General features: G+C 41.7%; 1 protein-coding gene across 2 annotated transcripts; it reads right to left on the bottom strand.

Annotated features, from left to right (window-relative positions):
- Nucleotides 1-50,669: 50,669 nt before the first annotated feature.
- On the bottom strand, nt 50,670-69,535 carry CTCF (CCCTC-binding factor). Of its 2 annotated transcripts, none has more exons than XM_063438622.1 (11): nt 69,349-69,535; nt 59,994-60,768; nt 58,823-58,993; nt 57,701-57,834; nt 56,415-56,535; nt 55,628-55,777; nt 55,242-55,402; nt 54,834-55,016; nt 54,153-54,300; nt 52,520-52,702; nt 50,670-52,233 (listed from the first exon to the last, which is right to left on the bottom strand). In XM_063438622.1, exons 2-11 carry the CDS (start codon nt 60,760-60,762, stop codon nt 52,049-52,051), a joined length of 2,205 nt encoding a protein of 734 aa, XP_063294692.1. In that variant the 5' UTR covers nt 60,763-60,768; nt 69,349-69,535; the 3' UTR covers nt 50,670-52,048. The 2 variants fall into 2 exon arrangements, with proteins under 2 accessions (XP_063294692.1, XP_063294693.1); XM_063438623.1 differs by having other exon boundaries at nt 69,367-69,535.
- Between the last annotated feature and the right edge of the window lie 2,554 nt (nt 69,536-72,089).

The raw sequence follows: 72,089 nt of genomic DNA, 5'->3' as shown, positions 1-72,089 counted from the left end.
CGGTGTTTCCTCTGTCTAGGGGGCGACGCAGGAGCTTGGCCATTTGGCCACCTTATGAACCCCCCAGCAGGTGGTTGTTTGCTGATGCTGCGGGAGCCGGAATATGACGGCAGGAAGTTCACAGCACCCTCGCTGCCTCTGATGCGAACACTGACACCCACCTCATCGCAGCCCCACTGGACCCAATGACAGATCCATGTCAGCTCTCCAGGAAGGGGTGGGTGAAAATTTTAAAATTTTAATAATATTAATCATTTGTGAGTGTGTGTGAGTGTATGTGTGTGTGTGTGTCTGTAAGTGTGTATGTTTGTGAGTGTCTGTCAAATCAGTGAGTCTGTTTGTCATTGAGTGTGCGTGAGACTATCTGTGTGTCTGTCAATGAGTGTCTGTCAGTGTTTGTGCATCTGTCAGTGTTTGTGTGTCTGTCATTGTCTCAGTGAGCGTGTGTGTGTCTGTCGATGAATGTGTGTGTCAGTGAATATGTGTGTGGAAAATCAGTGAGTCTTTCAGTGACACCTGTGTGTTTGTCATTCAGTGTGTGTGTGACTGTCAGTGTGTATCTGCCATTGTGTGTCTGTCAGTGAATGTGTGTGTGTCTGTCAGAGTGTGTGCTTAAAGGTACACTATTGAAGTGGTCTGGGTGCAGTGTCCCTGTCCCCTTAACCCTGCAGGTGTAATTATTGCAGTTTCTCAGAAACTGCAAAAATTACCTTGAGGGGTTAACTCCATTAGAAGGAACTCCGGGTGGTTATCCAGCGCATGGGGGTTATCCAGCGTCTGCTAAATCCCCATTGATACAATACATTGGGGAAGCCTGATGCAAGCGCAGAGGAGGAGCCTGACAATGGCTCTGGATTTAGGTACGGGGAGTGAGAGAGGGGGGCACTATAGGGAAACAGCTTTGTTTTCCTGGAAAAATAGTATCTCTTTAAAAGGAGTAGGTATGAAGAGGTGGAGTTTTCAGGAAAGGTGGATTAAAAAGAGGAAAGGGTGGGTCTTAATCAGGAAGGGGTAGGGCAAATTTAGATTAAGAGAGTACCCAGGTTTAGTTATGCCTAATGCAGCACAAAACCAAAATACTCCACTGTCCAAATCCATGTGACAGAAAGGCTGTCAGGGTAGGGTTTTTGCTTCCCCCCTATTGCACCTCCCCTTCCCTAAAACTCCCCTTGTCAAGTCTCATGCTCCATAAGCGGGGTCTCGTGGCGGCCGCACACCACTCGCGGCAGCTTCACTTATTCCCTTGCTGCGAGCGGCGGCTTCCAATGTCCGCGCACCGCTCGCGGCATCTCCTCACTTCCGCTTACCGCCAGCGGTGTCTTCCAGTGCACGAGTGCCACTCGTAGCTGTGTCAGTTCCCCCCAGTAAGCTTCTGGAAGCTGCATGCTCGCATGCAGTATGTTTCAAACAGGCGCCCGAGTCAGTCACCTTACTCGGCATGCAATAGTGACATCACAGGTCAAAGTGGGAGGTACAAGTACCTCCCACATGTGATAATTAACTCTGATTGAAAGTTAGCCAATCAGAATGGCCCTAAGCATATATAAACTTACCTTTCCCATGTCCCCTTGCCCTGTTGTGGTCTTTGATAGCCCAATAGTGCGTTATACTGTGTCTGATTATCTGGTTACCGAACTTTGGCAGACCATCTTGCAGCATGCTGCTCACCTCCAACCAGAGGCACAGCAGGCTACGGCTGGCCGTCAGGTTCCAGCCCATATGGGACACCACCTATCACATTCCAAATACTAAGCTCTCCTTCTTGCTCCATAGTCCTTGGTTTCCCCTGGCTGGTAAAACATAACCCCGTTATCGATTGGGTTAACGTGGAAATACTGTCTTGGAGCAATTATTGGCATACGCCATGTCCTGAATCCAAATGCCAGGTTTACTACATATACTACAGTTTACTACATTTCCATCTTTTATTTTTTTCATTTAAAACCCACAATATTGTGTTTTTAATTTGAGAAGCAATACATTTACTTTTTATACCATTCAAGTCCTTGAAGCCACCAGGAATTCTTTGTGGGAAGTGCCATCCCAGAAATTGGCACACGGCTGAACACCCTTAGAGCCAGGAATTTAAGGCTCTTAATAAGGTGAGCACAATACTTATCGCAAGTATATATATCACATTTCTGCACAGCACTACTCATCTGGTCTAGTTCTCCTCTCTCCTGTCTTTTTGGAGGAACACCATCGAGTAAAAGGGTGTGTTGCTGCCCAAAAAGCAAAAAGGCTTATTTTACAGAGCCAATACCATATAGAATTATGATGTCATATTCTGGCTCTGGCATCAGTAAGCAGCGCGCGAGGGAGCTGGGTAGAGAGTGCTCAGGGGAGAGTGCTCCCTCGTGCGCCCACAGGACCGGCTGCCGGACAGCCCCACTGGACCCCAGGGAATCCCCTCAGCACGCCCAAAGGTAGGGAGGCTGGGGGATTAAATTAAAAAAAAAAATGTGTGTGTATGTGTGTTAGTTTGTGTGTGTCTTTTATTAAGTGTGTGTGTCTGCTAGTGAGTGTCAGTGTGTGTGTGTGTGTCAGTGAGTGTGTTACTGTGTGTGTGTGTGTCTGTTTGGTGTCTGTTAGTGAGTGTGTGTTTGTCCATGAGAGTGTATGTTTTGTGAGTGTGTATTTGTGTCTGTCAGTGAGTGTGTATGTATGTCTGTCACTGAGTGTCTCTGTCAGTAAATGTGTGTGTCTGTTAGCTAGTGTGTATGCGTCTGGTGTGTGTGTGTTTAAAACCCCTTCAACACTTACCTTTCTCCAGCGCCGGACTCCCTTGGCGCTGGGGATCCCTCCGCCCCGATCCGCCTCTCAGCTCCGAATGCGCATGCGCACGCATTCAAACTGCCCATAGGAAAGCATTACTCAATGCTTTCCTATGGACGTCCAGGGTCTTCTCACTGCGGAAGCGCCTCTAGCGGCTGTCAGTGAGACAGTCACTAGAGGCTGGATTAACCCTCAGTGAAACATAGCAGTTTCACTGAAACTGCCATGTTTTCAGCTGCAGGGTTAAAACTAGAGGGACCTGGCACTTAAACCACTTCATTGAGCTGATGTGATCTGGGTGTCTGTAGTGGTCCTTTAAGTGTATGTGTATCTGCATGCACTGGCGTACATACCGCGGTCGCAGGGGTCGCAACCCTGTGACCCCTGCGACCAGGTGCCCGCCGTCATGTGTTGCGGCCCCAGCCCGCGCAGAGTAAGCGCGGGGGAGGGTCCACGGATCAATTTTCGCACCGGGGCCCCATGGGTCGTGTGTACGCCACTGGCTCCAGACCATGTGAGTGGTTCTAGTTATTCCACTTTTATCACCTATTAGTACCAAAGACCACCTGCACCATATATATTTTTTTCTTTTATATGTGTTTCCAAATGTTTATCCCCAAGTGTGTTAATACACAAAATTGATGGGGTAAGTGAGCCCCTCTATCACTTTAAATTTATACAGCGCTCTACTAATTGGTGTATGTTCTATACCTTAACTTTCAACATTGTAAATCATGGATCATGGAAATAAGGGTATTCCACTTTGTGTTGAGCTGCTTTCTTGTTTAGGCACTATAGAGTATCACTCACTATCTCTGTAAAGAGGTTGTTTCTGGTTTTGTCAAGATGGCTATTTCTGTCCTGGACAGGGTAGTCATACTCAACACATACTTCAAAGTAGTCATTCCAACATACACACTAATGTAACTTGCAACATGCAAACATGCTCCCATCAAGCAATGTTGTTGGCAAAAGTCTTGCACCATATCAAACTTTCTCCACTACAAATTAATATTACCATCTTAGAGCACAAACCATCACCTTGCTAAACGTTAAATCACTAATTAACACCTACTATCATAATCACTTTTCTCCCTCCTTACATCTAACATATTTGCAAGCTATTTTACTAACAAGACTCAATTCCCATTTTTACCCCTCCCTTTCATCTTAGTTTCTGCTAGGCTCTTTTCAGACCTTCACTCCAGTTATTGAACAGGAGGTGTAGGCACCTTCTTCTTTCCTCTCGCCCCACCACCTGCCTCCTCAATCCCATTCCTCACACCTTATCAAATCTCTTCCCCTTAAATTGAGCAACGCAGGCCCATTTGTGTAATTTCTGCACCCTAGAAGAATGTTCCACACTTGGCTCAAAAGTTATGGACAAAAGATATTGTGTTATACATGCATGTTAATGATTCAGTTAAGAGACATGCATCACTTCTACGGTTTACATACACCAATCAGACACACAAGAAAATATGCTTTAAAAAGCCAGTTCTCCCTCTCCTCAGTGCCTGTTCTTGGGTCAGACCTCTTAGATGTGTTTTGAATGCAGTGGATTGTTTCTCATTGCTTGTTTCCTTGTGTTCCTGACCTAGTACCATCCTTAACACACATCCTCATTTGCTTTATTTCTTCTGCTCTGGCCTCCACTTTCCTCATACATGCAAGTGTCGCTCTTATCCTAAAAAAGCCATCTTTGAATTCAACTGTGCTATCTAACTACCAGAATTATCTGGATTCCCTTTTACTTTATTAATTCTTGAGAGACTTGTCTGTAGCCTTTTGACCTATTTTCTCAATTCAAACTCTCTCATAGATACTTTTGAATAAAGATTCCACCCCCTGCATTCTACCAAAACAAGTTTAACTTAGGTGACTAATGACCTAATCATAGCTAAATCTAAATCACACTACTCCACATCAAACCTTACATCAAACATTGCTTTTGACAAACAAAACAAACACATAAATGGAGTTGCATCAAAAGCAGAGAATATGAGAACTCTGAATTCAGGCAAAAGTTCAGAGAAAAAACAATAGCTTGCCCTTTGGTTAGTCCACATTTAGATCTCAGAAATGTTTTTGCTCACTTGTGCCATTACAGACAGAGAACCATGCCATTTGCATTTCAAACTTACCCTGCCTATGAGGGCATACCATTTGCATTTCAAACTGACCCTGCCAATAAGGGCAGTCCAGAAATGCTGGCTAGTTCCCTTTGCATGAAAGAAACCGCAACCCCAGACATTCATTTCAGCCTGCTTTGGGCCTCGTCAGCGAGGTATAGCTGGTTCCCCCGCTAGGCACAGTTAGCAAGGGGTCCCCATTTGGATTACAGATTGTTTCTACATTTACATTTTATTTTTCAGACTTCACATAATCATATTTGCAAAATATAGGAGGTAAGTAAACAGAATGTTAGAAATCCTGCAGAGTGTCAATTCCCTTTAATGCATTTTACACCATCAGCATATGATTTATGCATACTTCTTGGGAGACAAATGTTTTCTCCAGAACATCTAATATAAGCTGGAGCAAGGACTGACTCTCTGCATTGCCTTTCTTGCTTCTACAGCTCGGAGACGAATTGTGATTCTCCTATTAAATGCATAAATAACACATTCTACCTTGTCCTATTAAATGTAACGTACTTGGAAATCAGAAGCATGCAAGAATGCAAAAGTGGTTTCTACATTAATACATTCAACAGTTCTATTTCAAACGGTATTAGTAGTAATAGTGGTAGTAGTAGGAATAATAATACAAACACATAAAATGATAATAAAATTAAAACTAGTGTAAATTTGGGCTGGGTATTCATAGCACCACATCATAACATGCAGCCAATAACAATTTGTTTTTAGATAATATACTTCAACAGTAATTAAATGCATAACTGCAGGCATCAAGGCAAACACAAGAAAGTCACAACTTACCTTGCAACTCATAGGTAATGCCTTGCAGAATACTTGCCATGTTTACAGTCAGTATTTTCAGGTGAATACGGGTTCAGAGCAGCACACTTGTTAAGTCAGAGTTTAGTGCTCTTTCTTGTAGTGCTTTTTGAGCTATTAAATTATCAGCTGACACTCAATTGCCAATTTCCTTAGAAAAAAAAATCTTTTTACTTTTTGAAACTACTTTACTTTTTTACTTTTTAGTGTGTGAGCCTGTGGGCGCAAAGCTAACGTAGAACAGGAAGGCAGTGTAACCAGCAGAGCTGTCTCCTCCTATTCAAAGCAAAAACATCTTGTGCAGCTGACAAACATGGTTGAGATGTGAATCGTTGAAATGATATCTGCAGAACAATAAACTAACAATTTAGTATCAATGATCATTTACTCATTTAGTACTTTCACCTCAAAACTGAAACATGTAATATTTTACAAACAAAATATATGCCAGTAACTGGATGACTGCTATTTCCTGAAACTCAGTTTTTCCAAAACTGTAATAATCTTGCATACATTCAAAATCTACTCTCCAGCGTCACCTTTAGATCAATGAAACAATTATTCACACAACCCCACAAGCTCAATGCCTTTGTTTTATTTATAATTCAGGTTTGTATTCCTCCCTGTCTGTCTTTATTTTTCAGTTTAAGAGTTACTGTGTTACTGTAACCCTTCTTAAACATTGTCTGTTTTTAAGTTAAAATGCCCTGTTTAAATGCTGAGAAAATAATAAAAACTTATCTTGAATATAGTGCAAGGTGAAGCATCCAGCACTGATCTCCCTGCTCCGGATCTGCCTCCTCCATCTGATGTCAGTGGTCCAAAAGGAGGTTTCTTGTAGAGGAGCCTTTTGCTTAAACTAGCGGTTCTCAAACTGTGTGCCACACACAAGGGCACGGCGAAATGATCATAGCACCAGGAACCGTGCCTCTGCAGAACCGGAGGGAAAGATCTCCCTCACCGGCCCGCTAGCAGTGAAATGCTGCAGCCGGCAGGGGAGGGAGAGATGACCCATGGGAGCTCTAATCTGAAGCTTCACCGGGTTCTCCTCTAGCAAGCTCGGAGCAGTTACCATGGCAACGCTCCGAATCTTGCGAGAGTGAACTCTAGCTTGAGGAGATGCTAGAGTTAACTCTCACCACTTGGACCACCAGTGCTTCTCCACCAGACCACAAGGGTTTGCCTTGTACTGCCCCCTCCTACGCAAAGGTAAGAAGGGAGTGGGGATATGAAAATTATTATTTTTAAATTCAAAAAAGTATATATTTATTAATCTGCCCTCCTACCCCCATAGATCCACACACACACTGCCCTCCACACACAAACTGTACCTCTCACACACACTGCCCTTCACACCCACGCTGTACCACTCACACACTGCCCCTGATACACACACACTGCACCCCTCACACACAGACATACACACTGCTCTCCTCACATACACACACACACACACACACACTACCCCCCCCCCACACACACACACTGCCCCCACACACACTATACCACTTACACACACTGTACCCCTCACTCACAAAGCCCCCTCACACTCACTGCCCCTCTGTTACAACTGTAACCCTCACACACACTGCCCCAATACACACACTGTACTCCTCACACACAACCCACACACTGCCCCCACACATACATTGCACCCCTTACACACACACACACACACACTGCACCCCTCACACACACACTGCACCCTACACATACACACTGCACCTTCACATACACTTAACCCTACACATAGACACTCCACCCCACACACACCTCACCCTACACACACACTTCACCACACACCTACTGCACCCCTCACACACACACACACACACACACACTACTGTCCTTTTGCCTTACTACAGCACACATCCTGGCAAATCCCAGGTACGTTGTCAAACTCTTCTTAAACAATTTGACTACTTACCCTGGGAGGGCACAACGGAACTCCTGGCACCATGACCACTACAGAGTGCTGAAGTGGTTTGTTTCTTTAAATAATCTACCAATGCCCCTCCCAAGATTTGGTTCTGGATCTGCCTCTGACCGGGAAACATTTCAGCTGAAAAGGGGCCCAGTATATGCCACAGCGCTGTACATATATACAACCTAGAATTTGTTTTTACTTGTGACACCTTGGAAAAATATTGAAATATTAAGGGCGCTTTGAACCTAAAAAATGTGGGAACTACTGGCTTAAACATTTCCCCACATCATAGCATATGTGCACAACCTGAGCCGATGAGTGGGAAGAGGACACAGTATGGAAATTTTAAAAAAGAATGCAGAGAGGCGGGGATGTGGGAATGGCTTAATAAATGAAGGGAGGAAGTGGAGAATAAACTTGCCCTTTGCAGGCTCTGCCTGCAAGGGTATAAGCTAAATATTTTTTATATACACCCCTTCATACTTATTCACCCTTAATAGGGAACACATGGGATGGGCGGCAGCATTGTAACATGGCTGTGTGATACAAAAGTGAATACAAATACAAAAAACCAAGTCCTGCGCTCAAACTCCTACTACTCCTGGGCGGCAGCAACGACCATAGCTCACATCAGCCCCAATACTTACAGTAAAAACCAAATAAAAAAGTTACCTGTGCTCTTTCCCAAATCCCTATGTATATTTAAACAAATGGAAGTTATTTAGTTGCTCCAATGGCCATTAGAGGAAATGCGCACCTGCCACATCAAGGCAAACCTCTTAGATGGGGTCCTACAATAACCATTCACCTTGCTTCCTTGAGCTTCAGGCAAAGAGCGCAGGTAACTTTTTAAAAAAGTTTTTACTCTATGTATTGGGGCTGATGTGTACTATGGTCGTTGCTGCCGCCCAAAAGTAGTGGGAGTTTAAGCGCAGGACTTGTTTTTTTGGATTTGTATTCACTTTTGTATCACACAGCTATGTTACAATGCTGCTGCCCATACCATGTGTTCCCTTCCCTATTAAGGGTTAATAAGTATATAGGGGTCTATATAAAAAATACCCCTCTCTGTCTCATTAGAGATATCTTTGCCAGAAGCTCAGGGACGCAAGGTGAATCATGGTTAGTGTAGCTAAATGTTTTGATGAATTTTGTTTCATCTGAATTGATATTTTTTTTTTTATATATTTTTCAAATTCTGGATTAAATAAAATCCAGAAATTAACTAATTGACTAATTGAAACAAAAAAATGTTGCCCTTGGGAACAGTTTAATTTACAACTCTGTTGTCAATATTTGCACTTCATTGCTACTTTTTAACCATAGAAACTGTAGATATAAAAAGAGATAAAAGCAGAAAAAGTATAAAGATATATACAAAATATAATTTATTTTTATTCAAAAGTCAAACATACAAAGTAAATGATAAAAATAAAGAAAATAGAAAAATCGGATTCAGGTATGAAATCTATAGATAAAATGACATCCCCAGTTGTCAGAGATATGGAGGATAAAGATTCACCTCCTCATCCTTCCATAAAGACATAAAAAATATGAGGATCCCCAATAACACTTTCTATAATGGAAAATACAATTCGCATTATGCTGGAGGATATGTTTAAATGTTCTCATTCATCTCTTCATCCAATTTAATAACAGAAATAATAATTGTTAACAAATATCTAAGTGGACTGGAAATCTGCATAGACAAATTATATACTGAATTAACAGTTCACAAAGAAGAACTCCATTTATTAGAAAAGGAAGTGAATATACTTGAAAACCAATTGAAATTCACTGTCACAAGAACATCTGAAATTGAAGACAGCAGCAGAAGACATAACATGCAAATTCACGGAATCCCCGAATCAGTGCCCCCGAACGAGCTAATACATTTTGCTAAAGGATTAATTCAATCTATTTTACTGAATTCGACCAACTTAGAAATTACCATAAAAAGACGTCACAGGCTCGCTAAGGCTCCCAGAGACACTATTCTGAGTCTTTATTTTTGTCACATTAAAGAGCAACTGATGTCTAAAATGAGTCTGGGGTTTAACTTACCTGATCAATACAAAAAAAAAATTAAATTTTTCAAGACTTATCTCCATCAACAATAATAAAAAGAAGATAATTTTAGATATTTACAAAAGATCTTCAAAATAAAAATATAAAACTATAGATGTGGTATTCCTGTTAAAATTCTATTCTGTTATGAAGGTCAAAGTTATATCGTAACAACACCACAAGAGGGACAAGATTTTATATCTGCCATGGATTCAGAGGAACCTCTTACACAAAAATCCAAAAGAAAATCTCATAGAAATAAACTTATGAAATAATAAACCAATTCATACATCCATAAACTATGATTTACAATAATAGTTTTATTCAGTTTCCTTTTTTTCTTTGCTTTTTTTTTCTTTTTAGGATAAGAAATTTTACTTTCTGATTAATTTCACTTCTCCATAGAGAAAAGTGACCTCTGCAAAATAATTTTTTCATCTTTTTTTAATTATATTTTTCCTTCAATTTCAAATATCAAATGACAAACAGCATCATTATATACACAAAAAAAAAAAAAAACCATTCGACTACATAGTACACAAACTTTTGCACAGACAGGAACCTCAACATTTCTACATCTGGTAAGTGGTAACCATTTTTGTTCTTCTTATCACCATCTTGGTAAGCCTGTGTTACCCTCCTGCACAATAGCAACCTCCACCCATTTTTTGTCACGAGAGTTCTCGATCAATCATTTTGCCCTTTATCACTTCTTGTTCTGATCTTATTTCGATAAGATACATAATTCTTTTTCCCAATTTTCTCATAGGCCAAAGGTCTTACTCGGACATTTAGAATAATCCTTTTCCATTTTAATTTGATATAATAATTGTGAACATATAGTAAAAACATTTTCTCCTTTCCAGTTTCTTGCTATCACTATCTTTGCAGCTATCAAGCAGTGAGTTAACAAAAATTGATCTGTCTTCCTTAATTTAGGCCAATAGATATGTAATAGCATTATTTCTGGAGTTATAGATAGTTTAACATCACATAATCTATATACTATATTTTGAACCCACTGCCACACCACAGACACTTTTGTGCATGTCCACCACATATGTACATAGCTCCCTTTCTCCTCTCTACAATTCCAACATTCCTCACTCATTCCTAGAGAGAATTTCGATATTCTTATTGGGGTCATATGCCATAAATTGATCAGTTTAAAATGGGTTTCTATCAACGTGAGTGAGTGAACATATTTGTTAATTTTATAGGAAGAAGATACCCATTCGTTTTCATCTATTTTTATTCTTAGATCTTTATTCCATTTTCTAATGGCTGTATTTCTGCCATGTTTCTGTGATATTATTTTCCTCTGTTAGTTTAACACATCAGGAGAAAAGCTGTTTTACTTTATTCTGCTGTAGTCAGGCCCGGACTGGCCATCGGGCATACTGGGCAAATGCCCGGTGGGCCGCGATGGCCGTGGGGCCGAGGCCGGCAGGGGAGATCACAGGATCTCCCCTGCCATCCCGTGCAGGGCCAGTGCTTCCCGAGCGCCGGCCCCGCTGTGTGCCTCCATGGGCCGGTGGGGAGATCAAAGATCTCCCTCACCGGCCCAGAGACACTGTTAAAGGCGGCCGCCCGGGGCTGAGGAGTGAGGGAAGCAGGAAAGAGGACTGGCGGAGCTCTATCCAGCAGCTCCGCCGGGTCCTCTCGCGAGGTCTGAGCGTTGCCGCGGTTAAGGCGGCAACGCTCAGATCTCGCGAGAGTGAACTCTAGACTGCAGGTTAGAGTTCACTCTCACCACTGGACCACCAGGGAAGGAAGCTAAAGGAAGGAAGGAAGCATGAAAGGAAGGAAGAAAGGAAGGAAGGAAGCATGGCTGCTTCAATGGCACCACGGCACCCCCCCCCCCCCCCCTCCCAGGCTAAAGGTAAGAAGGGAGGGGAGGGGAGGGGGGGGATATCACTTTTTTTTATTATTATTAAAAAAAATATTTACATTTAAATAAAAAATAACACTAACAGCCCCCTCACACACACATCACCCCAAAACACACACAGCACCCTCAGACACACACATCACCCCCAGACACACACAGCACCCAGACACACACACACAGCACCCAGACACACACACACACACACAGCACCCAGACACACACACAGCACCCAGACACACACACACACAGCACCCAGACACACACAGCACATTAAGAGACACACAGCACATTCAGAGACACACAGCACCCATACACACACATCACCCCCAGACACACACAGCACCCAGACACACACACACAGCACCCAGACACACACACACAGCACCCAGACACACACACACACAGCACCCAGACACACACACAGCACCCAGACACACACACAGCACCCAGACACACACAGCACATTCAGAGACACACAGCACCCATACACACACATCACCCCCAGACACACACAGCACCCAGACACACACATCACCGCCAGACACACACAGCACCCAGACACACACATCACCCCCAGACACACACAGCACCCAGACACACACAGCACCCCGACACACACATCACCCCCAGACACACACAGCACCCCCAGACACACACAGCACCCCCAGACACACACATCACCCCCAGACACACACAGCACCCAGACACACACATCACCGCCAGACACACACAGCACCCAGACACACACAGCACCCAGACACACAGCACTCAGACAAACAGCACCCAGACACACACAGCACCCAGACACACACATCACCGCCAGACACACACAGCACCCAGACACACAGCACTCAGACAAACAGCACCCAGACACGCACAGCACCCAGACACACACAGCAGCCCCAGACACACGCAGCACCCCCAGACACACGCAGCACCCTCAGACACACACAGCACCCTCAGACACACACAGCACCCTCAGACACACACAGCACCCCCAGACACACACAGCACCCCCAGACACACACAGCACTCAGACACACACAGCACTCAGACACACACAGCACCCTCAGACACACCACAGCACCCTCACTCACACACACACACACACACATATATATATATATATATATATATACACACACACACACACATATATTTTCTTTGTCTGTTAACTCACTGAGGGTTATTTTATATATTATATAGCTGCTCACCGGTCTTGTTAAAATCCAAAAGTTTTATTCAATCATATTAAAATCTGTGACCAACGTTTCAGTCCCAGCTCGGGACTTTCCTCAGGGTCAGACAAAAATGATAGGACAACACACCATACTTGCAATGTATGTCAATATATAGCCATAACAATAATTAAGAGTGACTCACCCAGGTGCATGGTGTCCTCGGCGTTTCCGCCGTGTATACTTCCGGGTGTGCGCATTAGGTGTAAGCCCAGCTCCGCCCCTTGTCCTACGTGTTAAGGAAAACTGCTAACCAGCAGATAGGGGGTGCGGCATATCAACCGCGCCTATAGCGACGGCTATGCTTCCGGGTGTGCGTGAGCACTCATTCCGAAGCTCCACCCTCAAGGGTACACGTGACTCGTGCCGCATGAATAACGGCCGATGGGGCGTTGCTAGGCAACGTAATGCGGACAAACCACTAAATACATATTTATATATATATATAAAATAACCCTCGGTGAGTTAACAGACAAAGAGTGTGTATAGGAGATTGTGTGTGTGTGTGTGTGTATAGAGGATTAAGAGTGCATATAGGGAAAGGGATCTAGCGTGTATCTGGAGCATAATGTGTGTAGTGGTGCAGTGTGAGGGGTGCTGTAGTGTGTGTGTGTATATATATATATATATATATATATTTATAAAAAAACCAAATAATATTGCACTCCACCTGATCCGTAGTCCAATGCCCGGTGCTTCTTTCTCAGAGTCTCTAGTATTCCTGTTGGTTTTCAGCCCTGCTTTCTATGAGTCCAGTTTATACATTATGAAGGATATTCATTGCAGTAGTTACTATTCAATGCTGCCAGTGTGACTAATGTTTAAGTAATTGATTCCCCTAGCGTAAAATAGTTTAATTGAATGTTTTTCGATTAGTTTTGTCTGAACTTTCTCAGAGTCTCTAGTATTCCTGTTGGTTTTCAGCCCTGCTTTCTATGAGTCCAGTTTATACATTATACAATATATATTTATATATTTATATATATATAAAATAACCCTCAGTGAGTTAACAGACAAAGAAAATTAGAAACCTAGAATGTGACGGCAGATAAAAACACCCTCACACACAGCACCCCTCTTACATACACACACACTGCGCCCCTCACACATACAATACGTCCAAATATATATATATATATACACACACACACACACACACTACAGCACCCCTCACACTGCACCACTACACACATTACGCTCCAGATACACGCTAGATCCCTTACCCTATATGCACTCTTAATTCTCTATACACACACACACAATCTCCTATACACACTCTGGGTCCTTTACACACTCGATCTCCTACACACACACACTGCCCCACCTACACACACACTACATTCCTTGTCAGCAAACACATACAACATTCTCTAAACACACCCTGTCTACAACCCCTACACACACTACGTCACCTATACACACACACTACAGCCCGTATGCACACACTCGCTACATCCCCTATAACACTATGCCCCCTATACACACACTCTCTACAGCCCATAGCTACACATATTACACCACAAACACAAATGAAATTGACCTATTTACACAATACCACACCACACTCTACACACATGCAATCCCACAAGCAGGCTCCAAACACATGCACCATACACTTTCCTGGCCCTTTTGTCCTCTGGTATCCCACTTGTGGAGACACCAGAGACAATTTAAAAGCAAACACAGCGCAAGCATGTTATTAAATTTGCTTGCGCTGCGCAGAACAAATACAGGGCCTTTTTCTAATGCTAGAGCTCTTCAGCGGGGCTCTGCGCATTGAACTAACATGCTCACTTTGAAAGGGGGTGTGCTTGTCATTAGTGATGACAAAACACACCCTCTCTGGCCCCGCACCCTTCTTAGGGGGCCGCTCTGATTGAAAAATGCCCGGGTCTAATTTTTTTCCCAGTCCGGCCCTGGCTGTAGTATTGTTTTTATTATTTTATATAGATTTCCTTTTGATGATTTTCTCCTTAAAATGTTTAACCCTAATATAAGTGAAAATATCCTTGCCTGTCAAGTGAAACTCTTCTACCAACATATTAAAATTTTATTTTATTATCTCTGACTAAATCTTTAATTGTTTTTATATTTTTGGCTTTCCATGTATTTAAAGGACCACTCTAGTGCCAGGAAAGCATACTCGTTTTCCTGGCACTAGAGTGCCCTGAGGGTGCCCCCACCCTCAGGGACCCACTCCCGCCCGGCTCTGGAAAGGGGAAAGGGGTAAAAACTTACCTTTTTCCAGCGCTGGGCGGGGAGCTCTCCTCCTCCTCTCCGCCTCCGTTCCTCCCCGTCGGCTGAATGCGCACGCGCGGCAAGAGCTGCGCGCGCATTCAGCCGGTCACATAGGAAAGCATTCATAATGCTTTCCTATGGACGCTTGCGTGCTCTCACTGTGATTTTCACAGTGAGAATCACGCAAGCGCCTCTAGCGGCTGTCAGTGAGACAGCCACTAGAGGAAAAAGGGGAAGGCTTAACTAATTGATAAACATAGCAGTTTCTCTGAAACTGCTATGTTTATAAAACAATTAGTTAACCCTAGCTGGACCTGGCACCCAGACCACTTCATTAAGCTGAAGTGGTCTGGGTGCCTAGAGTGGTCCTTTAAGGAAATGTTCTTCATTATTGTTTCTAGTGAATTCAAACTTTGAAAGTCAAAGATTTTATTTTCCATATCCATTTTCTTAAAAATGTTATGTCATATTGGTATAATTTGATTCAGAATATAAAATGTAATATTAAATCAACTGGGTCCTTCAATTGACTAGCTTCCAGTTCTATATTTAGCCATATTTCTATTTTATTTTGCTCTAACTGACATGTCATTACATGCATAATTATCCCAGCCTCATAATGTTTTGTTATGTTTGGATAACCTAATCCCCCATTTTTTATTCCACTAGATAACAATGATTTTTTTTATTCTCTGTTTGAAAAGGCAGTTCTTACCATTGTTAACCATGGCGTCGGAATAACTAGAGGTAGCATCCTAAACAAGTATATCTGTTTCGGTAGAACATATGATTTTAGAATATTTATTCTTCCTCCCCAGGATATTTATAATTTCCTCAATTCTTTTAAGTTTTTATTAGTTTCTCTTAGGAGATCTATAAAGTTTATTTGCTTGATACTGTTTATATTCTTACAGATTTTAATTCCCAAGTATATAAATGTTTTTGCATTTATAAAACCATAAGTTTCTTGATAGATATCTATATATTTTTTAGGTATGTTAATATATAGTGCATTTGATTTTGTTTTATTTAATTTATAATTTGAGACTGCACTATATAAATCTATTTCTGACATCACATTTAGTAGAGAGGTTGAGAGATTTGTTAAGTATAACATTGTATCATCAGCGTAGAGTGACAGCTTTAGTTCATTTTTTTTGTTAAAAAGCCTTTTATCTCTGTGATCTACTTCTATTGGCTAATACTTATATAGTTAATATGTATAGGATGGGAGATAGTGGGCATCCCTGCCTGGTCCCATTTTTTTATTTCAACCAGTTTGAACATATATTACGTCCAATTGTTCTATTCTTTGGATCTCAACATAGTGCCATTATTGCAGTTAAAAGCCAGCCTGATACTCCAAATGCTTCCAAGGTATGTTCCATAAAATCCTAGCTGACCCTGTCAAAGGCCTTTTCGGGCATCTAGTGACAGGATCAGCATGGGGCTTAAATTTTGTTGCGATATATCTAATACATCCATCAGTCTTCTAATATTATTATTTGGCATTCTTTCAGGTACAAAGCCTATTTGATCAGGATGGGCTAAATATTTAAAAACTTCTTTCATTCTGTTGGCGATGATAGAAGAGAAAAACTTGATGTCTACGTTTATTAATGTTGTTGGATGGTAGCTTTTGACATTAGTAGGATCTTTCCCAGGTTTTAGTATTGGTAAAATGTTTGCTTTCAACATTCATTTGGGAACCTTCCTTTAGAGACAACATTATTATTATTTTTTTTAAATTCTTTATTTTTGCAGTGCATATGATATAACAACGCGAATTCCAACTGCATTCCTCATGCTTTTTTATATACATTTATAACAATAAGGGGTATGTTATTGCATGCACAATTTTATGGTTAATATACGGTTTTATAAGGTTATTCACGATTTAGTGTCTATTAAGTGTAAAGCAGTGACAAAACATTTATAGATCAGGTAAAATAGATAAAACATGGATGGGACTGCTTAGGTATGAACTAAATGTTAAGTTACATGCTAGCCAAGACACTACTGTAGTTGTTTTTTTAGTTACTGTTCAGTTACATGTCAAGCATATCATGGTTGATATTGTTTAAGTATTAGTTGTCTGGTTACATGCAGGAGCAAGCACACTTATTTCGATATAACGTAAACAATGACATGGCATTAAAAACACAGCACATTTTTTATAGTGTGAAATTATGAGTTGCAGGCTAGTATGTAGTTTTGAGTGTATGTTATAGAGGGGGTGTTACATGGCCTTTTGTGCTACCTTCTTGGCCTATTGCCTCCTATGAGGGAGTAAGTTGGTTTAGATTCTGTTGTATGGAGGCAGTGTGGGCCTTATGCCTCTTGGCCTGGTAGGGGGAAGGTCAGCGTGGGCCTACATGTTCAAGAGGTTAGCACCCATAGGGTGACAAGTTGGTACTAATGTGAGGTCATAGGGTGAGGGGCGGGGAAGGTGTTAAGAGGTGTAACCCTCGAGCCAGTGGATGGGGGAGATTATGTCAGCAACATTGTACATAATGTTAGGGTTCAATCAAGGTTGATGCAAAACATTATTATAACTGTAAAAAAAACAACTATTATACGCATAACAGAGCTAGAACGGTTACGAATTAGTGAGGCACTGAGATCGAATGAGTTCATCAGGGGATGGCTGCTGCAGCAGAGTTGCCCTGTTTGACTGCTGGCACAAATGGGAGAACCTTAGCTGGGTTCCAGGTGTGTGGCTGCGGCTGCTTTTTGGTTGTTGGCAGTGTGCCCTCTGGTGTCGTGGTCAGTCCCAATTGTTGTAGTGTGCCTTTGATTTCCAAGGGCTCCTGGACATTAAGATTACCAGAGTCCTGAGGGATCAGTAGGCATTTTGGGGTGTCCCATTTATAGGGTATGTGGTGTCGTATCAGTTCCATCGTCAGCGGTTTTAGGGATCTTCGCTAGTCCAGCGTTGCTCTGGATAGGTCTGGATAAAACATTAGCGGATGCCCTTCAAAGTCGTAAGGTGATTTATTCCACAGTGCTGTTAGGAACGCTTGCCTATCTGGCCCATTCTGAAATTGTATGATGGCATCCCTGCTCGCCTCAGTGGAGCATGATGGAGGGGCTGGGAGTCTGAAGCATCCATCCAGGGCCATCAGTTTGGCCTGCTTGGCTGAGAAGAGGTGTGTGAGTAGTCTCCTGACTAAGTGGGGGATTTCAGATGTGCCGATCTGCTCTGGTATGCCCCTTATTTTGACATTTTTCCACCTCCTGCAGTCTTCCATCGCCGCCATGCGGCTCTGCCTCTGGGCCTGTTCACGACGCATCTCGTTGAGCTTGAGTTCCATATTATTGAGGCGGACCTCATGGTTGGCCGTGGTTATCTCCGTGTCATGGAGCGTCTCGACACACCGCTAATCTCCTCTTTGAAGGAGTTGATATCAGTAGCTATATTATGGCGGAGGTCATCCAGGAGGGCCTTTAAAGTTCCCTCTCTTACCAGTGAGCCCTCTGACCGCTTTGCAGGTAAGACAGCACTCGGTCTTCTAGCTGTTGTGGCCAGCTCATCCATGTCTGGGAGGGAAGTTTCGCTTGATGAATAGGACAGCCCGTCGGAGAGAGGCGCCATGACAGCCCCTTGCAGCCTTCTCAGGAGTTCCCCGATGTCGTTGGATATTGGGAGTTTATACTCTTTGTATTTCTTAGTTTTTTTTGCCCCATTGTTATTGAAGACAGGTCCTCTCGCGTGACAGTCAGGTGCCGTGCTGGAAAGGTAAGTATTCAGGCTGTATTATCAGAAACAGCCCGGAGCTATATCGTTATGCGTCCGGACGGTATGGCAGCTGGCTCCATCTCTTGTATTTCTTTTTTTAAGCATATACTGGTAATTATCTTGTCAGCTCTATTATATTTATGGTAGTATTTAATTTTTCATTTTGACAAATTTTTCTTAATTTTATCAAAGGTCTTATTTTGAATCTCTATTTTAGTATTCACTATTTTAAGCTGATTCTCCCTAGACGGGTTGGCATGGTTTTCTTTAGTTAAGTTATATAATAGAATATGCAGGCCCGTTAAGCTTGCTCCACTTCTCTTATCTCTTAATTTCTTTAGCTTAATACAATGGCCTCTAATTACGGCTTTATAAGAGCACCATAGAATATCATCCTCTACCTGTCCATTTTTATTTTCTTGGAAATAAAACTTTGTAATTTTGTCTAAATGATCTTTATATTCCTTATTTTGTAATAGAGTATTATCAAGTCTCCATGTTGCATTGTAATTTCTTCTATATTTGTTTTTGTTTTTTAGCTCTAAGGTCACACTATTATGATCTGACCATGTTGCTGGTTTAATTTCTATTTTATGCGATCTTTCTATCAACTTTGTTTCTCCCAAAAAGAAATCTATTCTGTGTGAGTCATGAGGCCAGGAATAAAAATTTGAATTCTTTGAGCGTGGGATTATTCACTCTCCATATGTCATATAAACCTTCCCTTTTTAGAAGATTGTTGAAAATGTTGGCATTTCTTTGGACATGTTTGTCCCAGGAATTCTTCCTGTAGCGGAACCTTAATAGGGTGAAGGGTTTTCGCCAACCAGAGATGTCCTTTCTCCCCTGTTGTGAGAGGGATGCTGTAGAGTAGAGCAGAAGCAGCTCTTAGAAGAGCTAGTGATTATAAAGCAATCCCAAGGCAAGGATTGCAGCAGTTATAGCTTTTCCCTACAAGCATGAGACAAGGCTCTGTGTTGAGGGTAAATCAGGAACTGTAGGTTTATTGTGGCACTGTCACATCGTGCCATGTTCTGCGGAGATGTCTGGCCTTGGCTTCTGATATCCAGTACTCTTTTTGCTATTCTTGCTTAGTTTTCTTGGTTTTTGGTTTTCTATTCTATGTCTGGTTTTCTTTATGCTGGGATTTCTGGGTTCATTCCTATAGTTCGTCCCTGGTTTTCCCAGTCTCCAGGTTTCCTTTAAATGTTTGTTTTATTTGCCACACCCGTATGTTTCTGTCAGGGTACCTGTAGTCTCTACCTCAGAGGAGGTGAGAGACTTAGACGTTTATCCTCCCAGAGGGGTTGTTTCTTCCGTTCCTCGCGGTTCTCTCGGCCATTTATAAGCCGACCGCGAGGGATCCACTTCCTTATATGACGCGACGCTCAGTAGTCGACGTCATGACGCCAACCCGGGCCACCTGTCAGTCAAGTCCCGAGCACTAACCAGGACTCGTCGGGGGCGTGATTACCCTCTAGAATCAAGGTATAAAGTAAGGCTTTCGGCATCTGCTCATTGCCCTGTCGTGGTTCTAGCCTGTCTAGTCACTCAGTGCTCTTGTATTCTAGTTGTCTCTTTGGTTCTGACCCGGCTTGTTTGTACTACCCTGTTTATCTCTGTTACCCTTTGACTCGGCTTGTCTCTCGCTTACCTGTCCTCTCGTTCCCTCGACCTCGGCTTGTTCCTAGACCATTCTCTTCTTACTCCTTACGTTAAGTCCGGCCATTCTAAGGTCCGGTATACGTACCTACCACCTGTTTGTACTCTGCGTGTTGGATCCCTGTCCCGATCCTGACATTACGACAGGGCCAATGGATCCTGCAGGTACAAACACTCAGGTTGGTCCTTCTGACTCTAGGTTCGACGCCATGGATCACAGAATGGACCAGATGGCTCTAGCACTACAGGCGTTACTATCTCGTTCTGGTAATCAACCAGAGGAGATGCGTAATACTTCTATCTCTCCTGTGAGTTCAGGTCTAGAGGTAGCCACTGTAGGTGCTTCTTCCCGTATCACTCCACCTGTACGTTATGGTGGTTCTCCAGAGAAGTGTCGTGGCTTCTTAAACCAAATAGGTATCCATTTCGAATTACAACCCCGCTCCTATCCTACAGATAGGGCGAAGGTTGGATTTATTATCACATTACTTGTTGAGAAAGCTTTGAGATGGGCCAATCCATCGTGGGAAAATGATAATCCGTTAGTATATAATTATAATGCCTTTGTAGCTGCTTTCAGAAGAACTTTTGACCCTCCAGGTAGAAAGGTCAATGCAGCTAGATTACTGTTGCGCCTTAGACAAGAAAACTGAACACTTGTGGATTATGCACTAGAGTTCAGGTCCTTGGCGGCAGAGGTTAAGTGGAATGAACAGGCTTATATAGATGTATTTTTAAACGGGTTATCAGACATAATCCTTGACGAGGTTGCTACTAGAGAGCTTCCTGAAAATTTGGAGGATTTAATTTCTTTTATTTCTCGCATTGACGAACGTTTAAGAGAGAGGCAGAACACTCGAGAGAGAAACCGTAGACCTTCCTTTAAACTAGCTCCTTCATTTCAAAGTTCTGAATCCACAACCTCACTTTTTCCAGAACCTATGCAGATAGGCAATACTCGCCTCTCAGAAGAGGAGAGACAGTACAGGAGAAGGGAGGGGTTGTGTTTGTACTGTGGAGTCAGAGGTCATTTACGCCTAAATTGTCCTAATCGCTCGGGAAACGCTCGCACCTAAGTTTCTCTAGAGGACAGGCCTTGGGTGTTTCTATTTTGTCCTCTAATCTTAATTATAAAGATCACAGGCTTCTGCTACCCGTTTCTTTAACTTGGGAGAAGGGAGTACTAGAAACTATGGCACTGATAGATTCCGGAGCTGCTGAGAGCTTTATCGACCAAGTTTTTGTTACCAAACACGCTATCCCATCCCAGTTAAGGGAGACACCCTTGGCCGTTGAGGCCATAGATGGTAGACCTTTAGTTGAGCCTGTTATTTTCCGTGAAACCATACCCGTTAAATTAACTGTTGGTATCTTACACGAGGAAGACATATCTTTATTGCTTATTTCTTCTCCTTCTGTTCCCATAGTCCTGGGGTACCCTTGGTTAAAAAAACATAACCCTATTATTGATTGGGAATTAGGGGAGATAATCTCATGGGGTCAGGGTTGTCAGGACAGGTGCTTACGGACAGTGTCACCGCTTTGCGCAGTTAACACACCGATTAATTCTACCTACTCTACAGAGTTACAAATACCACCCCTGTACCTGGATTTAAAGGCAGTATTTGACAAAAAGAATGCTGATACTTTACCTCCACACAGGTCTTTTGATTGTAAGATTAATCTACTACCTGGTACTATGCCCCCCAGGGGTAATCTATATCCTTTGTCCACTAAAGAGAACTTAGTCTTAGAGGAGTATATTCGTGAGAACCTTGAAAAAGGATTCATTAGGAGATCCTCCTCTCCTGCCGGGGCTGGGTTTTTTTTTGTTAAAAAGAAGGATGGTACACTAAGACCTTGCATTGATTATCGAGGTTTGAACAAAATAACCATTAGAAATGCCTACCCAATTCCTTTGATTACCGAGCTCTTTGATCGTCTAAAAGGCTCCAAGATTTTCACCAAGTTAGATCTCAGAGGGGCGTATAACTTGGTGAGAATTCAGCAGGGACACGAGTGGATGACGGCATTCAATACCCGTTATGGGCACTATGAATACACAGTAATGCCTTTTGGCCTCTGTAATGCACCGGCAGTATTTCAGGTCCTGATCAATGAAGTTCTTAGGGAATTTCAACATGACTGCGTTATTGTATATCTGGATGATATACTTATACACTCTAGAGAGATTGAGACTCACCACAGACAAGTCAGAAGGGTATTGCGCAAGCTTCTTCAACATGGCCTGTACTGCAAATTGGAGAAATGCAGCTTTGACCAATCCCAGATAAACTTTCTTGGTTATGTGATTTCTGGGGAAGGGTTTAAGATGGACCCGGATAAGCTCCAGTCCATTTTGGATTGGCCTTTACCCAGGGGCCTCAAGGCCATTCAGAGGTTTATTGGATTCTCCAACTATTATAGGCGCTTCATTAAGGGTTACTCTTCAATTATAGCTCCTATTACCAATATGACCAGACAGGGGTCTGACACTAAGAACTGGTCTACTGAAGCCCTTCTTGCCTTCAAAACACTCAAGGAACTGTTTGCTTCTGCACCAATTTTAGTTCACCCTGATACGACTCTGCCTTTCCTACTCGAGGTAGACGCCTCAGAGACAGGTATAGGTGCTATCCTATCCCAAAGGTTAGGTGTGGATAAGCCCTTACATCCATGTGGTTTTTTTTCCAAGAAACTATCAGGCCCTGAGAGCAGATATGACATTGGTGACAGGGAACTACTAGCAGTTATCATGGCTTTAAAGGAGTGGAGACATTTATTGGAGGGCACCTTACATCCTGTTACTATTTTGACAGACCACAAGAACCTGTCCTATATTGGGGAGGCCAAGCGCTTGTCCTCCAGGCAAGCTCGTTGGTCTTTATTCCTCACGCATTTCAATTACGTGCTCACTTATAGACCTGGTTCTAAGAATTCTAAAGCTGATGCTTTGTCTCGACAATATGAACCTTCTGCGATATCTGAGCCGGTTTTGTCTTCTATAGTACCCAGGTGCAATATTATCGCCAACACGAGTCTTAAGATTCACTCTCCGTTGCTTGGTCAGATCATGAAGTTGCAGCATCTGGCGCCTAGACAGACTCCTGGGGCAAGACATTTCGTTCCTCCTGAACTCCAACTGGAACTCTTACAGTGTTTTCACAACAGTAAGGCGGCTGGGCATCCGGGTATTCGCAAGACATGTTCCTTGATCTCTAAAGATTTCTGGTGGCCTTCTTTACGGAAGGATATTAGGGATTTAATAGCATGTGAGGTCTGTATGAAGACTAAGCAACCTCATACGCTTCCATGTGGGTTGTTACATCCCTTGAACATTCCAGAGAGACCATGGTCCTGTTTGGCTATGGACTTCATTGTAGATTTGCCTGTTTCTAAAAAACAGACTGTGATCCTCACGGTGGTTGATAGGTTTACTAAGATGGCTCATTTCGTGCCCTTAACTAAACTCCCGACTTCTCCTGAATTGGCGGAGATATTCGCGAGAGAGATTTTTCGCTTACATGGGATACCTTCCGAAATTGTTTCCGATAGAGGTTCCCAATTTGTTTCACGTTTTTGGAGATCCTTCTGTTCTCAACTAGGCATCAAATTGAATTTTTCTTCTGCCTATCACCCTCAGTCTAACGGAGCTGCTGAACGTACCAATCAAAAGATTGAACAATATTTGCGTTGTTTTGTTTCTGAACACCAGGACGATTGGGTCGGTTTGATTCCTTGGGCGGAGTTTGCACACAATAATCTCGTTTGTGATTCTACTCGTTCCAGTCCCTTCTTCATGAATTATGGCTTTCATCCTTCCATTCTTCCCTCGGTTTCTCCTTCCCAAGGGGTACCGTCGGTTGATGTTCATGTTGCCAATTTGAGGAAGTTGTGGGATCAGACTCGACAAATTCTCCTACTTAATTCCATGTTGTTCAAGAAACACGCTGATAAGCACAGAAGGGCGGCTCCGGTTTTTGTTCCAGGTGATAGGGTATGGTTGAGCACTAGAAACATTCGTTTGAAGGTTCCTTCTATGAAATTCGCTCCTCGTTACATTGGCCCTTACAGGGTTCTGACTCGAATTAACCCAGTTGCGTATCGCCTAGCTCTTCCAGCTGCCTTACGCATTCCTAACTCCTTTCATGTTTCTTTACTGAAACCGCTAGTCTGTAACAGATTTTCCTCCACTATATCCTCTCCTCGCTCTGTTCAGGTTGAGGGTCAGGAGGAGTATGAAATCAACTCCATCATCGATTCTCGAATCTCCCGGGGGAAGTTACAATATCTTATTGACTGGAAGGGATATGGTCCTGAGGAGAGGACTTGGGTACCTCAGGAGGATGTACATGCTCCTCGCCTCCGCAGGGCTTTTCACTCCCGTTTTCCATCTCGTCCCGGTTCCTTCCGCCCGGTGGGCGTTTCTGAGAGGGGGGGTACTGTCAGGGTACCTGTAGTCTCTACCTCAGAGGAGGTGAGAGACTTAGACGTTTATCCTCCCAGAGGGGTTGTTTCTTCCGTTCCTCGCGGTTCTCTCGGCCATTTACAAGCCAACCGCGAGGGATCCACTTCCTTATATGACGCGACGCTCAGTAGTCGACGTCATGACGCCAACCCGGGTCGACCTGTCAGTCAAGTCCCGAGCACTAATCAGGACTCGTCGGGGGCGTGATTACCCTCTAGAATCAAGGTATAAAGTAAGGCTTTCGGCATCTGCTCATTGCCCTGTCGTGGTTCTAGCCTGTCTAGTCACTCAATGCTCTTGTATTCTAGTTGTCTCTTTGGTTCTGACCCGGCTTGTTTGTACTACCCTGTTTATCTCTGTTACCCTTTGACTCGGCTTGTCTCTCGCTTACCTGTCCTCTCGTTCCCTCGACCTCGGCTTGTTCCTATTCTCTTCTTACTCCTTACGTTAAGTCCGGCCATTCTAAGGTCCGGTATACGTACCTACCACCTGTTTGTACTCTGCGTGTTGGATCCCTGTCCCGATCCTGACAGTTTCAGTCATTCATTATGTGTCAGAGTTCCTGCAGGCAGCTGCTCAAAGCTTCTGCCCTTTCTTGCAGGTAAGTGCTATATATGTGTTCTGAATCTGTGGTTATTTTAGCATACATTAGGCAGTGTAGGACCTGCCAGATATGGGGTACATTGGCGTTGTTGGCAGGCTTATGCAATGTATGATCATATAGTGTGACTAAATCCCCATGATTTCCATATGTAGTACTTAGCTATTTCTCCTCTTGTTTTGCCTATGTTATCCTGTCTTGTTTTAGTTTGTATACCCAGTCCATGTACAGTCCTGTCCAGTCATGCCCATGTTATGTTCATGTTTTCCTCATGTCTTGTGTATATGTTCTGGGTTTAGCTTACTATCCTTCTCTGGTTCTGGGTTCTATTAGGTCTGTCTTGTTTTCATGTTTGGTGTCTATCTCTAGTCTTGCCTTGTTTCTAGTACTGGATACAATCTTGCTGCAGAGCCTCCCTATTAAGCTCCTGGGAGGTCTGCTTAATTTCCATATTACCTAGTTCCTGGGATGCGCTGTAGCTGCATCAGGGTTCTGGTATGTGGCCGCGCAAACGCTGGTGCTCAACACCAGAGGGCGTGTGGTTACCCTGCACCAGGCCCTGATAGTCCATTTCCACGCTGAAGACTCCCACTTATAATCAGGCACTCAGGGGTCCCGGTTTCCGTACCGCCACCCGTGACAGGCACACTGCCTTTTATACAGTTTTCCCCACAAGGTTACCAACCAGGTGGACCTTGTGGGGCACAGGGACACAGGAACAACAAGCCAATCAAAACAGTATTTTACATTCAGTCACTCCCATACAGTGTACACAATCCCTCCCCTCTGCTTAGGAGATAATTGAGTTAATTACTGTATCAACTCAATCTTCTCCAAATGAAAAAATACAACTTTTTACACATTTTTAGAAATACCCCACAAAATATACATTTCCTGATAGCCCCGATCTGGGGGAACAACATACTCAAAAATCACCCAGATCGGTTCAAGGGTTCAAAAGGTTCCTCTAGCATGTAAGCTCATTGAGCAGGATCCTCAACCCCTCTGTTCCTGTGTGTCCAACTTGTCTGGTTACAACTAATGAACTTGTCTGTTCGTCCACCCATTGCAAGGTGCTGCGGAATTTGATGGCGCTATATAAATATCATAATAATAATAATAATAATAAAAAGTTAGCTGGAGGTCACATTTCTGCCCGGCCGCCCACGAGGCTACTGCCCAGAATAGTTCCATAAGTTCAGCTGGGTCGGCAGGTCTGTTTCAGGTGCAGGGAAACACATTAAAATAACAAAAGAGCTGTTCGTGTCTATGATTTTCCAGTATCTCTTGTTTGTGTGTTTAAATGTACTGAACGCTGCTGCGTTCGTATGCAAGAAAACAAATTGGTGGAAGTCTGGAAGTCCTAGCGGTGTCCGTGTGAACTAGTGTCCGAAAACAGTTCCAACAGTTCCAAAGACCTTGTGCTTTGTCAGGAGGCCCAACATTTCTGGTGCTGGCCCTGGTCTTGATATCCCAGATTCTGTCACAAAGATGGACCAAAAATGTGGTTGTGAAAATGGAAAATGTAATTAGGAAAAAAGTGTGCATTTATATCTCAGGGGACAATGTTGGGCAATAAAAAGGGTACAATGCATAGTCTCACAGACCTCACCATACCTTATAGCTCCCCTACTTTAATTCATTATCTATTCTTTTCTAATAATATTAAGCTTTATGTTTGTAATGTTTGGATGGTTTTATACATCCATTGAATATTTTTGTGTATAAGATGCTATTTCTTTTGTTTTTGATGTTACATTACTTTACATTCGGCCCGTAAGTATTTGCGGCCTTCTAGGCTAATTATGTGCTTGCGACCATTTGGCCCGTAAGTTTGCATCATTCATGCCATCTGTTTATTTGGCGACTGTTGGGCCAAATTTGCAGTTGTAGCGTACTAGCCCAATTATATGTTCGCAGCTATTTGGTCCCTATGCTTCCACGGTTTTCAGGCCACTAAGTATTTGCGGCCATTCGCCCCTTGTGTTAATTTACGGCCATAAGACCATAATATCGTATATATATATATTATAGGGCAACATTTGGCATGTAAATATAACCATTTACGAGGGTCATACAGCTCAGTCAGAAGGCCCAAAGGTTTATATGCGAATATATCAAAGGCTATTTTGTTTAGGTCTAAACCAATTTCAAGCAGCTATACACTTCGCCACCTAGTGGCAAAAAACATAATTACAAGTTTGAGTTAAGTATATATAAAAAATCATAAACTAATAAATACTTTATTGATAAACCCTTTATTAACCTGTACGGCCATTCGACACCATGATATGTATTATATTTGTTAAATTACCCTCACACAGTGTATAATTATGTATATGCATTATTCTTTTCTATACAGCTCGGTCAATTACATGACTATAGGTATAGCTATCAATTCATCCGACCTCGTAAAGCCTCTCTGTTGGTAAGCATTTTGCCATGTACGGACACACAATTTTCTCATTTGTGTATCTACGCTCAGCTCTCAGTCAAATATATGTATTGTTTTATTCTCATTTAACCCTCACAATATAGAACTATGTATATGTATTATTTGTACTCAGCCTGGTCACATGACTGTAGCTATTTCTATCACTTCATCCAACCCGTACTCTATTGGTAAGCTTTGGCCCATGTTCAGCCACACAACATTCTTATTTGGGTATCTATGTTTAGCTCTCAGTCGGATATATGAGTATTGGTTTGTTCTCATTTAACCCTCACAGTTTTTAATTATGTATATGTATTATCCCTACTCAGCACTGGTCACACGACTATGTACAATCATATATATTATTCCCACGCAGCCTTGGTCAAATATAAGTCTATAGCCTCAATCTACCAGTTCATCCTTCCTCATACAGACTCACACACCATACAATTATGTATATCTATTATTCCTATTCAACTTCAGTCAAAAATACCATATAAGTATTGTTATCAAGTCATCCGACCTCGTACAACCTCTCTGTTGGTAAGCATTTGACCCATGTTCGGCCACACAACATACTTACCTTATTTTATGTTCTACCCTCAGTCAGCAATTACGCTATCTATCAATCATAATCAGGCCACATCTGCCCCAAATATATTAACTCATAATAACTGTAGAACCATGAGTCCAACTCACATCTTTATCATTCAACCTACCTACGTTTGGCGTTCGCTCATAAGCTAAATCGCTACATGTGACTCTAATCACATCACTAAATTTATATATACGTATAATATAAATATATACTTTATAACTGCCTTTGGAATTTTCTTATGAGTACTTTCAATGTTTAGGTTTTCTCCCTCATCCGAATTGTTAATCTAACACGCTAATTCCCCTTATTTTTACAATATCACATATAATACATTACAATTCATCTATTACATCCATAGGTTCCATGTTTTGCTCATTATGCAAGATTCAGGCTCTACCTATACGTTAAGTCTGTTCCCTGAATTACTCGATATATACATTACACCCCACACCTACAACTAGGGACAGAGGAACTGGCTTTAGTGTGCAGGAGCAGCCCAATAGTCCAGCTCAATGTACTAATACGACCCCGCGAGGCCAACTCCCATCCTCAACACAGAGGTATGGTCTATTGGCCCAAATCATAGTTAGAGCTTTACCTCACTCTCCTTCTGGGTACATAGTTATGTCCTCACCTGTCACAGTCAATTATATTGAAAATGGTACAGTCACTGAGAGGCTAACACCCCACCACAACGCTTGGTGGCATCAGCCCCATGGTCCTAATCATAGATAGAGACTCTCACTGTGGCAGAACCCCTCCTTGTTCGGGTGCTTCCCACTGGTATTATGTGTTTTTCCTGTGTTTCATATATTGTACCTGCTACCTGTTTGGGAGCTCATATGGGAGAAATGAGTCTCTGTATATCCTAAGTGGTTCCTGAGCGGCTGAAGGAAGGAATTAGCGGAGGAAACCGGTCGGGTTACCCGGGGTCTGCTACACTCACAGCCGCTTGGCACCTAGCAGGGCCTCACCTTCCCCCGCATAGTTAGTATTTTGCCGCCCGTCATAAATTAGTTCCAACCAGCGTCCTGGATTCAATGTTTCTTGACTCAATTAACTCAGCGTACTGTTGACCCACGAGTATACTTTAATTTGAACATATGCTTTGACTTGGCAGGTGGGCTTACATCTAACGGCCATTGGGGTTACTAAATAACCTCCATTTATTTAAATATGCATAGGGATTTGGGAAGTGCGCAGATAACTCTTTTTCCTTTGGTTTTTACTGTATACATTGGGGCTGACGTGTGCTATGGTCGTTGCTGCCACCCAAGAGTAGTGGGAGTTTGAACGCTTGACTTATTTTTTTGTATTTTTTATTCATTTTTGTATCACACAACTATGTAACAATGCTGCCACCCACCCCATGTGTTCCCTATTAAGGGTTAATAAGTATGTAGGGGTTTAGAAAAATATCCCTCTCTGTCTCATTAGAGATTTATTTGCCGGAAGGTGAAGGAAGCAAGGTGAATTGCTAGTGTAGGACCCACCTAAGAGGTTTGCCTTGACGTGGCAGGTGGGCTTACATCTAATAGCCATTGGAGTTACTAAAAAACCTCCATTTGTTTAAATATGCATAGTGAGTTTGGGAATTATGCAGGTAACTATTTTTTCTTTGGATGTTACTGTAAGTATTGGTAGTTATGTGTGCTATGGTCGTTGCTGCCGCCCAAGAGTAGTGGGAGTTTGAGTGCCGGACTTATTGTTGTGTTTTCAAATCATAGATAGAACCTCTCACAGCCACTTGGCACGAGTATAATTTAATTTGAACATATATAGGTTCTTAGTTTTACTTTTAAGCCTTAGTTCCAATTAGTTATGTGCACAATTTAGACTATCAGCTGTTTACTGCAAATACAACTCTTAATTACTTAGCACTAACTTTCCCGGTTCTTACCACCATATAGGAAACGAAAGTCTCTGTACTTGAATATCTCACTTACATGGGTATTCAAGACTGTTATTTTTTTAATTTTAGGCGACACTGTTGCTTATCACACAAAACTACTATAAATTGGAGGAATTTGGTATAACAATAAGGCTAATCCTGTTATACGTGCTCGTTATTATATTACAAAACCCTTACTATTGTCAGTAAGGTTATTCTTATCATTTATATCATCTACACTTACCTCTTTTCAACAGACATCTTGCTCAGTAATTACATAAAATTTTTCAACATCACTCAGCCTTAAAGGACCACTATAGTGCCAGGAAAACAAACTCGTTTTCCTGGCACTATAGGATCTTTAGGTCCCCCCCCCCCCCCCCCCACCCTCAGGGCCCCCCTCCCGCCAGGCTCTAGGGAGAGGAAGGAGTTAAATAACTTACCTTTCTCCAGCGCCGGGCTCCCTCGGTGCTGGGGACTCTCCACCTTTGGACGTCATCGGCTGAATGCGCATGCGCGGCACGAGCCGTCAGTAGGCAAGAGCAGTCAGTACATAGGAAAGCATTCTCAATGTTTTCCTATGGACGCTGGCGTCTTCTCAATGTGAAAATCAGGGAGACAACCACTAGAGGCTGGATTTCTCTGAAACTGCTATGTTTACAGCAGGCAGGGTTAATCCTAGATGGACCTGGCACCGAGACCACTTCATTAAGCTGAAGTGGTCTGGCTGCCTATAGTGGTCCTTTAAGGCATACATATGTTACAAACTAGTTATCCCATTTATAGGTGTTTCTCATTCTGCTCCTTCGTGCATTTCTATACTGTGCAAGGAATGTGGGTTTTCTGACTTTTTTTTTAATTATTATTATTTATTTTATTGAGGCTTTTGAGTAATACACGACATAAAATAGCATTAGGAACTAGGCACATGAACAATAAATGCAATCAAGTAAAATAGGCTCCAAGTAAAAATAGCCTCTTTCTTTTTTTCTCAAGTAGATAATAACAATGCATGTGTGATACATGAATAGATGAGAACATAGGATAATCATAATGTGGTTGAAAAATAATGAGAATAGTTGAGAATGATGAAAAGCACGGTGCATGTGGGATAGATTAATATATGAAAATATAAGATGATCAGCGCAAGGTTAAATATAAGTAAGCAGCAGGTTGTAAATTCTAGTTAGATGATCAAGCATCACTTACACACATCTAAGCATCAAACACAATTTTGCAGTCAGGCATAAAAGAGCTATTAGACTTGTGATTAGACTGTAGTATTAATAAAATAAAATATAAATGTTAAACCACCATGAAGTGTAATAGTTGGGCCCCGGGTACCCATCAGGGCAGATACACCAAGTAGAGGTGCTCAAAAGGAGAGACCCGTAAAGAGCAGATCGAACTGCAGCAGAACAGTCACTGTGGCAGGAGCACCAAGGCAGGGCTACATCTCAGACAGATTGTCAGGTCGAAGAGCCGCAGGTTAGTAGCCCGTTCAGCCGATGACCATTGTGTTCAGGCAGAGTCCGGGGAGATAGAGGAGAAAGCTGGTCCGTGTGACAGTTTTATCCTGTGTCGTGGCTGCATAATACCAGTCAGAACTCTGTGTAGGCGCCATCTTCAATTTGAGCAGGTGGCCCTGTAGATCCTGTTGCTTGGCACCTCTAGGCACTTTACCCCTGGCAGTTCACTAATGGAGACCCAGTTGGGACCGGGATAACTCCCGCCGGTCCAGAGAGGGAGGGTAGGAGTCCAACTGAGTCATTTGGTGAGTATAGTGTCCGGAAGAGCGGGCGTTTCTCCCCAGCTCCAACTCAAGTGGGCCACAGCGCAGCGTTCCGGTCTGCCGCCAAAATGGACCCGATTGAGGTATCAGTCGATTCAGCAGTGCACCCCCATCTGGGGTAGTGCATCCCAGTAAGTATTTTGGCTAGTGAGCCACTGATAGCACCCCAAAATCCACTGTTTAGGCGGGAGCTCATGCTACCCACGTCTGCACTGCTCGGTCAGGCTCCGCCCCCCTTTCTGACTAATTTTTAACATACATTACGTCTATATCCATAACTAGTGACTGTGGTACTGGCTTTAAGGCATGGGAGCGGCCGGTTAGGTACAAAATTGGGGTTCCGCTACATGTTGCCATATTCAACATGGCCGCCGCTAGTTGCTGTTCCCGGAAGGTCAGAAACAGCAGAGATTGCGCAATCTTAAGCCTGCCCTGCCATCAGCCCGCTTTGCCGTCATCATGCCTTGCCGTCATTGCCCGCCCTGCCATCAGCCAGCCACTTAGACTTAGCTCGTCTGTGAGAGAGTCCGCCCAGCTGTCAGCCAGCCCGCCCAATAGTCAGCCAGCAAGTCAGCCCTGCCGTCAGCCATTTTCTATCACTCGTGGTAGAGGAGTGATAGAGAGTGGAGCTAATAGTTAAAGCTCTGTTATTGTCAGATAGAAAGCTCTGTTAGGTAGGGACATAGAACTCTGTTAGGTAGGGAAACAGAAAGCTCTGTTAGGTAGGGACATTGAAAGGCTCTGTCAGGGCCATTGAAAGACTCTTTAACCCATTAAGAACCAAACTTCTGGAATAAAAGGGAATCATGACATGTCACACATGTCATGTGTCCTAAAGGGGCATTGAAAGACTCTTTGAGGGGCATGGAAAGATTCTGTCAGGGGCATTGAAAGACTGTCAGGGGCATTGAAAGACTGTCAGGGGCATTGAAAGTATCTGCTAGGGACATTGAAAGGCTCTGTAAGGGACATTAAAAGGCTCTGTCAGGGGCATTGAAATTCTCTGCTAGGGACATTAAAAGGCTCTGTAAGGGACATTAAAAGGCTATGTCAGGGGCATTGTAATTCTCTGCAAGGGACATTGAAAGGCTCTGTCAAGGACATTACTTCTACTTGTTCGGAACTTATAGAAACTGAGAAAGAAGATACAACTAAAAATCCAGAAAACATCCAGAAATAGTTGTATCTACTGTTACTCAAATAGCAGAGACAAGTAACAAGTCAAAAAAAAAATCACACAATGCTAGCCAATCTTCTTCTCAAACAAAGAAAAGAAAATATGATGATAGCTACTTGTCATTTGGATTCACAAGTGCCAGAAATGAATATTGTCCTGAAGCACAATGCGTACTTTGCAATAACATATTGCCAAACAGGTCATTAGCACCTGCTAAATTATGTCATCATTTTGAGCAAAACCACACAGAGTACAAAGATAAAGACATTGACCTTTTTAAGCAAAAGCTAAGAGTATCAGAAGAGTAAACAATTTACGAGCAAAAAAATAAAAAATGCTAATGCAAAAGCCACAGAGGCTTCTTACAGAGTGAGTTACCGCATAGCACTTGCAGGAGAAGAACGCATTATTGGGGAATCACTAATAAAACCACGTGCAAAAGAAATAGTGTCATGTATTTTAAGTGAGAAGTTGAGTAAAAAAATGTAAGCTGTGCCACTTTCCAACAACACAGTTTTGCGCCGTATTCATGATCTTGCTGATGACATCCATACTGAACTAATTTCTCGACTGCATCAATGTAATGAGTACTCACTGCAATTAGACAAGCCCACAGATGTTGCAGGACTTTCAATTTTGTTGGTTTTTGTTAGATATCATTTTGACAAACAGATTGAAGAAGACTTGCTCCTGTGAGAAACTCATACAACTGGTGAGAACAACTTTAACTGTATCCAGAAGTTCATGAGCACACACAGTATAAATTGGGACCAATGTGTAGATGTGTGCAGTGATGGTGCCATAGCAATGGTTGGGAAAGTGGCAGGCGCTGTGACACAAATAAGAAATGTAGCAAAAAACAGCACCAGTTCCCACTGTGTTCTTCAGACATGCACTGGTAGCTAAAAATATTTCAATCTCACTTAAAACTGTGCTAGACGAATCGGTCCGGATTATTAATTTTATAAAAAGTCGACCAATACAGTCACAACTATTTAAAATTATATGTGAAGATATGGGTAGTCACCACTCTGCTCTGCTTTTGCATTGAGAAGCCCGTTGGCTATCACGAGGTAAAGTCCTTGTTAGAATGTTTGAATTGCACCAAGAGTTGTTTGCATATTTCAAGGATCATAAATTTGGATTATCTGATCGATTAACAAACACTCTGTTGTTATCTAAAGGAGCATATTTTGCAGACATATTCACAAAATTAAATTATGTATGTTTATCACTCCAAGGAAAAAACACTAATATTTTTAATGCAAGAGATAAAATATTTTCGCTGTCTCATAAGCTGCAATTTTGGACCTCATCTGTAGAGCAAAATAATTTGAACTCTTTGCCAACACTTAAGGATTTTCTTGAAGAATCAGAAATTGAACTTGAAGATGAAGTTCGCAATGAAATTGTTGATCATCTTCGCCATTTAATCACATCTATTAATCAGTATTTTCTATTCTTGAAAACAATAATGACTGGGTACGAAATGCATTCATAAAATACAAGACAGACAATTTTTCTGATGTAGATTTTGAGAATCTGATTGATATAACTTCTGACAGTCAAATAAGCCAAAGATTTTAACAAGTTTCTCTTATTGCTTTTTGGGGTAATTTACGCGAGGAATACCCAGAATTGTCCAAGCGGGCAATCAAAGTTCTGTTGCCATTCGCCAGCACATACTTATGTGAAACTGGATTCTCGCTTTACTCTGCAACAAAAATAAAGTATCAAAATCGACTTGACGCAACTGCAGATATGCAAATACAACTGTCAACAATTAAACCAGATATAAAAGGAATTGCCAGCAAAAGAGAACATTACACTCTGCTCATTGAAAGGTTTGTGCTGCGCTACTCTATGGCACTCATTTTTTTTTGTTGGGGTTCCAAAGTTTTGCTATACCATGTCAAAGGGTTCCAAGGGAAAAATGTATTGAGAAACCCTGGATTAGAGAGATGTGGTCTCCCGAGACTGTTTACCTACCGTCATTTATTGATACCTCAGCTCTCTTTGAGGTTACCTCAGAATAGCAGATGCTAACACTTGGGAAACCTTATGTCAAGGGCTAGTAATCAATGTGCTCAGACATGACAGCCTGCAATATCATTAACAACGGTCCTCATTTCCACTAGGATGGTTGGGAGATTCACCTGGCTAGCAAGTAATCATCAGCTTATCTGGTTTGTGTTTACATCTTTGGCCATCATAAATCAGCACCTTACACCTTGGCATGTTCTCATTTTAGGATGTCTTCAAACGACACTTGACTGTCAGGAAACACATAAATCCTCAACCTTCAAAGTCTACATACAGTACTAGCCCTTTTACTGGCCATAGCAGGTTGGCAGCACAAGCTGCCCTATTTACAAACACAAAGAACATATAACAAGAGCTGTGACTATTTTCAACAGATACGTATCAATTTTCAGATCACTGAATCTTATTCCTTCAAAACTAAGGGGCATCTGCTTCCTTTTTTTGCCACCTTAGTTCAAACTATAACAGAATACTATCAACTATATATGATAGGGATTTAACATCATGTACTTACTACTTTATTAAATCACAACTAATGTGCCTACTTGCCCTATTGAACATTACAAGGATATATAGAGACTAGATCATCCTTTACACCCAAATGACCATCTATTGACAGGAAAAATAATTGTACGCTTCAGATACTTGACAGTAATCATGGAAACTCACACTATACCGCATTAAGGCAGCAATATACATGGCTTTGCGGTATCTCACGCTACACAGTAACGTTATCAGGTTCTACAGTAACACAGTTCTACACAGTAACATTATCAGATTCATCCAGTTTTCTATCCATGGATTAAATAGAGGCTAATTGAGCATTCCACATTAAACACAAAATACAATCAAACAGACCCTTCAGTAGTATCCCCCTTCATCCAACAAATATGGGACCCAATATAAACTAGTGCCTACTGCCGCACTATAGCAGGCTGTCCAGGGAATACGCACCACTAAGCAATTATTTTTACATTAGGCTCTTCATATACTTGGCATCGACCCTTCTTCTTTTTCAACAAATTCTTAGGCTACTTCTAACACGGATATTCCAGTACATGTAATTTTAGAATAGAATGCTGCAAACCCATGGGAAATATAAAATAGAAACCTTTTTAGTATTTCTATTTAATAAAGGATTTTTTTTGGCTATACATTTGCCATATTCCTTTTTTTTTAGTTTTTATTATTTTTGTCCTGACATCCCTTTTGTGGTTCCTAAGAAGTACTAAGAATCCCTAGATGGGGATTATACCACCCATACGCTGTACACCGAGTAGTGAGTCTGCTCGGCAAATTGTAAGTACATGTCTTGTATTTTACTCATACACTTAAAGATACAGTGACCACTATATTCTACCACCTTTTATTTTCTGGGTTGGATTACCTTGCTGTGATCTATATGCAGTGAGGCATGGGGGGCAGCCTATAGATCAGGGAAGAACCTTATATATCCTTGAGTGGGGATTGTTCCACTTCACGCTTTCTAAACCAGAGCCGGATTTTAGCTCTGGATATTGTGAGTAGTATTTCATTTATATACCTTCTGATATACAGTGTATATACATACCATACCCATGGGCGTCTGCAATAATTTTTCCGGGGGGAGGGGGGGGAGGGCATAATTGTAATGACATCCATGCTTGGTCCCTTTTTGACAGTGTCATGAAAGGGAAGGTGCATAGTCATTATCACATAAAGCCAGGGTGAATAGCATTTTCTCAACTATGGTGTCAGGAATATATGTTTGTATTCCTGACACTATAGTGTTCCTTTAAGCAAATTAAAGGAACATTCTGGTCACCATAACAACTTCATCTAAATGAAAATGCTATGATGCCAGGAAGCCCCTGGGTGCTCTCTTTCCTTTTAGGGGTTATACCGCTCTCAAATGGTTTAACCCCAAAGGCTTCCTCCAGCTCCAGATCTCCAGGTCACTCAGTGGTATTCAACTTCTGAAAGTGTCAGGAAGTGCAGATTGACGTCAGGCATGGGTGCCACTGATTGGCTAGAGTGGTCAGTTGACACACTAAGCCAGTTCATAAAAATGTTTTACTTTTTTACGAATGGGGAGCTACTGATTGGCTTAGAGTGTCAGCTGACCGCTTTAGCCAATTAGTGACACCCCTACCCAGCTGTGCTTCCTGACACTCAGTAAATAAAAATGAACACATTAACACTGATATCTTTTTTTACCTGCGGAGATGAGAAGGTCCAAGTTTCCCTGCCAGGCCCAGGTACCAAAGCCTTATGATGTGGTGTCCAGAATAAAGTGGAGGGTTCACTTCACTTGTCCTTCCTGCTCCAATCTCCTTTTCTTCTCCTTCATCTGACACAGTCTTCTTTTTCTTCTGACACTGTCTTCTCTCCTCCTTGGCTCCTTCTACTCCTTTACCTTTCTGCTACTTTCTGCTTATTTTGCGCCCTTCTGCAACTTTCTCTTTCTGATCCCTTTCTGCTCTTTGCAGACCCTTCCTTCTCCTTGCTGCCCTTCCCAGCTCCTTGCTGACCCTTCCTGCTTCTTGCTGACCCTTCCTGCTCCTTGCAGACTCTTCCTGCTCATTTCTGTTCCTTTGTGCTCCTTCTCCTACTTTACCTTTTGTGATCCTTGCTGCCCCTTTCTGCTCCTTGATGTCCCTTCCTGCTCAATTCTGTTCCTTCTCCTTCCTACTCCTTGCTGACCCTTCCTGTAGGCTGTCTCCCCATCCCTCACTTACCTGATCTATAAGCTGCCTCCCCCCATCCCTCACTTACCTGATCTAAAGGCTGCCCCCCCATTCTTCACTTACCTGATCTATAGGCTGTCTCCCCCCATCCCTCACTTACCTGAACTATAGGCTGTCTTCCCCATCCCTCACTTACCTGATCTGTATGCTGCACCCCCCATCTCTCACTTCCATGATCTATAGGCTGCTGCCCCCCATGCCTCACTTACCCGATCTATAGGCTGCCCCATGCACTTCCCTGATCTATAGGCTATCCCCCATCCCTCACTTCCCTGATCTATAGGCTGCCCCCATCCCTCACTTACCTGATCTATAGGCTGCCCCTATGCCTCACTTACCTGATCTATAGGCTGCCCCCATGCCTCACTTCCCTGATCTATAGGCTGCCCCCCATCCCTCACTTACCTGATCTATAGGCTGTCTCCCCCCATCCCTCACTTACCTGAACTATAGGCTGTCTCCCCCATCCCTCACTTACCTGATCTATAGGCTGTCTCCCCCATCCGTCACTTACCTGATCTGTATGCTGCACCCCCCATCTCTCACTTCCCTGATCTATAGGCTGCTGCCCCCCATGCCTCACTTCCCTGATCTACAGGCTGCCCCCCATGCCTCACTTCCCTGATCTATAGGCTGCCCTCCCCATGCCTCACTTCCCTGATCTCTAGGCTGCCCTCCCCATGCCTCACTTCCCTTATCTATAGGCTGCTGCCCCCCCCATGCCTCACTTCCCTGATCTATAGGCTGCCCCCCATGCCTCACTTCCCTGATCTATAGGCTGCTGCCCCCCATGCCTCACTTCCCTGATCTATAGGCTGCCCCCTATGCCTCACTTACCTGATCTATAGGCTGCGTCCCATGCCCATGGGCATAGGAACCGGGGGGAATGGGGGATGCATCCCCCCCAGCAAATCATGCGGGGGGAAAGGTTATGGGTTATGGGGAAATCTCCCCCAGCTCCGCCGGCCCCCTCATGCTGCAGCCACCCGAGCGCTCTGTAGAGAGCCTCAGGCGTCCATGAGGGCACACCGCCCAGGTGCAGCATGGGGAGAGGGGCTGACAGGAGGGAAGCGCTCAGCGCTCCCTCCTGTCACTCCCTCACTGTAGCGTGGCCGAGCCCTGTATGGTCCGCGGGTACAGGGAGCATCTGTCTCCGGTACCCGGCCAGACTAACAGGAAGTGCACACTGAGTGTTCACTTCCTTTTAGTCCGGTCGGGTACAGGAAACAAAAGCTCCCTGTACCCGCGGACCATACAGGGCTCAGCCACGCTACAACAGAGGTAGGGGAGGGGGGAGGAAGAGAGTAGAGAGAGAGGGAAGGAGGGGGGAGGGAGAAAAAAGAGAGTGACAAGGGAAGGAGGGGGGAAAGAAAAAAAGAGAGTGACAAGGGAGGGAGGGAGGGGGAGAAAGAGAGTGACAAGGGAGGGAGGGGGAGAAAGAGAGTGACAAGGGAGGGAGGGGGAGAAAGAGAGTGACAAGGGAGGGAGGGAGGGGGAGAAAGAGAGTGACAAGGGAGGGAGGGGGAGAAAGAGAGTGACAAGGGAGGGAGGGGTAGAAAGAGAGTGACAAGGGAGGGAGGGGGAGAAAGAGAGTGACAAGGGAGGGAGGGAGGGAGGGAGGGGGAGAAAGAGAGTGACAAGGGAGGGAGGGAGGGAGGGGGAGAAAGAGAGTGACAAGGGAGGGAGGGAGGGAGGGGGAGAAAGAGAGTGACAAGGGAGGGGGAGAAAGAGAGTGACAAGGGAGGGGGAGAAAGAGAGTGACAAGGGAGGGGGAGAAAGAGAGTGACAAGGGAGGGGGAGAAAGAGAGTGACAAGGGAGGGGGAGAAAGAGAGTGACAAGGGAGGGGGAGAAAGAGAGTGACAAGGGAGGGGGAGAAAGAGAGTGACAAGGGAGGGGGAGAAAGAGAGTGACAAGGGAGGGAGGGAGGGGGAGAAAGAGAGTGACAAGGGAGGGAGGGAGGGGGAGAAAGAGAGTGACGAGGGAGGGAGGGAGGGGGAGAAAGAGAGTGACGAGGGAGGGAGGGAGGGGGAGAAAGAGAGTGACGAGGGAGGGAGGGAGGGGGAAAAAGAGAGTGACGAGGGAGGGAGGGAGGGGGAGAAAGAGAGTGACGAGGGAGGGAGGGAAGGGGAGAAAGAGAGTGACGAGGGAGGGAGGGAAGGGGAGAAAGAGAGTGACGAGGGAGGGAGGGAAGGGGAGAAAGAGAGTGACGAGGGAGGGAGGGAAGGGGAGAAAGAGAGTGACGAGGGAGGGAGGGAAGGGGAGAAAGAGAGTGACGAGGGAGGGAGGGAAGGGGAGAAAGAGAGTGACGAGGGAGGGAGGGAAGGGGAGAAAGAGAGTGACGAGGGAGGGAGGGAAGGGGAGAAAGAGAGTGACGAGGGAGGGAGGGAAGGGGAGAAAGAGAGTGACGAGGGAGGGAGGGAAGGGGAGAAAGAGAGTGACGAGGGAGGGAGGGAAGGGGAGAAAGAGAGTGACGAGGGAGGGAGGGAAGGGGAGAAAGAGAGTGACGAGGGAGGGAGGGAAGGGGAGAAAGAGAGTGACATTCATCACACACACACACAATCTCACAATCATGCAACCCTTACACACACAGAAACACACCTTGCAGCACTTACACATACAAACACAGATTCACACAATGCATTCCTTATACATCAGGACATCCCCTACACACTCCACCCCCTGTGAACAAACTCATTGGTGGAACATGAAGGTGGACCCTGGGACCCAGACCTTGAGCTGTGTAAAGGGCCCCCAAAAAATGGAGCTGCTTCCCGTTCTCCCAGAACATTGATTTTTGTGACCACAGTTACAAACAGCCTCCAGAGAGCCTGTTCTACACCAGACCAGTGGAGCCAGACTGCAGCTAGAGCCCATCATCATCCTCATCTGGTTGTAAGTAGGCAATCTAGCATATTATTCGTGGCACTAATCTCTAATTTACCTCACATTAAAGAAACACTATAGTCCCCAGAACAACTGCAGCTTAATGTAGTGGTTCTGGTGTCTATAGCCTGTCCCTGCAGGCCTTTTAATGTAAACACGGCGGCACTCCAGCACTGGCGTTAGTTAAAATGGCAGAAAAATAATTGGAAAGAGTTAGGGGGGCTACTAATAAGGATAGGGAGAGAGGGGTAGGTTGAAAAATAATTGGAAGGGTTTGGGGGGCTACTAATATGGATGGGAGGAGGTAGAAAAATTATTGGAAGGGGTTATGGGAGTACTAATATGAATGGAAGGGGTAGGGTGGGTTCTAATATGCATGGAAGGGGTTAGGGGGTACTAATATGCATGGAAGGGGTAGGGGGTAATATGTGTGGAAGGGTAGGTGGGGTTCTTTTGTGCATGGAAGGGGTAGGAGTGGTTCTAATATTCATGGGAAGGGTAGGGGTGGTTCTAATCAGGAGGATCCCGGCGCTGTATCTGGGTAAGTAAAACCCCTTCCCTGTAGTGACCCTTTAATGTTATTATTTAATCATTTATATAGCGACTGCAAATTCCGTAGCGCTGTACAATGGGATAAACAACTCCTACTTTACGGAATAAGAATATCCCGGCGAGTAAAAATGCTATCGCCCCCAGATTTTTTGGGGTTCCTACGCCCATGCCCCACTTCCCTGATCTATAGGCTGCCCCCGTGCCCTTCCCTGATCTATAGGCTGCCCCCCTTCACTTCCCTGATCTATAGGCTATCCCCCATCCCTCACTTCCCTGATCTATAGGCTGCCCCCATCCCTCACTTCCCTGATCTATAGGCTGCCCCCCATCCCTCACTTAACTAATCTGTAGGCTGCCCCCCCACCCCCTATCCCTCACTTACTTGATCTGTAGGCTGTCTCCCCCATCCGTCACTTACCTGATCTGTATGCTGCACCCCCCCATCTCTCACTTCCCTGATCTATAGGCTGCTGCCCCCCCCCCCATGCCTCACTTCCCTGATCTATAGACTGCTGCCCCCCATGCCTCACTTCCCTGATCTATAGGCTGCCCCCTATGCCTCACTTACCTGATATATAGGCTGCTCCCCATGCCTTACTTCCCTGATCTATAGGCTGCCCCCATGCACTTCCCTGATCTATAGGCTTCCCCCCCTCACTTCCCTGATCTATAGGCTATCCCCCCATCACTCACTCACCTAATCTGTAGGCTGCCCCCCCCCACCCCTCCATCCCTCACTTACTTGATCTGTAGGCTGTCTCTGGCTGCTCCCCTTTGGATTCAGTCAGGAGAGAGAAGCAGGGATAAGCTGTAGCTTCAATCTCACACGAAAAATAGCAGAACAAGCTGAAAAATCGGGGGGGGGGGGGGCAAGTGCTCCCCAGCCACCCCCCTCCCCCCGGACAACCATGACCATACCCTTGGAGTTTCCCTCTCTGTTTATTCTCCACATGTACTATTGGATTTCAAGTTTCCGTTATACCACCACTATCAAAACCAGTCTGCTGTTCCACAAAGACTCTCCCCTACTACTTTGAACTACCTAATTTGGACTAGTGTTAAGTTACTTGGACTATTTTCAAAGTTATTTTATATATTTATTTCATTTATTTATGTATCTATTCTTCACAGGCGCTACCTAATTTGTATTTTTTATTTTCCAAACCCATGGGAAATAGATACAAACGCAACCCGAGAAGAGAGTTAAGGAAGCAATAAGAGTTTTGCACGTAAGTTGTATATGTAAAAAGTGGTATCTTTCTGCCCTCTTTTTTTACAGGCCTACCCATACGTCGGTTTTGGCACACCACAACTGACTTTGTATTATTGCGACTTTTCTCCCCAACCTCAAATATAAAGGCTATAGCCTGTAGTTGTGGGACAGGTTACCCGGCAATTTAAAGGCAACCCTCTTACCTGGGCTACGACCATTTGTTGGCCCACCCACTGCTCCCCTTTTATATACATTAACCTGGTGGGCCCTCTTTCTTTACAGGCATATCTGTATGTCAATAGGATGAAACACATTCTGGCTGCTACAGACACTAGTCCTTGAATTAATTTGATAGTTTTTATCCATGTTTGTTTTAGTATTTATTTCATATATCTATTATTTGTTCCAATAAAGGATACTAAACATGCAAAAGGCACAAGACTCTTGAATATACCAGTTACCATTTGATGTGCATATTGACAATCAGGAATCACATAAGTGCATCTGAGTATGTACTTTCTTTGGTTGTGCCACACAGTGCTTTTCTATGGGATTCTCTTTGTTCAAACAGCTACATTCTCCCAATTAGAAGAAAGATTATGACCTCCTAAAATTGTCCTATTATGCTTCACACTTGAGCCAGGTGCACATATTGGCTCTAGGTTTGTGAGTGTGCTTTTTATATTGCTACCTTATACCTCGTATAAACATATAGATGTTTCTGCACTATTATATTTTTAAGTTTTATTCCTAGGTCTGTGTATTAATTGTATTTTCAGTGCTCTACTGTATATATGTATTTTTCATTATTCTTTTGGAGATGGTTTTGGGGATTCAACTCAGTTATTTTGAAGCACTGAACAATTTTCTACACTATCTACTGTGTATGTGTAATTTGCAATATTTTAAATTTGTCTGACTAGATCTTTTGTATAATTTGAGCTAGCAGAGCTAGTGATGGGAAAATATATGCAATCTTGAACTTCCATGGGATTGACAGACTGTTCAGGAAATGTGGATGTTCCTGTCTCAGAAGAGATGCAAACATTAAACGTTTTTTTTCTTGTGGCCATGAGATTTTTTTTTCCATAAAGCCAAACCACTATACTATCTTTGAGAACATGAGTGGCACAGTCTGCCTGTGTGTAGTGACATTGTCTGACTTTATTCTTACAGTCTTCTTGGAGATTATTGGTTTGAAGGCTAACAGGGCAATCATTACCGCCTTCATCTCTCTGAAATTCGATGAGTGGTATGCTTCTTTTGACTGCCATCTTACCTGATGAAATTAAGACTATAGGTGAGCACCCCAGCCTGTTAGGGAGGCGTCCATGGTAATGATAATCCAATTTCTTTGTTGGAAAGATAGACCTGTGGTTAGGTTTTCTGACTTCTTCCACCAAGTTAATTGTTTTCTTACTACTTTAGAAAAGATTCATTCTAAATCTGTCTTCTTTTTTTCTTGACCAATTAGCAAAGATGTTCCACTAAAGAGGTCTGATCTCTGCCTTTGCCCATCTCACAGCTGGGATAGCAGAAGTAAGAAGAACCAAAATACTCATAGTCTTTCTTATGGTACAAAATGATTTTCTTTGAAGCACTGAAACTTCTGTCTTTATGCTTTTTTTCCCCCTCCACTGGCAAAAGAGATCTGAAATCCAGCAAAAGAGCCAGAAATTGAATTATTGTAGAAGGAATCATCTGATATTTCTGTAAGTTGATGATCCAGTCAAGTTCCTGTAAAAATTGAATGGTCTCTAGAAGGTTTCTTTTCAGATGCCGTAATTCTTCTGCTTTCAGAAACCAGTCGTCCAGACAAGGTACTGTCAAAAAACCCTTTAACCTTAGAGCTGCTGCTAAGAGTAACAGTATTTTTGTGAATTTTACCACACGACAGGAGGCTTCATATTTTGCTTATCTTTCTTTACTAACTCCATATAGCTGCAAAGACTAGTAAAGAGGAAACTGAGAAACAATCAAATACAAGCAATGGATATAAGAGGCATGTATAACTGAAGCACTTCCCCTTTCTTTGCTGCTCCATCACAAGTTAAGTACAGAGTTTTGGTTCTCCTCTCTCTGTTACCCTCACACTTACTGTCCTTGGGTGTGCCCCATACTACGTCCATCACAGCGATGGAAGAGTCACAGACTCGAACCGACGTGCAGCCCATGGTTGCTGCAGCAGTCACGGCTTCTATGGAAAAGGCTTTCTCTGGAACCTTTTCTGCTGAACACGAATCCACTAGGCCTACTAAAAGCGAGGACTCTGACAGGGAGCATACCAGACCACCTAAACGCCACTGGAAGTGGACGACAGCTCTAAGGCAAAAAATGCTCCTTGGATGAGGAACAAGAACATCCACAAGCATTATCTGTGCTGGACAAGTGGCAAGCAGATGCGTCCAACCCAAATGCGGACACTTGGGATTCCGAGTCCAGGTCTGACCGAACCTTTCCACAGGATACATTTCTGGGTGAGCCCCAGAGACCAGTTGCCCCAACCAGCAAAGCACCCAAAGTATTCCTGGACACCTCCAGCCTCCAGATGTTCGACCGCAGAGGAATCCGACACACCCACTCTGAGGAATGGGCACCTCCAGACCAACTTGCCAAATTTGCATTTCTGGCTCAGAAAACCGTTGGACAAGGAGGTCCGGAAGCGCATGAGATCAGAGTGCCCCTGGGCCCATGCTGCCGGATAAGGGAAACTTTAATCAGTTGATCACGTTTATGGCCCATGGGGGGGGGGGGGGGGGGACCCGCACAAAGGAGTGGAGCACGGTTTCAAAGGGGCTCAGGACAATCTCCTTGATGCCATCAGACTGATGGCTAGGGTCATGGATTTGGCCGATGACACTTTTACTAGGACAGTTTTGACTCCGACATGGTGTGTGAATGGGCGAGAGACATCAGGGAGACATCACGGTGCTTGCGCTTCCTTGGTAACACCAAAGTGGCCCCCTCGTCTGAGAGACGCCATGAAGCACTATTTCGCATAGACGAAAAACTGGTGGAATTGGGGGACAAGAAGCTAGGACCCCTGGCACAGGGCAAACTATTTGCCGGTTCTGGCCATCGGGCCCCTGTACAACTAGGACACAGCTGTTCTATCCGGAGTTGGGAAACTGACAGAGGTTCCACTACTTCAGGTGGCTTGGACCGTGGCTGAGGAAGCAGGGGACGCTCCTGAGCTAGATTCACCCCCGGTAAATCATCAATTTACATTACTAATAATAACTGTTCAAAAAGCAGGCATTGTTTCATAAACACCATCAAATATTCAGGACACACAACACATAGATTAAAATGCCAAATAACGTGGTGTAGCTAATTCAGCTATGGATAAAACAGCACACAGTGGTACAAATCCCCACTTGTAGGTTAAACCTCTCACGTTATTCAGTGGCAGAGTAGCGATCAGGCAAACTGCATAAAACAAGAGAAAAAGGTGCAATAGTGCTCTCCACATAAAGTAACATGAGGTATAATAAAAATACTATATACATTTATGAGAGCAGACAAATCGCTCTATGTATTACGCATAGGTGGAATGATCCCCACCAGGGATTATTTAAAAGGTGGTCCGCAGGAACCACAAGTAGTGCAGGCAGATAACAGGTCATATGTTCAAAAGATAAAAAACACTAAAAAAAAGTATGTGACAAAACAAAACCTTTAATTAGGGAGTGTGACAGTAGTCACCATCACCTGGAGTTTCAAACAGACACTTTATGTAGGATGTTGGACTATGCCTATGTCTAAGTCATCCTGTATCTATTATAGGGGCAGGGTGTGTATTATTGTTTTCTTGTTATATGTTTTGTCTGCTGTTAATTTGCATATTCAGGTAGATTTGCATATTGCTATTTCTGCAGGCAGGAGATATATTGTGCACTGGTTATGGTCTTCTCCAGCCCTTTATAAATATGTTATTATGCTATTAGAATTTCCTGCATATTTTGTGAAATGTTTTGATTATTTAAATTTTATTATGTTTGTCACAGCATATAAATGTAATGATCATATTAGCTAGTCTCAAGTAACAAAGTATTGCATGCTAGTTCCATTTGGAACTGGGAGACCTGTGTGGATTTTTAGAGATCAGAGTGACAGAGTCTTAGGACCTGTTGGCTGGCTTCACAATCCCTCTAGCCCTGGGAAAATATTCAGGTTTAATTGCCGTGTTGGCACTTTAAGGAAAAAAAATGTGGCATGTATTGCAGTTTGGGCACTCGGGCTCAAAAAGGTTCGCCATCACGGATTTAAACTATTGCAAAGCTTCTAACTCCACTCTAGGAAGTTATTACCAAGTTATACAGTACTGACACTATATACGAGGAAAAAATAATTATAATGGCAAATGAATAAAGGCACCAAACAGTGCCGGCAAGGAGAAGGAGACTGAGGCCATGCGGTCAGGATTATAGACTGGAATAGGGCAATGGACAAATCAGTTCTGGTTCACAAACCATGTAGTCATACAAGCCAGGTCTGATACACAAAAATAGGAGATCAAGAATAGTTAAAGAATAAGTTAGGTCTAAAACAGGAACTCAATACACCACAAATGCACTTAAAGGCTCAGAAACCACACAAAAAAAGACCAAAACCAGCCAGAGAGCCCTCCTTAAATAGGGAGGTCCTGTACGTGATTGGCTTTTGGAGTATTCAGCACATGTGTTAACCACAGTTGCCCCACACAAAAAAAAAAAGTCAATGCAATTCAGGCAAGTGAGAAGCAACCAGGCAACCCTCTGGCATTCTGACAAGAGAGCAGGCTCTACAGTGGCACATTAAGCAGAGGCAGAATGTGCGGAAAATGGGTTAAAGTCTCACCAGTGGAAGTTTCTTGACAAATGCCACCAATTTCTTCTGATATATAGAATCTCAAAAATGGCCCATGGCTATCCGCGCAAGATTTTTGTTTCTTTGCGCGCGCACACACACACACACGTTTCCTCCTCTAGGAATTGTTTTTCCCAACAAAGACCAGTCACAATGAAAAACTCTTTGTTTCCTCCGTGATCTTTTTCAGGTTCCCAAGAGACAGAAGTGCTACCTTCTTGGATCAATCTGAAGCATCACAACTCTCGTGTTCGATATCGGTATTTCAAGATGGAAACCTTCTCCTGCCAAACTGAATGGTCAAATCTCAGAATTTGCCTGGACCATCAAAACTTAGTCCAGTTCATCTGAATGGTGACAAAGAAGCATTTCCAGTTTCTCCTGTTTTGTCCACCCTCTTATGAAGTTCCTGAAACCAATGGTCACCCTGGCAAATCTATCCCCATATTGACAATAGAATTCCTTGGATTCTAAATTGATTCCATCTGAGAGCAGCAGAAGGTACGGATTTTCAAACTATTGAACACAAAGAGATCAAATGCATTTTGCCAACAGATCGTATTATGAGATCTGAGATCGTCCTCTTATAACACTTCCTTTCAAGCCATCTTTCCAGGCATTTCTCATTATCAGACTCTATAACATCTTCATGCATCTTACATACATCCACCACAGGCCTTATTACCTTGGATTACTACACTAAGGATATCCTACAAGGCTGACATCCTACAATGGATGAATTGAAGAGCAGTGTGATATATATGAAACAGCTCTGGACCTAATCATAGAGTCCAATACAAGCAATTATACCTCGGCTGCAATATTCCTGTCCATGTGTAACATTTTTCTGGCTTATCCAACATGGCAGCAATTTGGAATTTCAGACAATTATTGGATTCCAGTGATTGGCACCTGGACAGAATTTTTTTTTTTTTTTTTTTACAGCTTCACAAGTATTTTGCATGATTGCTTTACTGACCAATCAGAGGCTTCTCACAGAAAAGCCTCTATGCTGGAACAGCAGGCACATACACAGCTTTCCAATGCTTCATAATTAACTGTAGTGAAGCTCATTATGAAGGGGAAAAGGCTGAAGCCCAGCACACCTGCCACTTCCGTTAGTGATAGCCAAGGAGGAGTTGCTGCCCCTGGTTGTAGAAGTGCCAACTTCTTCTATGAACTGTGGCAAAAATTACATATTTCAGACACAAATAATTAAATGCTTTGCGTCTAGTGCAGCGTTTCCCAAACCAGTCCTCAAGACCCACCAACAGTCCAGGTTTTGTTAGTATCTCCATTGGAATACAACAGGGAATTCCATAAATCCTGGAGTGTTGGTGGGCCATGAGGACTGGTTTGGGAACCACTGGCTAGTGTGCTGCTTTAGAGTCACGGTTTTTACTATATAAATATATATATTAGATCAATGGTTAATTTGGTAATACCCAAGTGCTGGGGTGGTAGGGGTGCCTTGAGGAGTGGTTTGAGAATCACTGTGTTAAAGGGAATTGTCTGTCATGATTTGTTTTAGTGACAGTCTGTAATGCAATTTCCAAACTATATACTTACCATAAGTATCCTCACCCCAGACCACTGACTGCGATTTCACTGCTATCTTGGCATATACAGGGTCAGACAAAACTAATCTTATAATGAAATCAACATGCTATTTTTTTTTTTATTTTTTTTTTACACAATTCTAGCCATTTTCTTTTCGTTTTCCATACCAGTGATAGGTCAGCATGGTTAGGTTTTTCTTAAAGTGTTTGAATATCTTATTGAATAGAGCTCTTATTGTTTTTCTTAAAGTGTTTGAATATCTTATTGAATAGAGCTTAAATGTTCAAGTCCTACGCTGCTAGCCAGGCCTTAATTACTCACCACTTCTGAATGGCTAATAGAAAATGAGCCATGCCTCTACTATAGCTGATTTATCAGATAATGATTGTGGCTTTACACAGTTGTACTTTGCTAATAATGTTTCTCTTCTGTACACATAAATAAAAAAAAAATCTTATCAAGAACATAAAGCCACATATTAAGTTCTCAAAACACTTCGTATAAAATAGCTTTTATTATATTCATTGAGTTACAAACAAGACCGTCAGGCAACATCTTGTGGTTTGGCCAAGATCACCAATTTCAGTTACAGATCTCTGCTACTTGGGATCTTTATAAAGTCCTTATGGCATTTGGAGATCACAGCCCTGAGAAAGGTTTGCCTTTTATAAAATAAAATAAAAAAAATAAAACCTGCCAGAATTCAATCTTCAGGTCTATTCTTTACCACTGACACATGAATGTCACCTTTTGTTGTTATTTCCTCAAACCACTCAGATTGCTGATCACCCTTTTCCTTGCTGTGAACAGAGAATTTGATACATTGTCTAATATTTTATATGCAACTAGGGCATTTGGGTAATTAATGTTTTAAAATTAGATTATTCAAAATCAAGGAAGACAATTTTGTAAGTCTATAAATAAAAAAAAAACAAAAAAAAAAAAAAACAGTTAACTTTGTCATTTACAGAGACTTAAAACCAGACTTAAGAAATGATGCTGTACATTACAAAGTGTCTTCCACAGGCTCTGTTTTATTCTTCTGTACAACCTTAAGAGCATAGAACATCAGTCTGTTCAGTTTTAATTAACCAAGATCTGTAATTTGAGTGCCTAAATACACAGAAAAAAAAAAAAAAAAGGATTCTGAAAAAAAATAAAAAACTGGATTCTAGGGTAAACTACGCATTTAGGAGTTTAAAAAGCAAAAACAAACAAACAAAAACCTTTGCTTAAAACATGATTCCCCTCTTACTCATTCCATACTTATACATAATACAAAGTTTAAAAATAATTATATTCCGAATCTTTATACAGACAAAAAAAAAAATTACATTTAATCCTAGGTGGTGTCTGTAACACCATAACCAAAAACCATGAAAAGCATACATTAATTCATTTATTAGCTGTACAGTGTTACATTCGCAAAATCCTCTTCATCGTTTTCCCATCACAAATTTTTTACATTTTTTTTCCCCATTTTGGCTTCCTAAAACAACAAATCTCACAGGACAGCGAGTTACAAAAAAAAAAAAAAAAATGATTTGCTCTATCCTTAGACTGTCAATGATTGCTCTTAAAAAGCAGTACACAGTGGAAAAAAATATTTATAAGTTAGAAAGGAAGAAAAAAAACAACAAAAAAAAAACCATGATGTAATATACAGGTGTTCACATTTTGTGCATCAATCCTATGTTTGTTTTATTTTTAGATTAAAAGGAAACATTATAGTATCAGAGCAATGTTAAACGGAATAGGTCAGTTGGAGCAATACCTATCCAATTGCCTGTTATTAATTGCAATTTCTCTCTCACTTGACACTTCAACTACACACTAATACGCATGGGAAGTTAAAAACAAATGAACATCCATTAAGACAAACAAAAAAGGGGCAAAAGAAGATTAAAAATAAATAAATAAAAAAAATGGATCTACATTTTGTGCCCAATGTATTTAAGTAAATATTTTTCATCCCATTATACCAGCCAATAAAATTACTTCTTACCTCATCCTTCTATAGTTATTCAAATGTAGAAAAAGATTAAAATGTAAAAAAGTTATTTACAGAGTTTCAGGTCTCTCACAAAAAAGGAAAATAAAAGGAAGGGGCGCCTTAAAGCATGCTAAATAGTGGACATCAAAGTTCTTTTGCAATCAGATTTTGTCTACCTGGGAACAAAGTCAAAATAGTTTAAATCTCACACCCTATCATAATTTGCAACAATAAAAAAGGGTACATCTTAAGTAGTATACAAACATACAGCAAGTACAATAGGCAAATGGTACATTTGTTTTAATGGTAGCTCATTCACTTTTGCATCTTGTGATTATTATTTTTCTTTTTTTTTTTAACTGCCTATCATAATCTATAGGAACAAAAACTGAGTAACAAGATTAATGTGCAGTCTCTGTAGGGAGTAAAAAAAAAATGAAACCTTAATTTAGATTACATCGCTGAATCGTCATCGTACAATAAGTCTCACTTATCTTGTAATACACCACTAAAACAGAGAACATGAAAGTTTTCCATTGATGTTTCATTGGCCAATGTGAAATCTGTTGATCAAATTCAGCAAGTATTATCTTGCCACTTTCTTCAATGGTTTTACTCTGGTGTGGATATGGTAAAACAGGTCTTTTAAAAAAAAAAATTGAATAAATTTTGCAAAGCAACAAAAAGAAAAACAAATCCGATAAAATAGAAATGAGCCATTTAAACACAGCCCAGGCCAGTTCAATCAGCAAGCTGCGGGTCTGTCCTGCATCACCGGTCCATCATGCTCAAAATCATCTCTGGTGTGAGGTCACCATTAGGAGCTTCCACAGTAGGATGTGGGACAGAAGCTCCCACCACAACCTCTGACTCAAGGTCTGACTCCTTCTTCACTTGGACAATGATGCTCTCAATTTGTCCTGTGCTCTGATCCTCTACCTGAATTAGAGCTGCAGCTGAAAAAAAAAAGAAAAGGGAAATTTAAACCAACTGTAAATATGGCTGTTTATAAAATGAAATATAAATTATAGACAATGTTATTTTGTGTGTTTGTAAAATGTCTGGGTGTCCTGGTACAGGCTGATCATGCCTACAGCACTATAGCAGGAATGCACAAGTGTTCCATGTACTTACATGGCACTTCACTACAGACTCAAGGCATAGTAAGCACAAGGAGTGCAGAGGTGACTTTTCCCTTTTAATGTTCGAACCACAGTGTTGTGTGAAAAAATAGAAACGTACTTTGTTTAGCTTGATTAGCTTTGCCAGACGGCCTTCCACGGCGTCTTTTTGCAGGAGGAGGGACAGGAGACAGAGGTGGTTCTGGTTCATTTTCTGCTTCTATCTCTACTGGTGTCTCATCCTCATCTTCATCTTCGTCGTCATCCTCATCATCATCATCAAGTTCCGGTTCAGCATTGTCCTCTGAGAATTATGGGAAGGGGGATTAAAATACATTATCATAAAATTAAATTCCATCAATATACTACTGTATTTGGGGTTTTCAGCATAAAGTTAAATCAAAGTCATAACAACAACAAAACTATATATCTAATATAATTTATATTGTTTGAATGTAAATACACACATAAACCCAAAAGTTATGGTGGGGGAAAATTGTGATTGAAAACCCCTTCCACAAATTTGCAGTGATATTACTACTGCAAAGGATATGCAAATGAGTTCAACAAGGAATCACATTTTGCCTCTTTCCATTTTCAGCTATGGTGAACCAATCAAATGCCTGTTAATCGTTGGACTAACTGGTCCACTCATATGGCAAATCACAAACACCGATTAGTTGATCTAGCGAAAAACAGGTGTTCAATCCAGCAAACACAGACTCAAAGGAATCCATGTTTAAAATGGAATGAGGCAAACATTTGATTCTTTGTAAACTAATTTGCATGTGCCCACCCAGAATCCTAGCAACATGACTGCAAATTTGTGATTTCTGCTGGAAAAGCAAGTCTTATGGCTCGACTGGTGTGCAGATTTTTGTTTAACATTGTATTGACTATCCACAGACTTCAGGTGGATTCAGCATATAAACTTCTCTACAATGCTTCAAATACATATGACTAATGTCCACAAATCCTGTTCAGGTGCATTGAACACCTGTTTTTCACTAGATCAACTAATCAGTGTTTGTGATTTGCCATATGAGTGGACCAGTTAGTCCAATGATTAACAGGCATTTGATTGGTTCACCATAGCTGAACAAGATTTGTGCACAAGTCTAGTAAGCACCAAGAGTAGATGATGCAGTCAGAGTTTGCATGCCAGCAAGCATTTTGCACATTAACATACTTTCAACCAAAAGTAAATGTGGAGATATTAGCCAATACAAATGTTAGTGTTATGCATAATTTCAGGAGCCAGGCAGTCCAAGAAGATAACTAAATTGACTGACTGTATAGGTCTGTATGAAATAGAAATATAGAGCGAACCTTGAAATTAGCATAACAAGTATTTTACTAAAGATTATTTTCTACGTTTAAACATAGTAAAATACCCAGACTTTTTCAATTTTGCTACAAAATGGGACAAATCCTTATGGACACCAGAATAACAGAGACTTAGCCTTTGATCATTAGGCGGTTACCCCTCATTCTATTATAACTTTAAATATTCTGGTTTTCCAATAATGCAATTAGATGTTTATTAGTCTGTATAGAATCTGAAGAAAATTACTTTCGTTAGACCCACAATTTTATGTTTCTTCTGCTGATGGCAACATTTTCTTGCCTCCTGTACTGTACTTTGCATAGCCTTATTGATGAACAAATTACCAGTTGGGCTGAGAAGTATTATTTGTAAAAATAATTTCAAAGAACTTTATTTCTAATAAATCTGCAGTCACTCAAACTCTTACCACTATCTGTGGAGCCTTCTTTCTTAGAACGCATTTTTCTTTTACGTCCACGCTTCACTTTCTTGTGAATAATTTCACCATCCCCTCCATTTTCACCATCTGTACCATCAGGTCCAGTGCAATTATCAGCATGTCGAGACATTGTATTCTGTTGGGTATGCAAGAACATTAAGCATCATTTTCCCAAAAAAAAAAGTTTTGTACTGGACAAACAACTTGGTTTTGGAAAAAAAGTAAAGGGACAGCTAAGCACCCTAACTGAAATCACATTAAAATGGTTATGGTGCATAGTGCACCTTTTTACGGTCAGGTACATACTCCAGTTAAAATACACTGTGCAGCTGTTCACTAGAACCTTTCAAATGCACAGATCCCTGTGTCTCGCCACTTGCTCTCGAAAGTGGTTCAGGGTGCTAGAGCTTGGAAGAATGGGTTTTAAGACATTTCAAAAACACTTTTTTTTAAGTTTAGAGCAATAATTTCATGACATTTTTTTAAAGTAAAATTTTTCAAAGGCAAAGTCAACTAACTGCAAATAACATTTCTAGTTTAAATTCAAATATTACAGATAAAGCGTAAAACTAACTGGCCATGGGTAAGCAAATTATTTCATAAAGAACAGTACTTTCATTTTAGACACATTCATGTGCCAATATTGGGACTACACTGAGACATCCTTACCCTGCGAGTAAATGTTTTCCCACACTTAGAACAAACAAAAGCTGCAGGGACAAAGCTGGGATCATGGTATCTTTTGAAATGCATGTCCAAAAGCTGTTTCTGGCGGAAGGTTTTATCACAATGGCTGCAGGCATAGGGTTTCTCACCAGTATGGGTCCGTTTGTGCATTATCATATGGCGTTCCTGAAGAAAAAGAAAAAAACAAGACCAATGTAAAAATATGGAAATGAAAGTTCTAATTTAGTAACAAAAGCAAAAAATGTAATCTAGACAGACAATCTTTAGCTTGTAAAGGGACGCAAGAAATATGTATTAACATGTTTAGAAACACGACTCCATTAAGTCAATTGTACAAGTACTAGTTATATACAAATCAGCACAAAATTAACCATTCAATAATCCTCTTACCTGTCTACAAGCATATTCGCATTGATCACATTTAAATCTCTTTTCATTTTTATGAGACTTCTGATGTTGGATCAGAGCATAACGCTCATGGAACACCGTATCACAGTAGCGACATTTCTTTCCCTGTTCAATATAGGAGTGCTGTTTTCGCAAATGGACCCCTGATTTAAAAAGGAAGTTATAGTTAAAACCATGACCCACAATATATTATAAAAGCCATTATATAATGTGTATATACACATTATATTATTAAAGCGATTTATAAATTGTGTCAAAATATCACAGAAAGTGTATTAAAATGTGTTTTTTAAATTTAGTTAGCACGGATTTGTTAACAGTAGAGGCATTTAAATTTTACAAACAAAAGTGATGCCACAAATACTCACCCAAGTCACTCTTTCTTGCAATAACTGTGTCACAGTGAGGACAATGAAATTTTGCCACATTTTCAGTGTGCTTCTGTAAAATGTGCATTTTCATGGTACCACTCTGGGTAAAGCGAGCATGACAAATGTAGCATTCATATGGCTTTTCACCTGAAAAAACAAAACTATTCACATTAATACCTTTTCTGCTTGAGAAAGCATTAGGAAATAAATTATGACAGAGCAGGTGTCACTGATATTAGGTGGTTAGAGGGAAAAAAAAAATCACCACTATTTTATTAGCCACGATCTCTATAAAATGGTGCATGCCAAACATTTGAAAGCCATTTCAAAAATCCCCATTAAACATTTTTGTACACGTTTTCAAAAAACAAACAGAACAGGTAGAAGCATACACATGCACACAAAAAACACCATCACATTTTTGTGCTTGCAACAGCAAGTGTTGTCAGCAGAATCCTCCCTGACCAGGAAATAAAAGTTTCCAGTTCTGCTCTTTAGAGTCAAATCTCATTAAATACATGCTCAGGAATGTGAATAAGTAGTTTATACTGCAGCGGTACTCATTAAGAGAGTGTAATTGATCAATTAGCTGGAAGCATCCATACTCTTTTGCAGTTTGTATCAAGGGTTCAAAGTTTTGCCAAGTTGCCCACAAGGTATGTGCATGGCTGCAGCTATTCCTACACACACATTGGACAAATTTAACAATGCAAATGAGAGACCACATACACACTGAAATTAAATTTTGGGTGTAGCATCTAGAAAACGAATTTATGTTACTTACCAGAGTGGGTTCGCATGTGTCTCTTAAGTTTGTAAGTATCCCTGCTAGCATAGCTGCACAAGCTGCATTGGAAAGGTCGCTCCCCAGTGTGGGAACGAATGTGGCGCTTCAATTTGCTGACCTAAAATGAAAAGGAAGTCATATTAGAACATAGAGTCAAGTCTTTAATTAAAGCAATAATTAAATTTAAAGAAGACTTAAACATACCACAAATACAAAAAATATGAACATTTGGTAGGTATCCAGGAAATAAAGAATAAATTGCAGAATAGTAAGCTATATTTACTATTCTCTAAATTTACCACACACTTAATGTATCCAGACTATTCCAAAAATAGGAACACATCCAGTTTAGCACAAATGGCTACATGAGTATCTAAACTTTTTGAGCTGTTTTAGAAATATTTAAATGTCCACATTTGGCAGGCAAAAAGAGGGTCCAATTGAAACCCCTAATAACTACTGCCATACAACACCCAGGTCTCTACAGAAAATAAGCCAAATTCTCATAACCAGTTCAAATTTATGAAGGACTCCTTTCAGATCAGTTAGTTGTGGTGTCACTGGAAATTTGAAAAAGAGAAATACACAGCACTCTAAGCTGAGAATGCACTGCATGTCATCAGAATCAGATCACTGACAGACAGTCAAGGATTAGATTAAGCCTTCCCTCTGCCTGGTCAAAACTAATCAAGTCAGGATTCAACATGAAGACTTGTATGAACTACACCACAAAAAAATTGCCTTTTTCCCCCTTGTGGGTTAAAAAAGAAAAATAATGAAACCTAGAATTATCACACACAAAAAACACTTACCATGGGTCAGAACAACTGGAGCAAGCTGTAATGGTTATGTCAGTGTCATGTCCCAATCACAAAGTAACAACTTGTAAAATTATTCTACTTACATGAGTTACCCAGGCACCTATAACCCCACCTGGCTTCTTCTGCAGAATGTATCTGTCTTTTTCATTCAGCTGAAAATAGGTCTGACACAGGACAGAACTCAGCTAATAATCTCAACCTTCATTAACAGCCCTGTTTACCTCAACTGGATTCTTCTGCAATAGGCACCTGGCAGGATCCAGGTAAATTGCCAAACCATTCAAATAACTTAATCTGGGGAAGGCAAAGGACATTCCTGGCAGCATAGCTACTTCAACAGTATGTAGTTGTTATGGTGCTTGGAGTGTTCCTTTAAAAATGTAGTTGCACAATTTACATAAATTTGCAGTTTGATAATAAAACAACATATACAAACAATTTTCAGTGGCAAACGTTTCTTACCTCAACACTAGCATAATCACACATCGAGCACTTAAAAGGTTTCTCATGTGTATGTTTATAACGACGATGTCTCACCAACTCCCCACTGGTTACAAAGGCCATGTCACAATCAGGACATTTGTGTGGCCTAGTTCCTGTATAAAGTGAAGAAACATGTTTAACCTGCAACAGTCCAAGATCTGAGTAAAAACAAAATCTAAAATTTGTGCAGTGCTTTCCACCTTAATTTAGGATCCCCCACCCTCTGTAACAGCTTACCCTTACCCCTAGGGACACCAGAAGTTGTGGGCTACATCTCCTGTAATGTGATTACAGCCATAATAGTGGTGGTAAAGTATCAGGGGAGATGTAGTCCACATTTGGAGTGTTGAAGATTGCCTACCCCTGCCATGGGCTATCCCTAACCCAAATCCAGCATTAACTCTACTTCCAGCTCATAGGTTTCATAGCTAAAACATAGCGGAATGTTGTCGCCATCACATTTGTCTGTAATAGTGAATGAAGCATGCTTTCCCAGACGATTGTAAACGGTGCTGTGCAACTGGTCACAATCAGCTCGGAGAGACCCTGTAATCGGTGGACACTTGGTGTCATTGTACCTCTAAAAACCTTAAATGCAACAGACTGTGTGAATGCTGACTTTATACATCAAATATACACAGACTTCACATGACTGCCAGCAGAAGACTTAAAGCATGTATGTGTCTTTCATAGACAAACACTGCACATACAGGTTCCATGCACTATGACCAAGAGAATGTGCTGCCTACTGTGATATAGTGCCTACTGTAACGTTTTCTGCAGGAGAGAGAATTCTGCTTTTGAGCCAAGCCTTTAGTTTCAGTGAATAGTTATTTTAATGCTAGAAGATTATAAAACAATTGGGTACTTTAAAAACTTTGAGAAAACAATTGGGAAGGCCCTTTCCTACAGTTATACTGGTGGCTGTTAAAGCTGCATAGGGGATGGCAACTCCAGCAAGCTCATATAGTTGTCATCAGGTGTCCACATACTTCTGGCCATGTTGTGTATTTACAAGTTGGCTGATGAAAAGCTGTTTATGTTTTACAAATTAACCGGATGGTGGAGGTGAGATGAATAAAACACATATATAAAACTGACCTGTGTGGGTATTTAGATGGTTCCTAAGCAAAGTAACTGTTCGAAAAGCCCTTCCACAGAGATGACATTTATGTGGTCGTTCATCAGTGTGGCTTTTCATATGGCGGTCCAAGTTAGAACGTCTGGGGCAAGTGTAACTACACAGCTCACACTGGAACGTTTTCTTTACACCTATGCAAACAAACAAGCAAAACAGGAGTGAACAATCTGCACACTACATTTTAGAAACTACAATTGGTTTGTGCCATTTTTAAACACACACACACACACACACACATACACCATATAAATAATTCATAGGCGAAAAAACAAGTAGTATCTACATATACAACATGACCTCTGTCTCATAACTATTATCAAGTAGAGATTTAAAGGGATATTCAGTGGTGCCCAAAAGGCAGATCCCCAGATGTTTTAAAACTACAGCTTCCATGAGACTTTGTTATTGTAAAGCCATGCAAAGCATCAAATGAGTTGTAGTTCTACAACATCTGGAGATCTACCTTTTAGGGGCAACCCTGCTCTAGGCTCAAACAAATGGTGTTGGTTTACAGATCGTTCTCTTGAAATTTCACTGTCATTTAGGAGTTAGATCACTTTGCTTATGCAGCCTTAGCCACTCGTCCAGTCATTCCCTGGCTGTGACACACACGGCTTTACTATGTACTTCCCTTATTGCAGTGTGTTTAACCCCTTAAGGACACATGACGTGTCTGACATGTCATGATTCCCTTTTATTCCAGAAGTTTGGTCCTTAAGGGGTTAATGCATCAGTTCTTATATAGTGCTGTAAATTCCCTGCAGCTGCCTCCTTTGTGTGATTAATGCTCAATGGAGGAGACAAGATAAAGTTAACACATTGTGCTGTAAAAGCATTACAGTAAATAGTGTGGGCAGTTGGAGACCTTATAAATATAGGTCTCTTACTACTAGGCAAGGTCCACTAAATTGAAGAGGGGATACACTTTTGGGTCTAGGAATAAATAACCACTCTAAATAAATCTAGTTTAAAGTGAAAAAAATGGTATTGACATCTCTTACTGTACAATGAGTACACCTTACTGAAGTTGAACACCTACTTATAGTTACTGCCTCTAACTAAGACATATATTTAAAGGTTTATGAAAAGCCCTGACATAGTTTAGAAAGCAGATACACTTTATGAACGTACCTTTCTTCTTAATTTTTGTTGGTTTTGGAGGCTTCATATTTCCCACTACTTTTTCTGCATTCACATCAGAAAGTAGACCTTCCTGCTGCTCTTCTTCAAAATCATAAACTGACACATCAACATCTTTCCCTTCTTCTGTATAGCGGAGTTTACTCTTCTTGTTTTTCTTTGTCTTTTTAACAGGGGGCACGTAATCAGGATCCTTCTGCCAGCCAGGGTCATCTTGAGGATGTAGCTCTGTTTGTTCAAGTGTTTCCACTTCTCCATTTGCACCAACTTTAACAACTTGGAAACCCTCTGGAAGAGGCAATGTGTGACAAATCATTGGCTCTCCTTCTTGAAGACCTTCTTTAGAGACTTCATTCTCATAAGCTGCATGAAGTTCACCTGCAGTGCCTACAGGAACAGCTACTGGCACCTGGACAAGCTGAAGCTCGCCCAAGTTAATAGGCTGTTCCTCCATATTTACAACCTGCAATGTTATAATCTGCGTGTCATCCACGGTACCATCTCCTTCTTGAGGAATCACGCCTTCCATTACCTCTGTTTTCATTTGTAAGAGAGTGGGGTCAAGCTGTTCCATCATCACCATCTGGACATTGCTGTTAACATCATGGGGTACTTCACTTACATCTGCCTGTGCTTGGACTATAACACAGCCATCATCATCAGCTCCACCCTCACGACGTCTCTGATAGGTTTTGGTTTCTTTCCTCTTCATGAAGGTCTCCGAATCCTCCATAATGGCATCTGCCATTTCGCTTTCCATTCTCACCTGATAAAAGCAGAAATATACATTATAGTCTTACCTAATAACCTGGAATAGCAATTTTTTTTTAATGTATTTTTTTAACTGTACTACAGCTTCCAGAAACCTTTGGCATTTCTATAAAGCACTGTTGTCCTGGAAGTTATAGGGTCGAGTTAGCACTTTGAAAGTGTCTTTTTTTAAAGGTTTGTAGTTTTTAACCTATAATTTTGGTTTGAATATTTCAGTATATCCAAGATTTATACAATGTATAAAATGTGTCCCAGAAGTCACTATAAGTAGGACAAGCTTTAAAACTATTGCAGCATTTAACAACGTATATATTTAATATACAATTTTAAATATTTAAAACACTGAAAGTGACATCTTATGTACACATATTACTTTCATCATGCAAATGGTCACACTGCAAATGCATAAACAAATATTTTCAAACCATTAGAAACACTGATAAAACCAAAAGGTTTAATAAAGTATTTGACATCTGATGGTATATCAGAATATTTTAGGATGAATACCCACATGCTTTGATATCCCCATAAACAGAAATAAAGAAAAAGTTAAATCCCTCATCATGTACTTTTTTTTTTAAATCATCCTTAAAAAAAATTAAATGCTCAAACTAAATTCACACTTTAGTGAATAACTCTTTTAGAATGAGTTACCCATGACTGCTACTTTTAAGCAATTATTTCTTTTTTAACCAGTGTTTGGCCTGTCTGTACAGTATTGCATGTGAGCTAAATTATTTATATAGTTCTCAATGCAACGAAGCTCATTTATGATACACCCATGAGAAGTCTGTTTATGTCCAGTTTTGGTGCAACAAATCAAAAGCACGTGTAACTCATAGCATCGTGCCATTATATCTAGTTTTGAACACTGTCATCCATGAATATTATGATTTGGAAAATAAGCTAGTGGTTCCTATAAAACCATGGCACCAAGGTTAAAGGGACATTCATCAATTTGAGACAACTGTGCCCAATAATGCACAGCTATAGTAAGTTTATTACACAGTTTTTAAAGTTTTTCTTGCTTTATTTTGGTTGGTATACTTGTTAAAAAAAATAAACTCAAAAGTGATGCATGTCAATACAAAACAAACCACTCTTTGACATAAGGTGCCACAACACCTGGTCGCCAACCATTTGCATGGGATATACCCACTCACATCTGTTATTCTAAGATATACGAGTCATAAACCTATGACATGATAGACTACCAGACCAAAATGGGCAGCTGGGTAGATTAGACAAGGCTGGCACAAAAGAGCTTGTGGTCTATATCTCCAGCAGAACACTCTGCCAGAAACAAAAAGTGATTTAACTACCAAATGGCAGAGAATTGAGCAGTGAGACTGCAGGGTCAGAATCTGTACTCCAAAACTGCAAAAAAATTTGGTGACTATAGTATCCCTTTAATGAGATCAAATCCTATGAAATGCATTATTATATAGGTGTCTTGTGTGTCCACTTAATTAAATGATCTTCGGGCAAAGATACTGCCCTTGTAGCACTGCAAATTAAAAACAATGCGGCTTCTGAGAAAGTTTACATTTTAAAATCTCAATGTCTCTAGAGCCACTAGGCTGGTTTGGCTAAAATAGATTGAACAAGTCAAATACTTTGCGTTCAAAGCCAGAATATGTCAGTATGCCATGACAAACATTGGATTTAATTCTCATAGAACTGCAGCAAATGACAAGTGCCCCTACAAGAAGCACTTGATTGGACAAAAAAGTTATCAATCTTTATAACTTTAGAAATGGCATATCAAGCTGCATTGAGGAGTCTGTCCAGTGTTTTGGATCCAATTATGACTGCAAAATACAATGGTGAAGATTTTTTGTTTTTAGAAGGGGTTATTTAATTTTTATGAGTGATGGGATTGGTTACTGCTTTTAACTTCAAGACTCGTTTGAATGCTGAAGTGACCTGGGAAAACAATACACACAAGGATGAACAAGCACTAATAGACCAATCACCTGATTACTTTTGGAAGCGAACACTGAACACAAGGTATTCCCCTCAAACCATTGAAAAGTAAAAAAACATGATACACCCATGAGAAGAAGCAGCAGGTAGCACCCAATAGTAGAAGAAATACTTTAAAGGGACACTATAGTCACCAGAACAACCTTCAGGTATTTCCATGCAAACATGTTTACATTGCCCCTATGGACACCTCAAGTGGCCACTCCTTAGATGGCCATTGGAGGGGCTTCCTGGCTCAGGGCTGCACAGTAAGCAGTCCTGTCGTTCAGCGTTCCCACGCTCTGCATGGAGACGCTGAATTTTCCTCACAGAGATGCATTGATTAAATGCATCTCTATGAGGAGGTCCTGATTGGCCAAAACGGCATTTGGCCCCGCCCCGTGCCGATTGTCACAAAGGGGGCAGACCCGAGCTGTGCTGGAAATAAGGTGAGTTTTAAACTTTTATAGGGAGGGTAAGGGGGGAGGGAGGGGACAATCCACCTAAATGGTGGGTTTTGCACTATAGGGTCAGGAATACATGGTTGTGTTCCAGACCCTATAGTGATCCTTTAATATAGGATAGTTCAAGATTTTAGGCAGCAACCGAATGAATTTGCTTTCTTTAGTGTACAATTCTTTATTTGTGGGTGCGCATAAAAAAAAAAAAAAAAAAAAAAAAAAAAAAAAGCGGTCTATTTGTACGTCATAACACTTATGTGCAAATCTCCACACTCACATAGTAAGGAGCTTCAAACAAGCTCCAGTCACAACAACCTCATATAGCACCTTAACCCATGATGAATATGCAATAACAGAAAGTCAATTAGTGTAATATTGCCAATATGAAATGAGTGACATAAAAAGTATTGAACTCAAAAGAGGAGTAATCATCATAAGGTCAAAGAATCAGGCGTTACAATCCTTGCCTTAGGGATGTCTTGTTTTTAGTCTCTTCAATTGTATGGATGAAATGAGGGAAAAAAAATATATATATATAGTGCTCACAGAGATAAAAACGAATTTAAAGTGTTATACCCACTTTTTTATAGCAGTTAGACTGGTCAGTAGTTGGTGGTATTATATAGGGAGTAAGGGAAGAGGAGGGATTGGTCCGATCAATCCCAGAGACAGCAGGACAAAGTTCTGTCACAATGGCAACCTGGGATTTGTCGAGCCCTGGGTTAAAGCAATAAAATATAATTCCATTTTAGAAAGTGCTTTGGACAAGTTCTATTTTAGTTTCCTCCCTATATAAAAAGTTGGTCAACTCTTATTACCTTATTTTCATGAAATAAGGTGCTTTGTGGTGAACAATTTAAACATTGAAATGGGCAGAATTCTGGCTACCTGGGTTTTTGTATATAAATAAACAACCCCAAAAACCCAGCTATCCCGAATTCTGCCCATTTCAAGGTTTAAATGGTTCGCCTCAAAACACATTGTTTTATGAAAATAACGTAAAAAAAAAAAGAAAAAATGTACGACCACCTTTTACCACTGATTAATTCTTTAAACATCAAGAAATAAAACATGAATGTTTTTACTCCCCCAAAGCTAGGAAAGATTTAAGCTAACTGTGCACCCTTTATCTCAGAGAAACCACACCACAAAAAAAATAAAATATTAAAAAAAAACAAAGTTTATATTTCTTTAAAAGGGATACTATAGTCCAGGGTTCAACAAATCCCAAGTGTCCGGTTGCCATGGTGACTAGAAATTTCACCCTTGCACCTGGGATGTTATCCCTTTAAGGCGTCCGCCCACGGGAACATTAATATACCTGCAGTTCCTCTCTGCTCCCTCACTGTTTAATGATGCCGGGAGCCAGAATATAACATCACTGCAGCCCCAGCATCACTACAGAGAGTATGAAGGAGCAGAGAGGAGCTGCAGGTAGATTACTGCCCCATCACACGCAGGAAGAGAGAGCAGCCCCACTGGACCCCAGAGAAAAGATCCACTCAGCTCTCCCAATGGTAGGGAGGATGAGTGGATTTCAATTAAAATAAAAATCTCAGTTTGTGTGTGTGAGAAATGTGAAAGTGTGTCTGTGTGTGTGTGTGTGTGTGTGTGTGTGTGTGTGTGTGTGTGTGTGTGTGTGTGTGTGATATATATATATATATATATATATATTTTGTTTATTTTGTGTGTGCCTCGGTCAGTGTGTGTGCGCCAATGTGTGTCTGTTTAGGTATCTGCCCCCCTCCAATTGCATGAGAAAGTGGTTTTTAATTTACCTTTTTGCCACGCCGTGCCCATTTCGCCATGGCTGGTCAGTCATAATGATCTTAGCTAAGGGAGAATATTGCGCATGCGCAGCAAAACAATGTGCCTATCAGCATTTCCACTTCTGAAGAAGGAATTGTGCCGAAACACGTAGAATGGTAAGATATATGGACTTACTCTGCATTTACTATTAATTTGTTTTATTTATGGTTAAATAAACTAATGCTTTTACCCTGATCCTGCATTTTGGGAGGGGTGGGGCCACTACTAATACGAACAGGATCTATCCTGACTACTACAGGAGTCCAGTATACCAGCGATTTATCTCCGCTTTATACCTCTAGTCTGAGTCCGCTTTTTAAGTGACTCAGAACCATGTGATTTGGACCAAAAATATATGTTTCTTTATATGTGTAAACTATATTACCCTATGGTCTTTCATTCTTATTTTTAGGAATGTATCTATGCCAATATTTATATTTACTGAGTGCTCTCACCACTTTTCGCATTTTCACTTTGTTGCACTTTATGTGTGTGTTGAGTGATCCACACAAGTGATAGTAGCACCAATTTTTCACGAGTTCCAACATTTATATTTTTATTCAATTTTCACACAAACAATGCATCTCTATGGGGAACATTCAGCAGCTCTATACAGAGCGTGGAGACTATGAAAGTAGGTGCTGCACAGTGTGCAGACCAAGGACTCTAGTGGCCATCTGAATGACTGTTACTAGGCAGCAGTATGTCCCTGTAGGCTTTTTAATGTAAGCATTGCCTTTTCAAAGAAAAGACAGTTATTACATTAGTGCCTAGGGACACCTTCAGTAGCAGTCACTCATAAAGACCACTAGAGGTGCTTCCTGTGTCAGTGCTGCACTGCCATTCAGCATCTCCACGATCTGCATGGAGACTCTGAACATTCCTTTAACACTGTGGCAGTACTACACTACATTTCCTGTTCAGTGTCGAGACTTGGTGAGTACAAATGGAAGATGAAGTCCATAAGAGAGACACTAACAAAAATACTCATCGATATGCATTCGAAACTGAGATAGGTGAGCCTGGATGCGCATTAATCACACACAGGTGATGTATTACTGCAGTTGTTGCTCCTTCAACTGATCAGCGTGAAGATACCCCCAACTCCACACTGTCACTCAGGATACCAAGTAAGAAAGTAAATGTAAGACTTACAATCGAAAAAAAAACACTACCATCTTAGACTTTAAGAGGGTGGTTCCGGAGAGCTGTTGAGCCTCTTCCCACTAGGGATAGCATCGGATTAACTGAGTTCATTAATCTCTATGGCGTATTTGTATTCCCAACACTATAATATAGTGTTCCTTTAAGTGAACCAGACCGATTGCAGTAATTAGCAACGCTGCAGGTCAAGAGATTGTCTCTCTCCTGGATATGTGCTGGAAGCACAATACAACAAATTCTCAGTCAGAAAATCAGAGTTTGATGCTTAGTCACATTTTAACCCCTTAAGGACCAAACTTCTGGAATAAAAGGGAATCATGACATGTCACACATGTCATGTGTCCTTAAGGGGTTAAAGGACACACACACTTCACACAATAACCACAACAGCCCACTGTCGTGGGTGTTGTGCCACGAAGGCTCTTGCACCCTCCCAGAGTATGTGGACATATAATTCAAAAATTGTTTGGAAACTTGCATAAATCCTGCCACTGCAAGTTTCTGCTACAGATATGAGAAAGGCATGCTCTCAGCCCACAAGCCCAGTCCTCCACTGACTGGCTTATCGCAATGGAGCTACCTGCAAGCTCCTTGCTGAGGAGGTGGCGGTGGGACCCAGGTAATTTGTCAAAACATTCTTAAAACTGTTTACGTACTCTAGGAGGGCATCAAGACTGTAGTAGTTCTGTTGCTTGGAGTCTATCACTGAAGGTTTGCTTTTAGTGCAGATACCTTAACATATAACCACCTATCTGGAACTTTGCTCACTCAAGGAAAAAACTTACCCTATCTGGGGATGGGCTGACTATTAGATTTCAAAGCAAAAATTGCTCTGTTCAAACAGTGTCAGCTCAACTATATCTCCTAAATATCTTTGCTGAGGTGACTTGACAGCACATACCGTATATACTACTGCATATGTCGAGAAATTTTAGTCTTAAACTTCATTTTAAAATGCAGAGTCGACTTATCCACAGGGCAGTTCTAGTTTCGATAGAATTTTGTACGGCGTTCGGGAGTCGAATGCGGTGCAATGTCGACTCCCGAACGCTGTTCTCCTAGCTGGTCGGATAGTCGAACGGGCACGGGTACAAGTTTCAGCCGGGTTCGTGTAGCCAACTTAGAGATCCATACCGCTGCCTGCGTTTGGGAGACAACAGTGGTTAACCGCCAGGGGTGGTCGGTGATTACGAGGTGTTAACAAGGGAGACCACACAGTCTGTTCAGTAACCAAACAATTCCATTCGAATAACGTACCCGCGACTTATCCACGAGTCATAGCATATTTCACAGTTGTTGGTCAAAAAACTGCACTCGAGTTATACACGAGCGACTTATAGATGAGTATATACGGTAGTTGGTTACTTAAGACTGCATAATAAAGAGGGACAATATGGGTGAGAGTTGTCACATCACATAGGTATAGGAACTACGAAGAAACATTTTGGATTGCTGCAGTTAGCCAAATCTACACAAAATAGAGTATGCACAAGTATAACCAGTTGTTTAGCCCTAAAAGCTACATAAGTGTTGTTGGTGCCCTAAGTGTCTCAAAAAAGTTATTGCTTTGTAAAGAAGCAGGTCCCGCTACTAAAGTAGTCAGTAAGGAGAATTAAAAAATTTATATATATATATATATATATATATATATATATATATATATATATATATATATATATATATATATAGCATTCTTTGGGTGAGCATTACAAAATTAAAGATCCACTTTTGATACATTCAGTAGAGGATGTTTAATTGGCATGGTCCCACTGTTTAACAGTTTCAGATGGATTTTTTTTTTTTAAATGTTGCTGCTATAAAAAGTAGTTGTATAATGTTTTTGCTAAATAGACTAGCCTGTAACAAAAACTATGTTTTGATGCTGAAAACAAGAATAAGTGCATCAAAACTATCATAAATAAGTTCCACTTGCATGCAGACATTATGCAGGTCATAAAATTTGCACCATAAAATAAATCACTTGTTATATAATGGTTTATTCGAATTAATCACCACTGCACCAGCACAAATAAACAAAACCCCCAGTCTGCATACAAAATTGTTTGAAATCGCTCGTAAAAAAATAGAAACTTCACAATCTATATAAGCTTCTAAAAAGGTGCTTATTTCCAGGAGGGAGGGAGGGGGAAAGGAAGGATAAACTCAGCCTGATTACAGAGGGAGCTCTTCCAAGCAATTCTGCCCCTTCTGTGTCTCTTCTTTCCGCATGTCTGAAGTATTAAGAGTTATTTTACTGTGGGGACCAATCCATAAGGTACTGACTGAGACCCTACAGTTCGCGAATCAACAACTCGTTCCATTGCACAACATAAAACGAAAAAGATTAAAAAACAACAACTCCTGCGGTGGAATCTGTGGATCATTAAACCTCGCCTGAGCAAATGGATTTACGGATTTGTGTAATGTTCCAGGAGTACTGCTTCAAAGAAAACCCAACATTCTAATTAGAATATTCATCACAACGGATTCGATATCAGCCAGTTATTAGTGCATTTCGCATAATATTCGTCATGTAAGAGGCTATATATGCCCCCACCCACAAAAATGAGGGCGAAAAAAATGTGATTTTATTTACTCGATTTTAAATCAATATCTATGTGGCATCATGATTTTCATTAACAAAAAATCTTTTTTTTTTTTATCCCTCCCAGTATGAAAAAGTAATTGTATTCAGTAAATATATGAATACAGATCCACATAGTACGAAGTAACCATGAAGGTTGGGAGGAAAAAGCGGGAATAAGGTGAAGCCCAGGAAATAATATTTCCGTGTACTCAGTTTTATAATCATTCATGACCCAGTACCATGTAGGAGTCGATGGATTTACTGGAGAGAGGGGATAATTTTGTTGCGCAGATCCTCGATCGCAGTGGGATGCGATGAGGAGAGCGGGTGGAAAAGAAAATGGAGGAAAGGCCTAAAACTGCATTGAAATCGGGGGAATCCGGATTGAGCTCGCACTCCTTTCTCTGACCAGCATCCATGTCACAGGCACGGTCAGTACTATGGAGGCTACACTTGGGCCCGACTTCCAGACATTTTTTCTAACCAAATTTACAATAACGATAGAGGGAGACAAACACCCCCGTCTGCCGCCCGAACCGGAGCCCCATCGTGACACCTAGAGGCCGGAGAAAGCTCCTGCAAAACTTGCCTTTCCCACTCTCTTTACCTCTCCTGCGATGCTTTTTCTCGGTTTTTTTCTGCTTTTCCGGCAGGTTGGATGGATGCCGTGGAGAAGAGCTGGGAGAGGCGGGAACGGAGCCGCTTGACGAGATCCAGCTCACCGTTTAATCGCTCCAGACCCCTGCTTCACAAAATGGCGGACCGGGCCTCCACTGCGCATGTGTAGCGAGAGGCGGAGCCGGGCGGCTGGAATGGGACTTGTAGTTCTGGGCGACAGCAACACGGCCGAGACTGCTCGGAGGGGCGGCGACATGGACTAGAATCATTGGAGGATGGCGGGGTGAGGGCGCCAAGTTTGAAAAAGATGTTTAGTGACGTCAAAACAGGCGACGCGGAGAGGCTGTGCTGTATTGTTGTTGTTTGCTATATTGGTATATTTAACATTTCCTATTGCTTCTGTGCCTGGTGACTTTGCCACAAGTTGTACGAGTAAAGCAGTCACAGATATAGTTTTAAACTAAAGGCTGTGATCCCTGTTGGTACATGTGGTGGGGTTTATTCACTAAACTTCGAATTGTATCTAGCTGAATTTTAAAGGGCTGACTAAAATGAGTGCTGAGTATTGTAAGAGAGGATTATTTTTCCATGTTAGTGCCCCCCTCCCCTTCTTCATTTTGCAGCTCAGATTTTATTTATATACTGTACACTCGGAAAATTTTAGGAAAATAGCAAACACAATGAGTATGAACCTACCAAAAGCATCAAAGTTAAAATATAACTTTATTTTAAGGGTATGCAAATAAAAACCAAGATGAAGTGTTATTTGGTGCACTCATAAACGAGAAGCAGTATCTCCAGGATTCACCTAAATAGAGGAGTAACAATTTAGCCATATTAAAATGACACACTTGCTGCAACAAGGGTGACTGCTAGTAATCATTGCCAACCCAAACTCTTCTCAAATTGACCGAGGTAACGTGCAACCCGACTTTCTACTCCAAATTCTAAATTGTCCCAGGACATAAAGCACCCCTTTTTTAGTTCGGGTTAAGGACAATCAAAGGTTGATCAGTAATTTTTATATTGTAGCCACTGGAAAAAAATATTTTACCAGCTAAATAACTGAGGTCCTAAATTACAAAAGTAATGGGAGTTGTATTTTTTTTTTTCTTCAAAAAGCAAAGGAAAAAGAGAATAGTCTGAATTACCTCACCACAATGAACAAACCCAACTAATACATTTGTGCTATAAGGTGCTGTGGCATAAATATACTAGCATTGTCAACAGGGTATAGAGCAGATTTTTTTTTACTCACCATTTCTATCTAAAATACAATATACGAAAAAATACAAAATACCTCACCCCCTGCAAACAGACAGAGCTTACTTGTACCAGATTATTGAGTTCTCTAACAGGATTATTATACAGTCAGCACACTGTTGCTATGAATATTTTTACATCACACTTCAATATTTGATGATATTTGGACTGTGGACTTATTACAATATTGACTGCAATTTATCAATTGTTATTAACTAATTTTATGTTTCTAATTGTTATGGGTGTTGTCTAGTACTGTTAATTTCCCCAAGTATCTGGGCATGCATTAAGCATATCTCAGAAGATAGGGTTTTGGGATGTCGCTGAAATGCCTATAATGAAAGATAGAAAACGTAGTGCAATATTGTTTGAAACCAAATCAAGTTGTAAGGTGTGACAATACACTCACAAATTCCAAGCGTTTTTAGAGCATATCAAAGGTGCCTCTCCACAGTAAAGATGGGGGTTGGAATAGAAAGCCTCCTTAGATAATGGCTGCAGGGTGCCCGGTTGCTAGGACAGAGCAAGTATCCAGCCTCACCAAACAGCTCCCAAAACGGTTTTAATTGATGAATAAAATACAATACAAAATAGCAAATTAATTCAGTTTGAGAATAAAAAAAATAGAGTAAAATAGAAAGTCCACAGGTCCTACGCGTTTTGTTCTTATGCAAGAACTTCCTCAGGGACCAAATAGTAAAGTAATGATTAAAATTCATGCATCAAAAAAATCAATCTAACAAACAGTTTCAAACATATTGCTTAAATAGGGCTAACCCTTAAAGTTCATTGGAGTAATCGATGGGCGTCTTCACCTTCTAGCTTCTTTCATTTGCTCGAGGAATTCCTTCCATCTGTGGCAAATTACCGGTGTAATGAAACTTCCGACGGCTGTTTAGAATGACTTCCGCATTCATGCACGTGGTGCGCTTGCGTTCCAGTGAAAATGGCCGTGCGTTCCAAGAGGTGAGGATGTGAGAAAACTCATCATCTCCCCCTCTGGTCGCCAGGAGAAAACGCCAATACATCTAAATGAAAAACTTGTTACTAAACAGTATTAGCTACTTGGGCAGTGAGCTCTGCTCTATGTAAAGGGAATTCAGGCACAAACAAAGGCTGTCAGCTTTCCGAGTGTTCCCTCCGGAATGGCCGCCAGGGAGCACTGGTAAGCTGCCAGCCAATGCTGGTAGCCAATCCGAGAGCGCCCGCCCTCAGGTACAGGGGGCGGGCGGAGAAAAAGCGCGGCAAAGACCAGTCAGATTGCTGGAAAATGGCCGCCGCGCCGTGTGGCCGTTATTGCGCATGCGCGAGCGATCTCTGGATTCAGAGCGCTCGCGCCGGTAACGGCTGCCGCGATACGCTGGGAGGACGAAGTAGAACGGGTAATAAACTACCCGGGGAGGTGTGGGAGGGAGTTAACCGCCGGAGGGGGGGGGGGAAACCCCAATG

This window comes from Pelobates fuscus, chromosome 12, assembly GCF_036172605.1.
Source record: "Pelobates fuscus isolate aPelFus1 chromosome 12, aPelFus1.pri, whole genome shotgun sequence".
NCBI lineage: Eukaryota > Metazoa > Chordata > Amphibia > Anura > Pelobatidae > Pelobates > Pelobates fuscus.
The sequence above is the reverse complement of the archived record's forward strand: the minus strand, read 5'-3'. Positions and strand labels throughout refer to the sequence as shown.

Bases quoted from the DNA above. Each gene is read 5' to 3' on its own strand.
- CTCF (XM_063438622.1), bottom strand. From the start codon at position 60,762: ATGGAAAGCGAAATGGCAGATGCCATTATGGAGGATTCGGAGACCTTC. The intron at 55,403-55,627 runs GTGAGTATTTGT...TTTTTAAATCAG, and splicing joins TGCAAGAAAGAGTGACTTGG to GGGTCCATTTGCGAAAACAG. The intron at 54,301-54,833 runs GTAAGGATGTCT...CATACCCAACAG, and splicing joins GGAAAACATTTACTCGCAGG to AATACAATGTCTCGACATGC.